The sequence below is a fragment of the Osmerus eperlanus genome, chromosome 14, assembly GCF_963692335.1.
Source record: "Osmerus eperlanus chromosome 14, fOsmEpe2.1, whole genome shotgun sequence".
Lineage (NCBI taxonomy): Eukaryota > Metazoa > Chordata > Actinopteri > Osmeriformes > Osmeridae > Osmerus > Osmerus eperlanus.
Genome location: NC_085031.1, coordinates 14,482,324 through 14,548,837, shown reverse-complemented (window position 1 = coordinate 14,548,837; position 66,514 = coordinate 14,482,324). Strand labels below are relative to the sequence as shown.

The window sequence follows — 66,514 nt, the reverse complement described above, 5'->3', positions numbered from 1 at the left end:
AGCAAGTTCTGGTAGTGAGTCATGGTGGATTTTGGAGCATGATGAAAATATCTGAGAGGGAGGGAGAGAGGAGGAAGAAAAGTGCAAGCTATGTTCGAGGTGAAAGACAAAGAGGAGAAGAGCTTGTTGTTGGACGGAGTCTGAGAGGATGAAAGGAAGTGGTCTTAGGTTGACATTTACATTACATTTAGTCATTTAGCAGAGGCTCTTATCCAGAGCGACTTACAGTAAGTACAGGGACATTCTCCCCGAGGCAAGTAGGGTGAAGTGCCTTGCCTAAGGACACAACGTCATTTGGCACAGCCAAGAATCGAACCAGCAACCTTTGGATTACTAGCCCAATTCCCTAACTGCTCAGCCACCTGACTCCCTTGGTTGAAGGTTGAAGAATAAATGAAAGAAAGGAGAGAGAGAAGGAGGAGGGAATTGACGAATCGTAAGAATAAGTTCTAAGTTTACTAATCAGATTTGTAACTATAGTTGATGATAGGGTGTCTGACACCATATGATTTGTATGTACAATTGATGTGAGCTTTCATATGCAACAATGTCTCTATATCTCTCTTTGTCTCTCTTATCACTGCGCCCCTTACTCTCTCTCTTTCTATATCTCTATCTCTCTTTCTATCTATCTCTCTCCAGATGTCTCTTTTAGAGGGCAGGTCCTTGCCGCAAGACCTCAGCACTGAGGACACAGACCAAGACACACACACAAACGTACACACCAACACAGACACGCACACAGACACGCACTCCAACACACCCTCCGACACAGACACGCACACCGACTCAAACATAAACATGCAACTCTCCTGCATGCAAACAGACACACACCTGAACCCACATCCAAACACTTGCACAAACAACACACAACCAGAGACGCAACCACGCACTTGTCAGAGCTCACACACCCAACGATGTCTCACAGACACTGCTGCCGCTGGCGGACATGCGAGTGTGTCGCTTCACAGCCAAGAAACGGAGGCTGTTATATTCAAAGCAGTTTGCATTCAAACAAACGATGATGATGATGATGAGGAAGGTCATCGACTCAAGGATGCAGCAGGAGATTCAGGAAGTCCCGATCCAGCACAGAAGCCTGTTGTCTCTGAGGACTCTAGTTCTTCTCCTGCTGTGATTCCCAGATGGGACAGGAAACCAATTCCTCCTGCTCCTCCTGGCCTGGAACGTCCATGCATCCCTCCCCCCGTCCCTCCCAAAAGAAAGCCCAAGCCTCCGACCCTTCTCCCCAAGCAACATGCTCCTGTGCTGGGAGGAGACTCAGAAGAAAGCCCAGGCTTAGTCCTGGGGCCTCCAGGGCCTGGAGTTCAGGCTTCGTTAGCAGTGGATACATCTGCCATGTATGCAACCGTCATCCATAAGTCTCAACAGACGCCCCCCTGCCCCCAGCCCTGCCCCCCGCTAGGATGTGCCCCTCAGGAGAAGCATGGGGGTTATTTTCAGGGAACTGGGGGCATCCCAATACAGGAACCTCCCCAACTGATGGAGCAGGAGATGGAGGGAGTCTACAGAGCTCAAGAGATGGCTGGGGTGGATGTCTCAGTGGAGGCTACAATGACACCGGCCCCCATCCCCAAACCTCCTCGTAGGAACAGACCCAACCCCATGCTCCAGGAACCAGTGGTGGGGACCAAGGAAGGTCCAGACATGGAGGCCTTTGCTGGGTCTGTCGTAGAAGCCAGGTGCTCCCTCCAAGCCCTCCATCTGGCTCCTCCAGGGGCGGAGTCAGTAAAACAACCCAGAGATATGCTGTCCGCTTCAGGGGACCAGGGTTCTGGAACCCACACAGCTCTCAGGCAGATGGAAGAGGAGGAGGACCAGTCACCAGTGGGTGAGCTGGAGGATGAAAGGGGCCAAGGACAAGCTGTGTGCCACCGGGGGTGAGAGACATTTTACATTGTGTTCCGTTCTAAAGACTGTGTTCTGATATGCTAAAAATACCTTGAATTAAAGAGAGCAAAGGTTGAGAGAAGGAGTAAGAGGGAGCGAGAGAGGGACAGGTAGAAATGTTCCTTCTTCCTCCTCTTCCTTGAGTCCTTACCACACCCCCATGCCACCATCCAAGCAGGATGTCATTATGTTATTGTTATCGTTATTGAGTACTTTTACAAATAATATAATTTCATGGAAGTAATGTTGCATTCTGTTTAGTGTTTAGGTGTCAGATGCGTGTCTGACCATCCAATGTCAGATTTCTGTATTGAAGAAAAAAAAAAAGAACAATCCCAATGGCCAAAATTGAAATCTAGGTCACCAAATAGGCCAAATTCCTGTCCACACGAGGGCGCAGATTTACATCTTTGTCTCTTACTTAGCTAAGAGTAGGAGGCTTGTTGTCTGGTCACCATTCAACAGTCAAATGTCTGTAATGATAATAGCAACAACTGTAGATGTGAAGGAGGCTCCTGTTCAGTACTAAAACTCTGCCCTAGGAGGATTGACCCCTGTGTTAAAACCCACCCTCTGTCTCTTAGTTCTCTCAGCTCCTTAAGCTCATTCAGGCTGTTCTACAACCCCACCAGCCTGGTTGAAGAGATCTTCACTGGAGATGAGTGGTCATCCTACCTGTTGGTCAACAGCAACCCCTCCTCTTCCCAATTTACCGGCCAATCAGAGGTGGAGACACAACCTCTATGTGGCGGTGACCAACAAGAGTCTGGACCAGTGCCACCCCTGATCATATCTGACCACTCAGATGAGGGTAACCATAGCAGCACTATGGACCTGCCAGATTACGAGATCATGTGCCAATATGAAGAGGGCGCGCTGGTGGACAAGCAACGGGATGCTGCACAAGAGGAATTAAACAATGAGTGGAGAGGCAGGGACATTGGAATCATACCAAAGGCTGTGCTGGCCAATGGCGCTAAACAGCAAAAGGTGCCTGTATCCAAGCTCAAGACCGAGGACATCTATGACAACATAGACCTGTCCTGTGTGAAGGTTTGTTAACTTTAGATGCGTGAGTTTTAAATATTTCCGACGGTCCCCACGGCGTAAGTTATTTTTCCGAAACGGTAGCTAGCTAGCTTTAGCTTCCGGAATAAGTTACCTAGAATAATACTCGTAGCAATGCTACTACCATGCTAGTGTTACTTGTTAGCCTTGTCATTAGTACATTTTGAAGCCATACTAAAGCGTTTGTCGCATAGTTTTTGTCCATCGGAAAATATTCAATTGGAATGTTCGAATCACATATATGCGACGTAACGCTGTGGGACCCGAATTCGAACGATCACATATGTGTGTACTGGAGAAATGTCACATGGTGTCCGGGTATTTACACTTAACATAAGCTTTTTTGTTTCTCCCGTTCTCTCTCTTTCTCCCTCTCCCCCCTTCTCAGTCTCTTGGGGTTCTGGACAGCTCCCCCCAGAAACACAGAATCTACCTGAGCAGGAAGAGGAAGAGCCGACGCCCACGAAAGAAGCCCAGAGGAGGTGAAACCATGGAAACAGACACTGTTGTTTCCATTTGACGCCAGAAAAAACGAATCTCTCGATCTGTTTTCTCTCTAATCATCTCTTTGTCTATCTCTCACTCTTTCGCTCTTCCAGACATCTTCAAGATACCACGATTTGGCATATTCAAATCCGCTGCTCATTCCTCCATCATCCCATCATCACCTCTAGTTTCCTCCTCCCCCGCTCCCTCTTCCTTCTCCCTCTCTCCATCCCTCTCTGCCTACTCCCCTTCCTCTCCCTCTAATGGTTTCTTCTCCTCCTCAATTTTCTACCCTGCTCCTTCATCTCCTCTCTCTCCTCTTTCCAACGACGAGGTGGGGTCGCAGTTGAAGGTGAGTCTCACAGCTAAAGACCCCATTTGAATGTGGAATTTTACCAGTATGTTCATTTACTTCAATACATTTCTCTCTTTTTTTTATGTCTTCCTCTGTCTCTCTTTATTTCTCTCTTTCATTCCCACTCCCAGACAGGAGAGGACGGTACTAAATATGGGGTTTCCAGTCCCAGATCTTTGGCTAAGTTCATGAGCACTTTGAAAGAGAAAGCAAGGAGGAAGAACAAGCAGTGAAGAAAGACCTATGGAGCACACACACATGCATGCACACACCTACACAACACATGCATGCTAATGCCTACACACACACACAAAGCTATACAGGCACATCTACACACTAGCATACACTTACACAAACCCACAAACACGTATTATAACAGTGATAAATATGATAAACAAAAGAGGGAAGTTCATGTCTGTGTCCGAGAAGTCGTGAGCTGTCCTCCCTCGACAGTGATGAAATTGTACAAGAATACCTTCTGCTCATCTTGTACCATACATTTAAACACATTAAAGGACATGTTTCACATTAATGCTGAAATATGATACGTTTTATTTTGACTGCAGGTTAAGAAGTTGACGGTTCAAATCCCCCTTTGTATATCACATTGGATAAAAGTGTCGGATAAATGAATAGATCGTTATCATTATTAAAGAACCAGAATTTACTTTAACATGGTTTCTATGTACAGTAGATGTCAAGCCTAGACCACCGTTTAAAATACCGGTTTTCCTTTTACAGCCTGTATTACAAAGTAAATTAAAACCTTTTTTCTCACCTGTCTAAACACAATATTTCATTAATGAGAAGCTAAAACGTTGAAGACTTTAGTGCTGAAAATGTGTTGTGATTAGATTAAATGTCTCTCCGAAATATGGAGTACATCTACAATAAAGTAGTCATGTTTGTTACTTGACTGAAGATCTCATGTAGACAAGACATGTCTTTCTTGACAGTGCCATTTTTTTTATTGAAATTTTGCACACAGCTATAAAGCAGAAGTGCATTCTGAATCCCCATCATGAAGTCTGTGACGTAGCAGAATCACCCAACTCAAATATTTTATAAATCGTTTCTTCCAAGGCCGAAATCAACCAAATAAGAAGGGATACATATAATCAACTAATCAACAATTTCTCGGTACATGTCATTGTTTTGTTGTTCAAGACATTCTTGTAGCACTGCAGTCAAGTATTGAGATGTTACTATTGCACTGTAGTTTTATTTTGACTGTAATGCTGTAAGCAACTGCTAAATTAATAAAATGTAATTAATAAAACTCCAAGGAGGTTGAGCATGATTCTAGCGCTAATGATAAGCATGATGGTGATAATATGTGTAACGTTAAAGTTCACACCAGTATCTTGGAACGGTGCAGGGGTGAGAGAAAGAGGGAGGAGACTATGGAGGATTATAGGGGCCAAAACTAAATAAATGAATTATTGAATGGCTAAATACTTGAATAAATAATTATATAATAAAATTAGAAACTCAATATATAAATGTTACATGTACTTGTGTGTTTATATATATAGATTTATTTCATTTGTTCACATTTATTTATTTATACTTTCATTTATCCACGGTGTAATTTGCTGTAATTTGCAATGTCAATCACACTGAAGGGAGGGGTGGGAGAAGAAATGTCAGCCATTTTGAGAGGGATGGGTATTAGGTTCCTGGTTTATTTAGGCCTACAGCAGACTGCAATGCCATTTCAAATCCTCTCCAGTTCACAGAGTGATGGATGTGGCTGTTTGTGTTTGCTTTGTATTTTGTATTATTTTAAGATAAGAAGATAAAATGAGAGGATAACATGGGTATACCTTTCCACCTTGCCCAGGGGCAGAAAAATAAGATTTCTTTTTTTATCAAAAAATCCACAGCGCTGCCTAAATGACCTTCTCTCTACCATACTTTATTTTGGACCATCACTTAGGGATTGGTGTGTAGAGAGTCATGTATTTGACCTCGAAGAATGATGTACGCTAAGTGGCTTTTGCTGTAGGCTAGCTGCCAGACAACACTTTAAATGTGCAGCCTTTTCAAAACGCAGGAAGCACTCTATATATCACACACACATGCACTTGTGTATGTGTGTGTGATATATAGAGTGTGTGAGAGTGTGTACATTTTTCTTTTGTTTGGTCTGTCTCTGGATAACACTGACCACCTCTCATAAGCACTGCTAAACCCAGCTCCCCTTCCAACAATCTACCAATAAGATTTTTTTGACATGTTAGAGCAATAGCCATGAATAGCAAGGCAAGAAGGAATACAACAAGCCTGTCGTGAAATACACCCCCCTCTATTGTCTGTTCTGTATATCCCAGCATCAAATGATTCTTACTGTACACTGAGGGCACTGGTATGAGTAACCATAGTTAGTTTCAGGCATGTGACACTTTCCTAGTCAGAGCTAGCAGGGGGTGCATTTCATGGCAAGAAGGAGTACAACAAGCCTGTCGTGAAATGCACCCCCCTCTATTGTCTGTTCTGTATATCCCAGCACCAAATGATTCTTACTGTACACTGAGGGCACTAGTATGAGTAAGCACAGTAAGTTTCAGGCATGTAACACTTTCCTAGTCAGGGTTAGCAGGGGGTGCATTAAGCCTGTTGTGAAATGCACCCCTAACTAACCAGTGAACTATGGCCTGGCTGCAAGGAAACTCCCAAAAATCTACCGTTTGACCAAAGAGAGACTTCTCTGTGAGATCTAGGGGACGAAATATGGACTTTCGAGGAAGACACACACAGTTACACACATACCTGAAACACACACATAAACGTCTTCCTGGCATAGGCACAAATGGTCATAGGCCTGGCTCCACCAACACCACTTCCTCAGGAGACTGGGAAATGCCTCTCTGCTTTTAGCAAACATGCAAATGAATAGAAAATCAATAAAGTGTTTTGCAAATGAAATATGGATGTCAAATGTTTGTTTATTTATTTGTTATTCATTTGTTTGTTTTTTTATTATATTGACAGACAGATAATCTGATTGTACTGTAGATGTTGAAAGACTGATGTGGTTGCATGCAAAAAAATATATATAATTAAATTTATTTTAATTCATAATTACATTTTGGCAGGCAAAAATGCAACATTATAAATATTATATATAAATGTGTTAGTCGTTTTCTCCATTACTGAATGCCCGCCTCTCCCACTGAGGCTCTCCGTCCCATTGGCTATGTGGTCCCACCCATCACACTGAAGGTCTCCATCCCATTGGCTGTGTGGTCCCACCCATCACACTGAAACTCTCCGTCCCATTGGCGTGTGACTCCATCAGCTGTATTGTGCAATAGAGAAGGCTCCTGAGTCGCTGGACTGCCTCTCCTCATGCCTGATTGACAGCTGGCTGCGGTACAACCCATTGCTATGGGAAACGGAGGACTCCATTGGCGTGTCTGAAACCTAGATGGAGAGAGAGAGAGAGAGAGAGAGAGAGAGAGAGAGAGAGAGAGAGAGAGAGAGAGAGAGAGAGAGAGAGAGAGAGAGAGAGAGAGAGAGAGAGAGAGAGAGAGAGAGAGAGAGAGAGAGAGAGAGAGAGAAAGAGTGTCTCCAGGTGAACTGTACTTACCACAGCCTGTGTCGGCCATATTAAGAATGAAAGAGATGTTACCTCCTCAAATTTCTTGGCCTTGTACTGCTCCGCCCCTTTCAAGAAATTGAGGAGTATGATGTCACAGAGCACCGTGCCCTGGAACCAATCAGAGACAACAGTGAAAACATGACATACTGTATATGGTCGAGTTAAGATGAGAAGACAGAAAGGGACAGAAAATGAAAGATAAAGATAAGAGAGATAGAGAGATTGGAATGAAGGAGAGATCTCACCACTCCTACAGAGGTGAATGCTGCAACCATGTTAATCAGAGTAGGGATCATGTTAAACTTTCCTGCCTGGAGACAAGCACAGTGTTATTAAAAATCACACACATAAACATGGACACACACGCAGAAAAATGCACTCACATGCACACACGCATATGCACACATACTGTATATGCAAACAAAGGCACAAACACACGCAGGAACACAAATAAACTCACATTTCCATTGACCAGTACATCAAACCTGATGGCGTAGGCCTTCACCAGGGTTCTGTAGTCAGTCCCATTGTCCATCTTAAAGTACTTGGCAAACCTTCAGGGACACAATACGAATAAGCTAGTAGTACTAATTGTACTGTAGTTTGTGTGTGTGTGTTGGTGGAGGGCCTATGTGTGTGTTTGTCTTTGTGTGTGTGATTACTGGCAGTGGTTAAGGAATGGGAGGTCAGAGGTCATTGGCTACCTGAAGTTGTAACCGGGGGACACGCTGTTCTTTTCTGACATGGCGTCCAATCGGGTGAAGGAGTAGGAGGGGCTACACTCATCCTCGGACCTGTCGAGATCGCATATCCAGCCGATCTTTATGCCAATCACTCCTCCCTGAGAGACGACAAGAATAACCAAGATAGATATATATATATAGAGAGAACGAGAACGAGAATGAAAACAATGAAAATCTATAAAACTCTAGCAAGTTTGGGACTGAGGGAGGAAACTTTGTGTAGCTTATGGGCTAGCTTCTGGGTCGGACTGGAGCTGAAAAACGTCTTTGAAGGTCTTTGAAACGCAGACCACCCACAAGCCGTGCATTCTTTTTTTTTTGCTTGACCCCTGCAGTTTTTTTTAATAGCGCGGCCGTTACTTTGACCGGCCAGTCGGGACATCTCCCGATTCTCCCGATGGCTAGTCTGACCATGGCTAGCATTGTAACAAAAGTAAGAAGGTGGAGGGATACTTTGAGATTTGAGAGTGATATGGTGATGGATGAAAGCAAAGAGAGTAGAGGGATAAGGTAATGGAGGGGTGGCTGAAGTGAGGGAAGGAGGTGTGTTACCTTGTGGGCCAGAGTGGTGAAGTTCTGGTGTGCATACCGCACCACGTCCCCTACCCTGAAGATAGGGCAGTAGGTGTTGTTGACCATGTCAAAGTTACACGTCTTTATATACGCGTTTGTGATGCTGGGGAGGAAGTTCCCTCTGAGATAGAGATGGAGGGAGGGAGTAGAGGAGACAAAGGGAGAGAGAGAGAGGGGGGAGGGAAAGGGAGGGCGGGATGGAGAGAGGGAGAGAAAGATAGTTGGGTGGTAGGAGAGAGGAGGAGAAACAGAAACAGTTTAAACAAGTGAATTTTTTTTATATCCTCCTCATCATCAGTGATACTGACTTAGTGAAGTTGAAAAGGGGGAAACGGATGCTGTTCTTGATGAAGATGGTGAAGTTCTCCACCTCCATCATAGGGTGCCTGCACACACACACACAGAACAGAGTGATGGAACGTGGTGAGAAAGGAAGATCTGAAATGTATCCTGGCCAGACTGAAAAGATAACACGGAGAAGGTAAAAAAAAAACAAGGGTACAAGAAGAAGGGAAGGAGGAGAAAGGAACAAGCAGCAGGTAACCTACGTCTTGATGTAGTCTATCTCAGCGGGGCACCAGCCTCTGATCTCACAGGTGTTCAGGGTGTCGTTGAAACGAACACACCTGCCCGTGGGTAGACCTGTGGTCGGGGGGAACGAGGGAGATTTACGACAATAAACACCACCAACCACAATCATTTGAAGTGACTAGGTTGTCTTTCCGATCCCTGTGTGTGGGTGTGTGTTTGGGGGACGGTCTTACCGTTCCCTGCAGGTCTGTTCAGGAACTTGGTACAGTTGTTGTCGTGAGTACACTTATACTTCATCTCACTCTAGTTAACACATAAACACACACAAAATACGGAAGTAATACAAATCAGAAAGCAGCAGACTACTACCAGAATGGAATTTCTATAGTTGTCTAGGTGTGTGAATGATGTGATGAGTGTGTATATGTGTGTGTGTGTGATGAGTGTGTAATGAGTGTGCGTTTGATGAGTGTGTGATAACCCTCACCTCGGGACAGTAACCCTGAACTTGATTCTCGGTTGTGATCAGCTTAGTGATGACGCAGAACACTGAGGCACCCTGATACACACACGCACATACACACGCACACACAAAAACATATGAGAATATACTGCCAGCACACAATAGCTATATGTAAGACACACAAATATACACACGCACGCACACAGCAGGGTACCTGGGTAGGGGTGACGTAGTCAGCAACATCCATAACCTTGTTGTTGTAAACACCAAAGCCTTTGACCTTTGTCATTACTGATGACTCTATAGCAGTATCCCTGACCTGGTATGCCTTCTCATGGACAAACACCCATCTGTACACAAACACACACACACACAGAAACACATACACACACACACACACGGATGAACAGAAATACGTCAGAAAAACATGGACACACGGACACACACACACAGCCACAAACACAAATGGATAGAAATACAAGTCAGAAAGACGCACACACCCAACACATACATATCAATTCACGCCCGCCACACACACCCAAAGACAACACAACACATGTGAACACACATAACCCCACCTCAAACATACACACACATAACAAGCACACAGGTACTGACCCGATGAAGTAGGTGATAATAAGAAGTTGGACCACCCTGTTGATGATGCCGATGGTCCAGCTCTTCACCACCACTGACTTGGTGGTCTCATAGGTGAAGAAATCTGTTATACACGTCCACATTCTGTGTGTGTGTGTGTGAGTATGTGTGTTGTTTTTGCCCCAGTAACCAACCAGGTAATACTACCAGCGATCCCAACGATCTAGAGATTCGAAATTAGATTCTTCTGTCAAATCTCGTATTTGGCTTCAAAGGGGTTTACGATTCTCCTTCCAAAAATATGGACCTGTTGGTCCAAAATCTTCTCTAGTATTGGTTATAATCGTTTTGATTTATTTATCGATCTACAGCACAGCTTGACAATACCTTCTTGACATCCAACTCTTCTTCGCACTCTCCTTCTCACTCTCTCCTCCACTTTCTATCTCCTATTCAATTGTTCAGATGATATTCTAGAAAACTCCTCCTCTCTTACCCATCCTCTCTATCCCTAATGTACCTCCCCCCCACACACACACTAAACCACATGCTCGCAGACTTGTGCACACACACACACACACACCACAAAACCACATATAGGTTAATGTTGCTGTGTTCTGGCTTAAACTGAACTTGAAATTGCTATACATGCAGATCTTGTGGCACTGTAGGCCTATAGAATAAATCTATCTCTCTTCCTCTCTCTCTCTCTTTCTCTCTCTCTCTCTCTCTCTCTCTCTCTCTCTCTCTCTCTCTCTCTCTCTCTCTCTCTCTTTCTCTATTTCTCTCTCTCTCTCTCCGTCTCTCTCTCACACACACACACACATACACTTTCTTACCCACACACACAAACACACACATCAATCATCCCACCCTATCACAGGCCAGATTAAATTTCCAGTAATGTCAGTTCTCACCCCCTTTAGTAACCTAGTCATGTGTCCATCCTAATGGCCCTGATTGGACAACAATGAGGAAGTGGAGTGGACGATGTCACACAACTCTCCAGTGTCGGCAACAAGGACACTTAGACTCAATCATCCTGTTTATGAATGTTCTAACTCAATCTGGGATACAACCTTAGTGGGGTATGGAGGGAGGGAAAGAGATAGGGAGGGAGGGAGGGAGGGACAGAGAGGAAGAGTGGGAAGAGGACATACACAAAAGTGGTAAACACACACAATGTCTCCCCCAGATCTCTCCCACACACAGATAACACTGTCTCACAAACACACACACACTTTTTCTCTCTCTTTCTCTCTCTGAACTCTCTCTCTCTCTCTCTCTCTCTTTCTCTCTCTCTCTCTAACACACTTTCTAACCCTAACCCACTAAAAGATGAGACAGACGGACAAGTAAAACATTGATGGTTTCCTGAGTGTTGCTGGTCAGCATCCTGAGGAAACCGTTCAACACCCCCACAAAGACACATCCATCACAAACTGGTCTGTATGCAGCACTACCCTTAAGGGACCTCACATGTCATTAGTGTTGAATTTCTCAAGGCTGAGCATCCAGGAGCCAGGGACAGGGGTGTGTTCCTGTCGTTCAGGCCATATATGAGAGGCAGGAAGAAGAGAGAGGGGGTGGGGGTATAGAGGTAGTAAATGGACAGTTCAATAGATAGTTAATAAACCTCCAACACCATCAATCCAATTGTCTTTTAAGTGGTCTGGGAGCACAAGAGGATCCAGAGGATGGAGGAATGGGGGGAACGAGAGATGGAGGGTAAAAGGATAAATAGTAGAAGAATATCTATCCAGAACTGTGCATTTTTACACAAATATTATCTAAATGTCACTAATATTATCTAAATGTATATATTTTAGTCTTTTCATTTCATAATGTCGTAAAGCACTTGTGCTTGACTTTTCTTTTCTTTTTTTTGGCTAATACTTTTACGCAGTAATATTTATATTTATATATATTTGTTATATATAAATATATATATTTATATTTATATATATTAATTAATACTTAATGCATAAATATGATATTATATATATATATATATATACATCATACATTTGTGCATACGTGTTTAATGTTCAACTCACTGTTTGCTAAACACACTTCCTCCTCTGCTTATTACTATTATTAATATAGTAATATCCTTACAATTTCTGTGTTGCTTTGGCAACATATACAAATGAACTGAACTAGAGAGAGAGCGAGAGAGAGAGAGAGAGAGAGAGAGAGAGAGAGAGAGAGAGAGAGAGAGAGAGAGAGAGAGAGAGAGAGAGAGAGAGAGAGAGAGAGAGAGAGAGGGAGTGGGGGGGGAGAGAGAGAGAACAAGCTAATGTGTTTTAACTTCTGTCTCATCAGTATCAGGTTACCCACTCACAGCCTTTCTCTCTCTCCTCCTCCCACTCTTGTGGCATGGTCAGACCATAAGATAATTGTAGAAACCTCAAACCCAGAACTCCATCATCCTGGGGAAATATGAGGAACTACTTATAAGAGGTACTTTGTTTATTTCCTTTCAATTCACCCTTACTGGGGGATAAAGGGAGGGAGGTACATGGAAGCAACCACACACACACATACACAGACACACAAGACAAGCACACACGTCAGAAGACAAAAGCACACACACCTACCACCCCCCCCCCCCCCCCCCCCTCCTACGGGCAACAACACACAGATCTTTTTGACAGAAAAAAACACTTCAGATCAGAACCTTCCTCACCGTGACGCTTTGTGTCCGTTATTGATGAGAATCGCGCCCTCTGTGGGCTGTTATGGGACAATACATGATGATGGAAGCGTCGGCGATGATGGTATCACGTTCACGTTACGTACGGCATTTGTGTTTAGCTTCGATTGTTTTGGACGCTTCTGATCCGAACAGCAGTACAAAACCGGCCTTTAAAACGTTATTGGACTTATTCGTGATCAGGTATGACAGCCAATTATCAGCTTATTTGGTCGAACGTTGCTAGTTTTGAGTCCACGCTATGGTAGTGTGTTTTTACAGAACCCTACTGTTATTCTGCAAATGTTGTCATTTGGAAAGCAGAATGTACAGAATCAGTGGTGTGGACCATGCCATTATCAAGCACGTTTTATCAATACCAAACGTAATAATTTTCATTAATCTTCTAAGACAGTATCAATATACAAATAAGAGTACAGGATATGGGTGTGGTTGGTTGCTGGTGCATGTCCTCCCTCGATTAAAGTGCGATAAAGTCGAATGCAAACTCGGAATGCCTGTATACAGCTGTTACTTTTATTAAACCTAATTGCTTTCACGAAGTGATTATGAAATGTGCTACAGTCTGTTGACCGACTCACACATGTACAACGGTAACAGTCAGTTTCTCTGGTCAGCCATGACGACCAAACGGCGGTTGATCACAGACTCCTTCAAGGTGGTGAAGAAGGCACGAAGAGGAGAGAAGAAGGAGAAGAAACCACCCCCCTCACCTCCACAGAAGGGTGAGAGGGATGCGTTGAGTGTGTGTGTGTGTTTTCTAATTAATGTAACTAAGATTGGATTGCTTTACTTATGTGTCTACCTGAAACCTTTTCCTGTTCATGGACCAATCAGAGACTGAGCCAGGTCCGCTCTCTGTCAGAGAGATGGAACTGCAGGAGCTGAGACAGTTTGACCTGGATTTACGTTTCGGTCCCTGCATAGGTAACACACACACACACACACACACAAGCGCACACACACACGTGGGACTAGTTTGATGAATTCTGCACACCTAACCTTCCCCATAACTCTCTACTTAACTCTTTCTCTTTGTTCCTTTCTCTCTCTCTCATTCTGTCGTTCATTCTGTTCTATATTGATCTTTCTCTGCACCCTGCTTCTTCTCTCTCGCATGTCTCTCTTTCTTTCACCATTTCTCTCTCTTCCCCATCCCTCTCTTCAGGTATCAGTCGCATGCAGAGGTGGGAGAGAGCGTCTCTTCATGGGTTAAACCCTCCAGAGGAGATCAAAGAGCTTATGCTCACCAGAGACACAGACCCTGACTACACACACTGGTATGGAAACACACACACACAAAACCTCATAGAGACTCACACACATTCTAACCTCAAACAGTGTTATGGAAACACACTTACACTCACAGACATTCTGACCTCAAACATTGGTATGGAAGGAAACACACATTCTGACCTCACAGAGTGGTATGTGACTAATGTTTCGTTTTGTGACTTCCAGTCTGTGGAGTGGTTACCCCCTGTGACAAGCACCAGAGAGAGAAGAGGATGGCTGATAAAGCTCAAGTTTTCCTCACTCACTTTTGACTCTTTGACACTACGTTCTTTTTAATTAAAATACCTCTTTTGTACCAAAAAAGGGTGTTGTTTGCTTTGTCATAAAAAAATATCACACACTTGCACAAAGTAAGTGTTTGGTCTGGCCTTTGACTAGCTGGCATATTTCCTCTGATCTTTTAATATCTAACCTAATTGAGACCACACAGCTGATCTGCTCAAATGTATATAATTGCTGAGTGGTGAGAGAGAGGAGTGAGAGATATATGATGATGGTGATGACCACTGTGCTTAGCTATTGTTTGATGAGAATTTACTAAACAGAGACTGTCGTCTTCGAACGCCCACTTTCCTTCACTGACATCTATTTGTCTAATCAGGTGAGTTCATACGCAAATATGTGTGTGGGGTCTTTAAAAGTGGTCTCTGTGTTGAGCAGGAGAGATAATGAAAGAAAGTTACCTCGTATGGCCTCAACCTGGCACACATATTAAGCGTATGTATAAACGAGCGAGCCAAACAGCGAATTGAGATATTACGCGTCACTTCGTTGTTCGCCTCCTCTCCTGTAACAGATGGGCGTTGGGGGAGGGCATGCTCCGCATTCCCTTTAAATCTATGTGCGACCTCTTTTTCCGATCGAGGTCGATTGTTTGCCCCTAGACCTGTCAATTGGTCAAATGTGTTACTCATTGGCTCTAAGTTAAGTCAATCTATCGAATGCAAACTGTCGCACCACGTTCTCATTGGTCTAGCTCTGGGCCAAAAAGCCGTTTATGGTACCGCCCCCTGCAGCAATGCGCCGGCAGGCGGGATCATGAAAAACCATGCAATGGGATTGGCTATTTTGCCGCATCATCCTAATTCTGAAGCGTTGTATTGGTCGAACTTCAATCCCTTCGAATTTTCTGCGACTGAGGCACTACGCTAATCATGTCATTCTGTGGCCTAGCATTAAATAAAGCGACGGTTATTTAGTTTGGGCATAGCATTGGATTAAAACGCACGACATCTCCGTGCTAGTCAGAAATAGAATAAGTGGAATACGCCTTCTTCATCAAGCCTTATAATCGCAGAGGAATTCTTTAAGAGAAGAAATGACGTTTATTCCGTGACAATGCCTATATAATTTTCACGGATCATGTAGTCTAGGATACATTGTCAGACATAGCCATTTATACAGATCGATTTTTTCTTGCTTTTCCGTAACTGAAATTCTCGTACATATATATATTTTTATATATATTATTCCACATCACATGGTGTTTCGATATCGCATCTACTAACGTTGGTACAGTCGTGGTAGCTTGTTAACTGGACCCCGAGACACTAACTGCACTGGTGAGTAGCTATAGCTGGTCTAGCTATCCTTACCCAATTAGCCAGCTAACAGTGCCGTGTATCTACGGGGATTAAAATCCGTTCTCCAGGACTGCAGCCTGCTCTTTATTAGCCGTTAGCATACGGAGAAGTAGGCGTCAGCATAATTATTGCGGTCGGTCTGCAGTCTACTGAACTGGAATAATTTTCACCTAATGTTGATAAAACTTACGTTATTTACAGGTATATGTTCTCTATAAATGTTATTTTGTATTATTGATAGCTGATGTAGGCTAAGTTTTTCAGATCATTGCTAAGACGTAGGCTAGTCCAAATCTGCGTAGAGGTGACAGCTCGCGCAGCCCTATGATGAGCTGTAAAGATTGGTCCATTCTGAAATTCTAAAATGGCAATGCTCCCTTTGGGCTGTAACTTTGCTACATTTTTAGACGTAATGTGGCCCTGCGTCAATCCAAAACTCTAAATGTGTAAATGTTATTGTAGACACCATTTGCAGGCCTCTGTGACGGTTAGATTAGGTAGTTCCCTAGATATATGGATCTCCTGAGACCAGGTAATCGAGTGCAATTTACACGTAACAGGTGCAACGACGCTTGTCAGTCGTTGCACCTGTTCTTTCAGTTTCTTCATATTTCAGTATTTTTTTTTATAGCAAATGTACAGTTTCTATAGTTAAATTTGTCTGGAAGATGGACATTGTTCTTAATCTTTCTGAGATTTGTCGAGTGTTTCGGGAAAATGTCTTAGTCAGTAATGTCAAACTTAAATGTGCGTGTGTTCTTAAGACTTTGGTACCTGTGTCAACTTTATTTTTCCTCTCACTCACTCCCCCCCTACCTTATTCAACCCTCCTCTCTCCAACACCCCCTCTTCTCTATTTGTTTGTCTTCCGGTCCCCCCTCTCTCTCAGGGATGGATAATGCCCATACGAAGACGGTAGAGGAGGTGTTGGGGTACTTCAGTGTAAACGAATCCACAGGCCTCAGTTGTGAGCAGCTGAGGAAGAGCAGGGAGAGATGGGGACCAAACGGTGAGACCTTGGATACCTTATTGCCTCTAACCTCTGACCTTTCATTTAATTCCTTATAACCCTTGATCTATTATTCAACCCCCTCCCCCTTAAAACACACTGACCTTGGTGACATTTGTATTCACTATTATCTTGTCATGACGCCAACTAATGTGTGTCTTTATTTCATTCTCTCTCTGTTGACTCTTGGATTTTTTAGAATTACCAGCTGAAGAAGGTAAGAGGCTTCATGTTCTCTCCCTTCTACTTACCTCCTCCTTTGTCAATCCCCCTCTCTTTGTTCTCTGTGGTGATTTTTCTCCTCTGTGTTTCCAGGAAAGTCACTATGGGAACTGGTTCTGGAGCAGTTTGAGGATCTGCTTGTCAGGATCCTTCTGCTTGCTGCATGCATCTCCTTTGTAAGGACACACACACACACACACACACACACACAAATATTAGAAGCATTCACATTTAAGATGTGCATTCTCAATCCATGTCTCCTTTGTAAGGACACACACACACAGTCACTCACCCACGCATTTATAAACACTCACACATACGCACACTCAGGGAAGCATAAACAATCAAGATTTACATTCTTCCCCTGCCTCCTCATCTTAGACTCTAGCTTGGTTCGAGGAGGGGGAGGGGACCATCACAGCCTTCGTGGAGCCCTTCGTCATTCTTCTCATCCTCATCGCTAATGCTATTGTTGGGGTCTGGCAGGTAAACAACAACACTTTGTTTATGATGAATTTGTCGATATAATATCGTTAATATTGTATTAGGCCTGTATTGGGTATTTAATAACACCATGTTTATGTATTTGTGTGTGTGTGTGTGTGCGTGCTCCAGGAGCGTAATGCTGAGAATGCCATCGAAGCTCTGAAGGAGTACGAGCCGGAGATGGGGAAGGTTTACCGCCAGGACAGGAAGAGCGTCCAGAGAGTCCGAGCCAGAGACATTGTACCTGGAGACATTGTGGAGGTGGCAGGTAAAAACTACAAATCCAACTTTCCTTTTCTGAGACGGCACTTCTGAGACGGCATACCCAGTGACTTGGAGGAGGTGGAATTTAAAAGCGACAATTTTTTTTGACATTTTCACTCTTGATTCTACCCAGTGGCTACAGGGTAGGAGGTTAGGGAATAGGAGGTTAGGGAATAGGAGCTAGGGGGAAAGGAGGCTCATTTGCAATGAAACCCTCTCCTGGAGGAATCAACTAGGGACTAGGTTGCAAGGTTGTAGGACACAAGAGAATAGGACACAAGGGACATTTTGGCACTCCAACACCAGTGTTCAATTCCAGCGAGGACTGGTTGAGTATACCATTTAGAAATAACAGTGCAACAAGATTGTTTAGTCAGCCCTTGAAACATTTTAATCTTTCTCGAAAGGATCTTTGCCCTTCTTTTGCATGCTTGATGGAAATAAACTCTCCGGTGTTTTTTGGGAAATTTGTCAGTTTTGGAAGTTTGTCAGTGGTCATGCATACACTGGCAAGACACATTACAAGAACTACAACTCCCAGGCTGGGAATCAGCCAAGGCCAAAGATCCAAACTCGTCTTCCCACCATGTTTTCTTCAGAGTATTTCTGCCCCAGATATTATCAGGGTGGTTGTAAATTCTGTGTCACTTTGAGCAGTAGCTTGGCCTGAAGGGTTTGGACTGCTGAATCCTCTAGACAATCGTCTATTTTAAACCCCTCTCAGAGTTACAGTGGAAACAGGCCTGAGTGTTATTCATGTGTGTTTATGTGTGCTTGGGCACGTGTGTGTGTGTGTGTGTGTGTGGGACTCGGTTTCTCAGTAGGGATGTTAGCAGACGTAAAGAGCATGGGAACCTCGTGACACTAGCCTTCGTTGACAGGAAACACAAGAGGACGTAATGAGCTGATGGAACACATTGTTGATGTTTTATACAACTTTCATGCTTATCTCAGTCAGTCATCTCTCATTTAAAAAATGTGACAGTTGACAGTTGGCCTCTTTGGCCGCAGGAACTTTGACCCAACTTTCACTATTCACCGATTTTCTTGTTCAATCTGTCACCTAAAAGAACATCGGAGAGATGCTATCATAAAAACGCACCTCTTTTTAAGTTACCAACAATATCTTCCTATATTCTGTTCATTTCATAATTTTGTACCGTCAATATAATTTTTGACTTTCGATAACTGATGGCCTCCACCTTCTTCTCTGTCTCCCCCTCAGTTGGTGACAAGGTTCCAGCCGACATCCGTCTGACTTCCATCCGCTCCACCACGCTGAGAGTGGACCAGTCCATTCTGACGGGGGAGTCTGTATCTGTGCTCAAACACACTGACCCTGTGCCCGACCCCCGTGCTGTCAACCAGGACAAGAAGAACATGTTGTTTTCTGTGAGTGTGTGTGTGTGTACCTCAAGTCTATGGGTATATGTGTGTTTGTATGTGCGCCTTTTTAGTTTTTCCTGGATTCTTTCATGTTTGTTTGTTTGTGTGCGTGCGTGTGCGTATGTGCTTGCGTGTGTGTGTGCGTGTGTGTGTCAGAGGGATGATTCTGCCAGTGGTCTGGCTGTTTGTTGAATAAAACATCAGTGGAATTGTAGGATAGGAGGCTCCACTCAGCTGTTCTCAGTGAGTCACCAGTGAAATGCTTTGAAGTTGGAAGGAGATAATGGAAACACACACACACACACACACACACACACACACTGCTCAACCTCAGCTGAACTTAGACAAGAGAAGATGAATTATCATTTCATACATACAAATAAACAAGAACAGGTTTAGAGCGGAAGACCAGTTTGTAACTGTAATTGTGTAAATATTCATTTTAATAAAACATTATTTTAATCGTTCATGTCGTCATGCCAGGGCACCAACATCGCGGCGGGGAGAGCCATGGGTGTTGTCGTGGCGACTGGGGTGCAAACTGAGATTGGCAAGATCAGAGATGAGATGGCCGCCACCGACCCTGAGAGAACGCCACTACAACAGAAACTGGACCAGTTTGGAGAGCAGCTGTCCAAGGTAGGGCTTATCTGGACTGGACACACTTTCTGTCTTTGTTTCTTTTTGATTTATTTCTATCCCCTTTTTTTTATTTATTTAAGCCACTTGTAGGAACCAGCCTGCTGTGTTTATGCTGTGTCTCATTAATCATCTTTCTTTCCGTCCTGTTCTCCCTCTCTCCTTATACAAACATTATGAACACACACACACACAGGTCATCAGTGTGATATGTGTGGCGGTGTGGGGGATCAATGTGGGCCACTTCAACGACCCCGTCCATGGAGGGAGCTGGCTGAGAGGAGCGGTCTACTACTTCAAGATCGCCGTGGCTCTGGCCGTGGCTGCCATCCCTGAGGGTACCTGTTCTATTCACCATCTTTCTTTCTGTCTTTCTTTTATTCTCATGTTTCTTTCTTTCACACTTTCTCTCTCTATTCATCTTTTTTTCAATGTCTCCTATTTACTCTATTCTATTATTTTTCTTGACAGCACAATTTCTGCAGATTACGTCATCATAAAACATATCTAGCCTGTCTTTCTTGGTCTCTGCACCCCATCCACCCCTTGTTCCTTTGACCCTCCAGGCCTGCCTGCTGTCATCACCACCTGCCTTGCACTGGGCACCCGGCGGATGGCCCGGAAGAACGCCATCGTCAGGTCCCTGCCTTCAGTGGAGACCCTGGGCTGCACCTCCGTCATCTGCTCCGACAAGACGGGCACCCTCACCACCAACCAGATGTCCGTCTGCCGGGTGAGACAAGGGGAGGAGGAAGGCGTGAGGGAGACTGGGGAAGGGAAGTCAGGTGGCTGAGCGGTTAGGGAATCGGGCTATTAATCAGAAGGTTGCTGCAAAATGACGTTGTGTCCTTAGGCCAGGCACTTCACCCTACTTGCCTTGGGGGGAATGTCCCTGTACTTACTGTAAGTCGCTCTGGATAAGAGCGTCTGCAAAAAAATGTAAAAAAGGTGGGAGGGAGACTGGGAACCTGAGAGGGAGGGGAGAGGAATGGTAGCTGCATGGAGAGGTAGCATGTAGACAAAATAACTGGTCCTAAAAAGGTTCCTTGAGGTACACCACAGGTCATTTTAGCCTTTGCTAATAAACCCTCTATCTAGTTTTGTGAGATCTAACCTTCTGATCTGATCCGTGCACCACAGGTCATTTTAGTCTTTGCTGATAAACCCTCTATCTAGTTTTGTGAGATCTAACCTTCTGATCTGATCCTTGACAATGAACTTCTAACCCTGTCTTAACCGTGTGTCTATGCATGTGTGTGGTGTGTGTAGTTGTTTGTGGTGGACAGCGTGTCAGGGGACCGATGTGCCCTGAGTGAGTTCTCGGTGACCGGATCTACTTACGCCCCGGAAGGGGAAGTGTGAGTGTGTTTAACCTTTGAACTTTAACCTCTCGCTGATCATGTCTTGACTACATGATGCTGACCAGTCCATTAGCTCCTCCAAATTAAAATATCACATACACAGATAACCTTAACACTGACTGTGCTTGATCATCGGCATGACTAACCTCTTTTTTTTAGAAGTTATTGACTGACTAAACTAAAAGCCGAGAACCTTTCATGATATCTTTTTATATCTCTTTTTCCCCTCTCATCTTTCTCTCCTTCTGGCCTCTTCTTTTCCTCTTTCTGGTCTCCTGTCTCATCCTGCCATCTTTGTTGCATTCTCTCGCTTGCCCTCTCCCAGGTACAAGGGTGGTGCAGCAGTGAAGTGTAGTCAGTATGAGGGGCTGGTAGAGATGGCTTCTATCTGCGCTCTCTGCAATGATTCCTCTCTTGACTACAGTGAGGTGAGCTACACCAAGTAAACTACCAAGTAGAGTACCACGTACACTACAAACTACGCTACTGCTGAGTACACCACATCTGTAGTGGACGCCTGCTGAACTGACCTTTGGTTTGTGTCCAGTCGAAAGGCGTGTTTGAGAAGGTTGGCGAGGCAACGGAGACGGCTCTGTGCTGCCTGGTGGAGAAGATGAACGTGTTCGACACGGACATGAGAGGACTGGCACCAGCAGAGAGGGCTACCGCCTGCTGCTCTGTAAGGACTGTGGGGGTGTGTGGGATGTGTGTGTGTGTGTGTGTGTGGGAGGGATGTATAAGTGTGTGTTTGTGTGTGTGTGTGTGTGGGGGGGATGTATAAGTTTGTGTGTGTGTGGGATGTATAAGTGTGTGTGTCTTTGTTGTGGTGATTGGTGTGCATGCATATCTGTGTGTGTGTTCCGTGTTACCTACAGTGCCCTTCCACTCTCCAGGTGATCAAGCAGCTGATGAAGAAGGAGCTGACGTTGGAGTTCTCCAGAGACAGGAAGTCCATGTCTGTCTTCTGCTCCCCCAACAAGCTGACCCGCTCCTCCACAGGGGCCAAGATGTTCATCAAGGTTAGGTCTCTCTCTCTCTCTCTCTCTCTCTCTCTCTCTCTCTCTCTGACCTTCGACCTCCTCCTGGCTTCTAGGGCGCCCCCGAGAGCGTGCTGGAGCGTTGCCGTTGGATACGTGTGGGTGGTGGCGCCCGCGTGGCGATGTCGACGGCCACGAGGGAGCAGCTCCAGACCACGGTCCGAGAGTGGGCGGCCGGGCGAGACACCCTCCGCTGCCTCGCCATGGCGACCAGGGACTCCCCCCCCGAACCCCGCTCCCTCAACCTGGAGAACTCAGCCGGCTTCATTGACTACGAGGTGAGAGGGTCATGTCAACCTGAAATAGGGTTACCGTACCTGTGTACTGGACTTAGTTTAAACCCTCCTTCCCACCCCCCCTCCAGTCGGACCTGACCTTCGTGGGCTGTGTGGGCATGCTGGATCCCCCCAGGAAGGAGGTACTTGGTGCAGTCCGGCAGTGTCGACAGGCGGGCATACGGGTCATCATGATCACCGGTGGGTCTGAACACGAACAAACACACAAAAACACACACACACACACTCAAAAACACACACAAACACTCTCACACTCTCCTTACACCTCTTATCCACCCCTTCCCAGGAGACAACAAGGGCACGGCCCTGTCTATCTGTCGCCGTGTTGGCATCATCACGGAGGAGGAGGAGGAGGAGGGCCAGGGGGGCCAGTTTGGGGGGGGCCTGACCGGGCGGGAGTTTGACGAGCTGCCCCCCCACCTCCAGAGACAGGCGTGTCGCACGTGTCGCTGCTTCGCCCGGGTGGAGCCCACACACAAGAGCCGCATCGTGGAGTACCTGCAGAGCCTCAACGACATCACTGCCATGGTGAGCTGGACGAGTGTGTGTGTGTTTAGAGAGAGCCTGCTTGTGTGTGTGTGAGTGTACAGAGAGACTGAATGTGTGTGTCTGTGTGTTTAGAGAGAGACTGCATGTGAGCGTGTGAGTTTTGTGTCTTACTTTGTTTCCCTTTTCTCCTCTTTCCTTCCTCCCCCCTCCCTCTCTCCAGACGGGGGATGGAGTGAACGATGCCCCGGCTCTTAAAAAGGCTGAGATCGGCATCGCCATGGGCAGCGGCACCGCCGTCGCCAAGTCGGCCTCGGAGATGATCCTGGCGGACGACAACTTCTCCACCATCGTGGCGGCCGTGGAGGAAGGCAGGGCCATCTACAACAACATGAAGCAGTTCATCAGATACCTCATCTCCTCCAACATCGGAGAGGTGGTCTGGTAAGGAGGGATGGCGCGATAGAGGAGGGATGAGGACGGATGGATAGATGAATAGATGGAGGAAGGAGGGAGCAAGGGATGGGTGAATAGATGGACGAGTGGAGGGAGGTTATTGAAATATACACACCAGATCTCTGCCCCCACTATACCTCATCTCCCCTCTCCTCGGTTCCTCTCTCCCCTCCTCTCTCCTCTCCTCCGTCCCCTCCCTCTCTCTCCTCTCCTCCTTCAGTATCTTCCTGACGGCAGCCCTCGGCATGCCCGAAGCCCTCATCCCTGTCCAGCTACTCTGGGTCAACCTGGTCACAGACGGTTTCCCAGCAACCGCCCTGGGCTTCAACCCCCCCGACCTGGACATCATGTCCCGCCCCCCCCGCTCCCCCAAGGAGGCCCTCATCTCTGGTTGGCTGTTCTGCCGCTACCTCATCATTGGCTGTGAGTATACAGGACCTCCTTGTCTCTGATGAGCTCTTCTGGACATCAATCAAGCCTTTAGAGTGCCTGATTAGTTTACAGATGGATGATTGGCTGTTTGATTGGTTGGCTGCTTTTTCTTGCCCAGGTTATGTGGGCGCGGCCACAGTAGGAGCAGCAGCCTGGTGGTTCATGGCCGCTCACGATGGGCCCAAACTCTCCTTCTACCAGCTGGTAACACCCCTTGATCTACCTCTCTTCACCCCTCTCTCCACCTCTTGTATATCCTTCCATCCCTCTCTTGTGTCTTTCTCATTCCCCTTCTCTCTCTCTCTCCTCTAATTCACCTACCAACAGGTGCACTGTATGTATACATAGGCGATAAAACCTTATTTTGACCTGCCCCCACCCCCCCCCCTCTCTTAGTCCCACTACCTCCAGTGCAGCGAGGGACACGGTGAGTTCGCCGGTGTCCAGTGCTCCGTCTTCGAGTCGCCCTACCCCATGACCATGGCCCTGTCTGTGCTCGTTACCATAGAGATGTGCAACGCCCTGAACAGGTAGGCTCAAAAACTACATCTCCCATAAGGCTTTGTTCTCCACAATCGGATCTGACAGGGTTGTTCTACTGTTCTTCGTTATGCAATGTACATTAATTATACAGTATGATTATCTGGTAATCAACCATGTTTCCCTTTGTGTGTGTGTGTGGGTGTGTGTGTGTGCGCCAGCCTGTCTGAGAACCAGTCCCTGCTGAAGATGCCTCCCTGGTCAAACCCCTGGCTGGTGGGAGCCATCTGTCTGTCCATGGCTCTGCACTTCCTCATCCTCTACGTCGACCCCCTGCCTGTAAGTTTGGCTCTGTGTGTGTGTGTGTGTGTGTGTGTATGTGTTTGAGACAGAGAAAAACTGTTTGTGTGTGCTTCTGATTGATAGAGAGTGTGTATGTGACCTCACAGACAGTATGTGATTACCTCTGACTACTCTCTCCCTCCTTCCATTCATCCGTCCATCCGTCCCTCAGGTGGTCTTCCAGATCAGGCCCCTGTCATGGCCCCAGTGGGTGGTGGTGCTGAAGATGTCACTTCCTGTCATCCTGATGGACGAGGCCCTCAAGTTCCTGGCGCGTAACTACATCGAGCCGGGCAACGACCTGGACCGCCAGGACGAGGAGAGGGAACGGCGCCGGAGGGCGGCGGCCGGACAGCCCAACGCCAACGGGGGGTTGGTGGGCGTGTTGACGGCCCCCCTGGGCCGAGCCCTTAGTGGCGTGTCGTGGTCATTCGTGCTGGTATCTGCGCCGCTATTGGTCTGGATCTACAGCCTGGACTCTGACATCACTAACATCTTCTGGGAGTGAAGAAAGGGAAGGAGGAGAAAGGGATGGAGGTGCAGGGAGGGGATAGAGAGGGGAGAGGGATGAAACGGGAGGGAAAAGTGGGAGGAGGATGATGGAGGGCAGAAAGGGAGAAGAGAGGAAGATGGGGGTGGGGGAGAAAGGGAGGGATGAAAAGAAAGAAAGATAGAAACTGAAAGTGTAGAGAGATGTGTCGTAAGATCAACAGCAGTCTGAGACAATCAGAGAAAAGGACAGAAATGAGAGAGGAGAGAGGAGAGAGAGGAGAGAGAGGAGTGAGAGGAGAGAGGAGAGAGAGGAGTGAGAGGAGAGAGGAGAGAGACAGATAGGAGAAGGAGGAAGAGGGTGGAGATCGGACTCTGTCTAACAGTAACCCTGTGTGGGTTCTCATCTTAATACTCACATTGTCTTTCAGAACCTTATTGGGTTCTGTCTGGGTTCTGAAACTTCAGCTAAGGGATCTTACAAAACTCAAGGCTTTGTTTGACCAAACCTGTCCAAAGAAACCTGTTTCTGGGATTGTTTCAATTCCTATTATACCACTAGAGTGAATATTCAGAAATATAAGTCAGTTAGACACACACAGGCATACACACAGGCACACACACATTCAACAGAATCGAATTACAAAAGGAGAAATTCACTTTTTCTTGTACCCTTTCCTGTGGTTCGTTCCCTGGAAAACTTGTGCAGGTTTGATTGAACATCGCTCTCACTTGTGTCTTGAATGCTCTCCTGTATATTTTTTTTGCTGTTGTTGTTGTTGTTGTTTTTGGGAAAGGGAGGAGTACTGTAGAATTTATTTGACATTACCATTCCACCTTCTGTTCCTTAAAGGTGCCAGACATATTCTCAGAAACGTTCTTGAAGATAAAGGAGTGACTAGTGGATGGGGAGAAGGGGAAGAACAGGGAAACAGACGTGGAGAGAGAGGGAAAGAGAGAGGGAAAGAGAGAGGGAAAGAGAGAGGGAAAGAGAGGGGGAAAGAGACAGAGAAAGAGAGGGGGGAAGAGAGAGGGGAAGAGAGAGGGGAAGAGAGAGGGGAAGAGAGAGGGGAAGAGAGAGGGGAAGAGAGAGGGGAAGAAAGGTAAAGAGCGTCCCAGTGTCGGTCACTGTCCAACAGGTCCTTCAAGTCAGCCTGAACATCAATGATCAATAATTGTCAATCAGTTTAACAGTCTCAGTTTAGCAAAGGCTTAGCAGATGCATCTTAGATGGAGGCTTTTACGCTCAAAGATAGATTAAAACTTACATTAATAATTCCTATTTCACTGCACTATACAGTTTAAAATAGCACACAAACGTCTTTCTGTTTTGAAAATGATAAATCTATGTTTTATTTTTTAAGAATGCTTTATTCTACACCTTACACAATGATGCAGTGGAGATCCCTAAGTTAAGCCCAGCCAGACTTTAGCTCTGCAGGATAACACCATTTTTATGTGCGACGATTACCGTGGTTAAATAGTGGACATAACTTCCTGTCTGAAGAGGAGAACAGATTTTCTGTAGCCTCGGGGTTAGCTGGTTTGTGCTCAATGTTCTTATCGAGTTATTTAATTTAAACGTTTTCCGTTACTGGAGTGATTGTTCATCCATAAGGTTATTTAATAAGGGCAGAGCGTCATCAAACTTGTTTCACCTCATTCTTCTCAAATGAATTTGTTTACTCTCCTTTTTTTTTTTTTTACTTGCACACAGTTGTTTTCTTCCTTTGTATTATTCTTCTTATTATTAATATTATTATTGGTATGATTGTTATTACGGTAAATTGATTAATTGATATTTTGTTTGTGGCAATTGTAGTACCCCAGGTGTGCCTGCATGGAAGATGGGGGCGCTGTTGTACAATTGAGAGAAAGTAGTGAGGGTTGTGTGTTGGGGGTTGGGGGGGTGGGGTGTGTGGGGTAGTATAGTAGAAGTATTCAGGGGTAAGAAAGAATGGAGTAGATCTGTGACGGAGAGAGGGAGGGATGGACCTAGAGGGAGGAGAGAAGCCAGTGATTAGCAGTTTCTACTCTCGTCTTCCCTCCTTTCTCAACTGAGTAGACTGTCTTCATTTGCTACCAATACGCAAAAAATAAATAAACACAAAAAAAATGAACCCTGACTGAATTTATCATGGCTGAATTATGGGAACTATTACTGTTATTTGATTACCATCTCCTGTCGTCTTTCAGACTAAATAAGGGAGTACTTTTTTGTAGAGTTTTTACCGTGGGACAACGGACTGTGTCACACTCAGTTTGTTTTAATTTGTGGGTGAAACGCTTTAACGAAAGGCAAACAACAATAAAACAGTTCATTTAAGAGGTCTTGTTTTCAGTCTCTTATTCAGCGAGCAAGGGGGTCAATAAAGTCATACTGTTCTGTACTTATGTGGGGAACAGGTAACCTTAGCAACCATTCGTATGGGAAGAGTCACACTAAATTTACTGTTGACTGACAACTTTTTATCGTAAGAAGTAATGCATTTAGAAAATATTCAATACATACTCATGCGTACTGTGCATGCTAAGATAGGGTTATGTAAGGCTTTATGAGACATGCACGAACACAGAGGGTTGGAAGTCTTGACAATGCAGAAGTTCTCAACCAAGTTATTATGAATATCTGCAAGATTATTTTATTTGACGCTACCCATCCTCATATGTCTCCAATAAGGAGCTCAGTGTAAGTTGGGTAACATTGTGACATCAGGACTGAGCCTCTTGTAACCCCCTCAGACAGCATGACTGCATTAGGTTTAAAGCCTCTGGTGCTCAATTCTGCATCATGCAATCCCTTTACCTTATCAAGGAGAATTTTGTGACAGAATGTTGATGGCATTCCATTTTAGAATCTAGTTCTATGGAAGCATAGCCTTCATTAGTCTTTATGACATCAGGTGGCAGGAGGATGTAGGGGGTTAGTCATGGTGTCGGAGGATGGGGTAAACCAAGATAGTGTAGGATAGGTATGTGTAGGGGTCACCTCCTCTTGGTCATGTTGAGAAGAAAGGGTGAGAGTTTGTGCAAAAAAAGTCTTGAAAGGTTGAAAAAATATATATGAAAAAAGTTTTGAAAGGTTGAAACAATATTTTCGAAAAAGGTTTCGAAAAAAGGTTTTGCCTCATTGATGATTACTTGATGAGATCTCTACTATACTCTACTGTACTATTGTACCCTGCTATGCTTAACTCTGTTATAGGCTTCTATGTTCTCATCTCCCCACTCCTCTCTTTTCACTGTGTATGTGAAAAAATGTGTTTCGAAAATTTGGACAGTACAGTAGAGTATAGCAGCTGAGAGTCCTCATCAAGTACTCATCAAGGAGGATAATATTCCTCTTATCAATTTCTGACGAGAATAGCAATGGAACACTTCCTGTAGTTAGAAAGCCATCCACAAGGCGGCGCTGGTAAGCAAACATTCAGTGTTTGAGGGACTGTCAATTTGGTATGCCTAATGGGGTAAAGGAATCTTTTAAAAAGTTGTGCCACGTGTAGTGTATGTGTGTGGGGGAGAGGGGGGCAAGTGGGTAATGGAACTAGGATTTGGTTTCCATTTATAGACAGATGGGAAGAGGGGGAAGGGAGGGAGGCGTTCAAACCTTGCCATACAGATATCATGAAGTTCAACTTCTGCGTAGAACACCGTCACATTGAAGTTCCGACAGACTTTGTTGTAGGTATTGAAAGACGACAAGTAAAAAATAATAAAAGCATTAGACCATTAACCTACCTCAGAAGACATATTTAAAGAAGAGAAGAAAAAAACATAATCAGAGGTAGAACTTTCAGAGACAAAAGTAAGTTTAAATTCTTTTTTATCAAATCATATATTTCTTTGAGGAAGTAGGCCTTGTCTAACACTGCATGCACATGACACGAATTTTGTTGCTCATTCATTATTTTAATGTAGGCTACGTCATTGATTAGCCAATATATATTTGTCGAGTAATCAACACATACTACTGCTTCCGTTAAATAGTTAATACGGGAAGTAGCCATTGTAAAGATAAGTGGCCTATTTTAATTTTCCGTTGTCTGAAAAGACGTAGCTACGTTTAGTCGGGACATGTTGTGTTATGTGCCTTGTCCTGCTTGAGAGACATTATTGTGTTAATAAGGATGGTGCTTGTTTTGGCAAGCACAGGTATTCTCACAGCTCCCCATGCGTAATACGCGCGCGGCCAATGGTCAAAGTGGCACCAGGACACAGCTGTCAGTTCCCATGGAGGACTAGGAAAGTTCGCGCGCGACCTAAAGCGGGAGGAAACAGCTGAGAGAGAGAGAGAGAGGGAGAGAGAGAGAGAGAGAGAGAGAGAGAGAGAGAGAGAGAGAGAGAGAGAAGGACAAAGTAAAAGAAAAATCGAGAGAGGTTGGAATGGTGTTACATTTTTCTCTAAAACAGCAACATTGATAGACGGAAGCACCTTTGACCCTCAATGTAAGCAGGCGCTACCAATTAGACATGATAAATATATAGTCATGCCAACAACTTCCCCTGCCATGTCTGAACTGATGCAATCCTTCCCAGTAACTGTCATCAACCCCGCTTTCTGACTTTTTTCATCTCTATAACTCACTCCTTTTCTACCCCCTAGTCTTTATGTTCACCTCCCTCTCAAACTCCTACCGCTGTTTTTACTGCACTTGTCTGTTACTGGGTTCTGCCCAGTGGTATTAGAGTGTTATATTATGGTTGAGCAGGTGTGTTTGTGTGGAGGGATTAGGCTCACATATACACAGCCAAACACAGTACAGACACAATAAATCACAGCACAGGTTCTGAAGACAAAAACTCTGAACAATCTTGGTATTTATTATATTATTATAAACAATTGATTACTATTTTGTTAGCTTGGCGAGTTGCTTAATGAAATCAATTTGCTAGGTTCTCTTTTCTTTAGCTTTATTAATCCCCATTAGTCTCTATGTGTGTGCGGTGGCTATTTCAGTCATTAGCAGACCCACTAAAATACACACAAACGCATGGCCACAAGGATTTCTTGTCCATGTGCCGTCAGGCAAACATCTGAATGTTTGCATAAGCACATTCAAGTGAAGTGAATTTCCTGTAGGTTTCTGCTGTAGGCCTCTCCTTTCCTCATCTCATCACTCTTCTCCTGCTCGGCTTTCCTCCTCTCCTTTCCTGCCCTGGGCATAAAGGACATGTCCTGGGAGCGTGTCCAAATAGTTTAGGGTTTTGATCCTTGTGTTTCAGAACAGTTTACTGTCATTGCTATACACGTCCCTATTTCTCTCTGTCTCGCTCCCTAATCTTACTCTCCTTCATTCTGTCTGTTTCTGAGAAGATTCGAAATCAGTTTGTTGTTACTTAGTCCTTAATGTGTCTCTCTGTCCCTATCCCCACACCACACCCTCCCTCTCCTCCCTCTCCTCCCCTCCCTTGCTCCCTTCCCCTCCTCCCTGTTGTCTCCCGACCACTCCTTCGCCCCCCCAGCCATGGCGCCCTCCCTGTCTCAGGCCTTCCGGAGGCGGTGGTGGATGGCCGTGACGGCGGTGGTGGAGAACCTGCTGTTCTCCGCTGTGCTGCTGGGCTGGGGCTCCCTTCTCATCATGCTGAAGAAAGAGGGTTTCTACTCTCACTTATGCACAGGTGGGTGGGCAAGCTTGTTACCTCAGCGAGGGCTAATCTGCCTGGTCGATGCTAAAGGATAAACATACGTGCATTGATAGTTTAGTGGCAGGGAACTATGTTGCCTAAGTGCGATTAACTCACCTTTCTTTCTCTTTTTTCATTCTTTACTACTTTTTTTTCTCTGATTCTCATTCTTTTCCCTCACTCAACTCCCTTTCTCTCACCCCTCCTCTCCACCCCTCACCGCCTCCCAGACAACGAGACGGTCGTCAGCAACGTGAGCTCCTGGGAGAGTGGTGATTGGCCGAGCTGCGTGGATCAGGAAGAGATGCTGAATCTGGGCTTTACAATTGGCTCCTTCCTGTTGAGCGCGGCCACTCTTCCTCTGGGGATCCTGATGGACAAGTTTGGGCCCCGCCCACTTCGCCTTCTCGGCAGGTATGGGACCGCATTCTTTAATCTTCCTCATCGTCATCATCACCGTAAACGTTTTAAAATGTTAACAAAGATAATGAAAATGATTATTAGGAAAATGTTACAGAGATCGAGCTAACGTCTAAACAATCCCCCCCATCATCATCCCCATCTTGTTCTATCTGTTTCGCAGTGCGTGTTTTGCGTTCTCATGTGCCCTGATTGCCGCAGCAGCCTACAACCCTGAAGGTAGGCTGCTGTCTCACCAACATTCTTTATGAGTACGATACTGAGGGTTGGCATTATTCTCTGATGCCTGAGAGGGTATCTGGTAATAACCTGTTGATCGAGTCTTTGCTTGTCAATCATATCGCGAGAGCTCGTTTGAGTGAAATGATTGATCCATCATCCCCTTCAACCCCCTTCTTCTTCCTCCTCCTCTCCCAGACTTGTCGGTCCTCATCTTCATTGCTGTCTCATTTAACGGCTTTGGTGGTATCTGCCTCACCTTCACCTCTCTGACGGTAAAACACGCACAGACGCACACACACACACACACGGTTAGACTAACACGTAACACACTGAACAAGTAAGTTCACAGAAGCAGTAAACATGACATACATATATGTTGCTGTCACTCACATACACACGCATATATTTAAATTTGTGTTACATGATGCAATAGGTTCCTAATAACGTGCCTAGAAGTGTGTGTGTGTGCTTGGAGGCATGTTTGTGTGGGCGCATTTATTTTGGCCGCAACTAGACACATGCTGTTCTGCCTTGGGGCTAAAATGCTGGCATGTGTTCCTCAACCAATCACATCTCTGATCTGTCTTCACGCCCTCCCCTTGCCCCCACCCCCTCTCCAAACCTGCCCAAAACACATAATGACACACTACACTCTTTCTCTCTCTCTTTCTAACTCTTCCTTTCCATATTGTTCCCTCTTTCCGACAGTTTCTTTCACTCCCCTGTCCTGTTCCTCTCATCTCCTCTTCAGGACTTCTAGAATGTAGTCAACGTTCTGACTCTAACTTTAGAATTCTCTGGTCTTTCTTTAGCCTCCTTCCTCCTTTCCTCTCTCCCAGTCTATCTGTCTCTGTTTTCCTCCCTTGCTCTATCTGTTTTGAGCTATCCTTATTTGAATCTATTGGGAAATTGCTAAGTAGGTTAGTGTGTGTACACATTTTTAGGTGTGTTTTGATTTGTGGATGTGTGTGTGTGTATGAGAGTATTTATATGTGTGTCTATCATTAGATGTTACCTGAACCGAGGGATCTTTCCTGTCTATTAAATTACATGTCACCCATACTGTCTATCTGTCTGCCCACTTGTCTGCCTGTCTGTCCACCTACCTACCTGCATGCTTTCCTGTGTTTGTGTGTGTTTGTGTGTGTTTGTGTGTGTTTGTGTGTGTGTGTGTTATATCTCCCTGTCCTGGTACAACTGTCTATACTTGCTGTCAAAACCTGGAGCAAGCACACCCTTGGAAGGAGAGAGAGACATAAAGAGTTGTAAAGAGGAGTCAGAGGGAAAGGTGGAAAACCAGAGGGAGAGTGCTAAGGATGGAAAGAGAGAGCGTAGTAAGAGAAGGAAGCATGGAAAAACATTTGATAGAAATAGGTGAGGAGAGGAAGAGAAAGGGGGATGACGAGAAGGACAAGAGAACGAGAGAATGATGGCCTTAGTTGAACTTAGAAACCACAGCCAAATAGTACACACATACACTTTGATCCTGCTGTTCATATCAACACCACTGACGATATGTCTGTGTTCATGGGGTTTATGTCTATGTTTTAAATAGCAAGACCTGCAGTGTTTTTTAAGCGGGAAAGGCACCCAGACAAACAGAGATGTCCTGTCATGCATATTGCTTCTGGGACAGAGAGGGGATATGTATTATTAACTGAATGGTCTGTATGAGTGTGTGTCTAAACTGGCACTTTATCATTGACTCAATGGGAAAGGGTATGACACAGCTCTTAGCATGGACTATTTGAACTATTTGCTACTTATTTTTCTGCACAGAAAACACATTAGTTGTCGTTTTTTCTCATCTCGCTCTGTGCTGTTGGACACACCCCATTCCTACAACATGTCAGATCGTGGCTGTGCATTCCTAGTCACAGAGCTTACACAGACACTAAAGTAGTGTGCGTGTGTGTTTGTGTTAAACTGTGTGTTTCTCTGCATCTCCCACATCAGAGCAGATCACATGGCCACCTGCTGGTCAACTTGTAGAACGGCAGCCTGCACAAACATTTTCCACTTACTGTGATGGATGAATGCTTACAGTCCCTGTTTTACTTTCCACATTCTTATCCCCTCTTTTTCTCCATCTCTCTCTCTCTCCAACCCCCTCTCTTCACCCACACTCTTCTCTCTCTCCCCCTCTCTCCTTCCCACTCTCTCTCCTCTAGCTACCTAACATGTTTGGGAATGTGCGGTCCACCATCTTGTCCATCATGATTGGTTCCTATGCCTCCTCAGCCGTCACCTTCCCAGGGGTCAAAGTAAGAGAGTCAACTGAGTGTGCTTGATTTGACTCACACTCAGCACTTACAGGGTTGAAATGTTGATCTTATTACAGTGGGTAAGACTAAATAAGTGCAGTCAAGTTTTTAGCTGTGTTTGAAAATAGAAGTTGACCCTACAAAAGTGTCCCACATGGAGTTGAGTCTGATTTTTGTGTTTTTGCTCTTGTCCCCTTCTCTCTCTTTCCCTCCCTCTCTCTCCCCTTCTCTCTCCTCTTTCCCTTCCTCTCTCTCCCCTTTTCTCTCCTCTTTCCCTCCCTCTCTCTCCCCTTCTCTCTCCTCTCTCCAGTTGATCTATGACATGGGTGTGTCCTTCAGGGTAATCATGTGGGTGTGGGCGGGGATGGCCTGCCTTGTCTTCCTCAACTGCTTTGTCAATTGGCCATCAGAATCTTTCCCCGCCCCTGAGGACATCAGATACACGTCAGTATCCATGACACCCCAATCATCATCATCATCATCCTCATCCTATTTAAATATTGTCACAGTATACACCAACTAGTTTGTATCTGAACAAATTCAGTAACCTTTCTACCACTCTTCTTGATCCCTCTTTTGAAATTATCACTCTTTTTTGCTTCTATTTCTGTCTTATTCTCAGTAAAAAGGTGAAGCTGACGAGTATTGTCATGGACGACAAGCTGACAGGTGACCGCTTCTGCAATCACAAAACCAGTCTTGAGGAAGGCATGGGCCTCAAGAACGGAGAACCGGGCCCTGGCTCAGAACAGAACGGTATGTCTTCTATGCAGGGTGAGGAACCAACCTTAGAATCACACAAAACAAGATAGAAGGAGCAAGACAGACTGGATGTTCTATCACCCAATCGAGACACAGATTTGAGTCTTTTAACCCTCGTGCTGCCTTCGGGTCACATGACCCAAAGGTTCATAACGAACCATCGTTGTGTTTACCCAATTTTACCCAATACAAAAACAAATTAAAATAATTTTCTTTTAACCTTTGCAATGTGGGGGGTCTGAGACAGCCTAGCTGTTAAAAGAAAATGCTTCACTTTGTCTTTGTATGCGGTAAATCTGTCGCAATACGACGGTGGGTCACAATGACTGATGGGTCAGAATGACCCGAAGATAACACAAGGGTTAAAATCTAATCAAGTGTGATAGAATGGAGTAAAACATTTAGCAGACGCTCTTATCCAGAGCGACTTACAGTAAGTACAGGGACATTCCCCCAAGGCAAGCAGGGTGAAGTGCCTTTCCCAAGGACACAACGTCAGTTTGCATGACCGGGAATCGAACTGGCAACCTTCGGATTACTAGCCCGATTCCCTAACCGCTCAGCCACCTGACTCCCATAGAAACCATAGAACTGCAAAATAAACAATAGATGTAGAACCCGAGAACCCAGTATAACTTACATTGAACAACCTAACAGAACGTGACAGAACAGTCACTTATCAGGTCAACTATTTCGGCAGCCAGACTCATAGCCCTGCCCTTTCTTGTGTGACATCAGAGGGGTCTCCACCATTCAGACGCTCTGTCTGCTCGCCCATCTTTCTCTGGAGTATCATCACTATGGCGATGACGCAGCTGCGCATCATCTTCTTCATGGGCGCCATGAACAAGATGCTGGAGTTCCTGGTCATCCACGGCGACCCGCACCGTAAGACCCATGTACACCCACAATACAGGTCTATAGGTGGACCACTTATATTTCAGTGTTCTGAAAGAGTTTACAACCTTTATTGACTTACATTTACATTACATTTTACATTTAGTCATTTAGCAGACGCTTTTATCCAGAGCGACTTACAGTAAGTACAGGGACATCCCCCCGAGGCAAGTAGGGTGAAGTGCCTTGCCCAAGGACACAACGTCATTTGACTCGGCCGGGAATCGAACTGGCATCCTTCAGATTACTAGCCCGACTCCCTCACCGCTCAGCCACCTGACTTGTCTGCCTGTCTGTCTGCCTGCTTGTCTGTCTCACCTGCAGCTTCTGACGAGTTGGTGGAGGAGGCGGAGAAGCAAGGTGAGTGACAGTCTGGAAGAGAGAGGGGGAAGTTCCAGCAATAGAAATCCATCTAAATTAGTTAGAGGATGGTCTCTGATTATGTTTGTTTGTGAATCCTAGATTGACATGTGTATCAGTGCTTAGGTTTATTGTTTACAAATAATTCACAAACTAAATGTATGTATGCTTGCATGCTTGTGGGTGTGGCTGTATGTGTGTGTGTATGTGTGCATGCATTTGTGTGTGTGTGCGTGAGTGTGTGTATGTATCTGCATGTGTGTGTGCATGCTTTTGTGTGTGTGTGTGCTTGTCCTTAGTGGGTTTGTATGCGTCAATCTTTGGAACCCTGCAGCTGCTGTGTTTGCTCACCTGTCCTCTGATTGGCTACATCATGGACTGGAGGATGAAGGAGTGTGAGGTTGAGGGCGCCACACAGTCTGAGACTGTGAAGAGGTAGGTGTGTGTGTGTGTGTGTATGTGTGTGTGTGTGTGTGACTGTGTCAGGAGGATTGTCCTAGAGTAAAGATAAGATAAACATTTTTCACTTGTTTGACTCTCCAGCCAACCAGAGCCTCCAAAGAGAGACAGGAAGATCCAGAAATTGACCAATGCCATCCGAGCTTTCATTTTCACCAACCTCCTGTTGGTCACCTTTGGAATTCTCTCCCTCGTAGATAATCTACCGCTTCAGGTGTGAACACACACACATATATATGTATATATAAATATGGAAACGTCACCTACATGGATGATTGCCGTTTTTTACTTTCTTCCTCCTACTCTCTCCCTCTCCCTCTCTCTCTCTCTCCCTCCATTCCTCTCTCTCTCCCTCCCCCTGTCCCTACCTCTCTCACTCAGGTGGTCTCTTTCATCCTCCACACGGTGGTCCGAGGTTTCGCCCACTCCTGCTGTGGAGGTCTCTACGCTGCTGTGTAAGTACTGACTCAGGACCAGCTCTAATCACAGTTTACATACTGCTGATGAAGGCGAGGACCAGCGATAATCACAGTTTACATACAGCTGATGAAGGCCAGGACCAGCAATAATAGCTTAAATACAACTGGCCCAGGACCAGCTCTAATCAGTTTACATACATCAAAACTTGTAGAACCTGCTTAAAAAATGTAATACCCACCGTACTTTCTATATGCACGATGTACTTAAGTTTCTACATGCACTATTTAAGGTCGTTTTGGACAAAAGTGTGACGTAAAATGTAATATCTTATCTGATCAACGTCATCCCCTCCCACACCACCACAATTGAGAACCACAGTTCTAATTGGCCACTGTGTCCCCGCCCCTCTCCAGATACCCGGCCAATCACTTTGGGACGTTGACAGGGCTGCAGTCTATGATCAGCGCTTTGTTTGCTCTGCTGCAACAACCTCTCTTCATGGTCATGGTGGGACAGCTCAATGGAGACCCATACTGGGTGAGACACACACCGCATACACACGCATACACACACACACACACACACAGACACACACATTGCATACACACACAGATACACACACACCGCATACACACGTGTACACACACACATATTCTGAAAAATACACTTAGTCACACACTTGCAGGCATATTCCCTCACATTCAAATATGAATACTAGCATGAGTGAATGCAGGGGCCAACTGGTACATACACACAAACATCCATATACCAATACATCTACTTACATTATGGAAAACAGACCTCACTGAACCATCTTCCTTCACAACGGTGTTTCTCTCTTCTCCAATCAACAGATCAACTTATCCCTGCTCCTCTTCTCATTGGCCGGCTTCCTGTTGCCAGGATACCTGTTCTATCACCGTAGGAACCTCATGCGGGAGAAGGCGGAGCGTGAGAAGGAGGCCGCAAACCAATCGGCGAGCGTGGCTCAAAGCCAATCAGAAAACGGACATCTAAAAAATCCAACCAATGGGAACATTGGTTCTGAGATATAGAAAGTCCAACTTTGGAAGTATGCTATCCCACAACAGCCATTTGGATAGCCATTCTTTGTTGTTGGACGCATTTCAAGTGGGGATCAACACAAGAAACTCTCTACACACCTAGCAACCAAACATTAAATGCCTTTAGAAAATGGACTTTTAGCTATTAACTATTTTAGCTAATGTTACATTTACACCTATGATGAACACGGTGATATTCATCTTAATCTCAGTTTACTGCAACACACACAGTAAGAATGATGACCTCAAGGTCACCCTTCCAACAATCAAACACATGTATTTCAGTTTATCCTGTTTAAACAGGAAGTAAGTCTCTATAGCCACCAGGCTTGCAGGTGTTACATTAACTACCTCCCCCACTTAACCTTCACCACAAACAGTTCATTTATTTTGGCCCAGCCTCCAACTTGGTGGAACTCCTGTTTATTTATTTTTCTGTCTTTTGTTCGTCGTTGTCTCTTTCCTTCTCTACCATTGCTGATTCATCTGTCCAAATGCATTTATTTCTCTGTGTGCCAATGTTGACAGGCTTGGTTTAGGTCCTACTCAGAAACAACCCTTAGGCTCTGGTCCTTAGACACAGCTGGAAGAATCTGCGTATCAGAAAGCAAGATGATGGACAGCGTATTTGCTGTTTATTACAATCCATTCCACTCATATCCATAAGTAGACACAGGAAGATCTAGAGGTCTACAGGAGTAAAGCCTAGAGGTTGTTTTTGGATAAAAAATTATTGTAAGGATGATTTATGGTATTGGAGAAGCCTAATGTTTCTTTAGGAAAAAATCATTCAGTAGTATTACTAAATGATTGTGAAATAAATAAATGCCTGTGGAATGTTGGGGTTTGTTTCGAGGTTGAAACCGGCCCCATTGCTGCTACTTGATCCCAGTCTGTGAATGGTGATCCATAAGCAAGCTGTGCACTAGCCAAATACAGTATATTTACCTTAGAGTGTTCCCAATGCAAATGCTTAGTATGAATGTGTAACAGACGTGGTCTTGCAAGCTCCGTCAGAGGTATCGGGCAAATCGTCCCGCACTGGGTTGGAACTTACCACCTCTGGCTTCCCAAGCGCCACCACTACCAACTACGCCAACGAAAAGCTAGCTATTCGTTGATGCGGGTGGCCTGTTACATACCTGAGGAGTGAGTTTCACCGATACACATCGGCTACAAATGCACACAGAATAGATATAAAAAGCACTAGTATTTTACTAAATAAATGAAAAATGTAAGCCTATGATAGAATGTTGCTAAGGCTAAGCCAGCCACTGTAGCACTCTCTGTTTCACAATCAGGCCTTTAAGTTAGTACTGTGTATTGTATTTAAGTATTGTTTACTTAATAGTGTAGATTGTTTTGATTCATGCTAACGCTATTAAATTTGAGATGTAATATGTGTCTGCTCTCGATTATGTTGTACTGTACTTGTCCTCCAAGGGCCTGTGTTTTTAGACTTGTTACCAAAAGTGCAATCTGTTTTCATTAAACTCAGCGTCGAATCGTAGAAAATGGAGAGGTCCCATCTTCCTGTATCCGCCCTCTTCTAGATCTCAGAGCCAATCGCAAAGCAATAGGTATCTTAACTAGCCAATCATTTATATTTGTCCGCGATGACCTCCGCACTTGCTTCCGCCCCTTTAATTCAGGTTGTATGTATTGGCCGACTGAAAATACAGTTAGCGGTCGCACTGTTAGTTCAACATTGCACCACATTGCGAGGACGGCCTCGCATCCCCTTTCTTCTTCTGCGCTATTTGTGTATCTTAGGAAATGGCTTTATTGACCCCTCTCCTCGCGTTCCTCTACCACTTGCCGTTAGTGTACAAGTGGCTGCTAAAACCGTATTATGTCTCGTCGCTTTTCATGTCGATAGCTTTCCTAGCAGTCCGCAAGACTCCAGGAATCTGCGACCATCTTTCGACACAACGAGAGGATGGCAATCCTTGTGACTTTGACTGGGTCAGTACCGAAGGGTGTGGAAATGGTTATTAAAACAAACGTAGCAAATGCGGGGTGGTTAGAGAGATATGGCAAATGGGCCCTGGAATTAGCATTACAAGCTAAAAGCTGACGCAGCCTAGTTAACCAGTATAGTACTAGCTGTAACTCCGTACAATTGGTGACTGATGGCTACGCTAGCTAGCCAGCTAATGTGTGGTTGCCATATGCCATCAACATCCTACTCGTGAGTTTAACTCAAGTCTGATGGATGGGAGGACAGTTTCGCCCTGCTCCTCTCAAGATTATCCTTCGGTTTCGGATGTATTTGTGAACGGGTGTTTAGATGGACAGGACAGAACATGACGGGTGATAGGAGCAGGTGCACACCCATCTGAACGGATGCTAGCCGGGCCAGTGCTATGTCACTGCGGAGCTTTTATGGATGCTAAAGCGGCCTTGTAGTGGTGAATATATAGCAAGGTAGCCAAATGACGCTGGGTAGGTAAGTAGCAACAGAGAAGGGAGGTTTTATTTTACAGGACTGCGTGTTTAATATAACAGTACTCCATAGTACGTTTTTACTAGTCTGTGCCTTCAGTTTCATGAAATGTGTGTGTTTGTCAGTGATGGTTACTGTTTATCTCGTCCTCAGAGAGAGGTGGAGGTCCTCATGTTTCTCAGCGCCATTGTCATGATGAAGAACAGGAGAGCCAGTAAGTAGGGGTTTCGTTCTTGGATGCGACACACTCCTCACAGCTCGTCATACCACCTAAGCTAGTGTTCATGGAGATTTGATAGGTTAAACTCTAGTGTGGTTGTTGGGACACGTCGGAAAGAGTTGTTTTGTAAACAAGGAGTTTAGAGATGGTCCGGGAAAGGGTCTGAGACTGTTTTGTGTTTGTCGTTGACACTTTCTTATCTGTGCTTTTATGTTTGGCCATTGTTCCTTTGTTATTGTTCACATCTTCTCCTGATACCTATTCTTAATTTCACTCAGTTGTTTTCTTCTGTAATACTTTATCTTCACCCTCCTCCCCCCACAGTCACGGTGGAACAGCATGTAGGGAACATCATCCTCTTCAGCAAGGTGGCCAACGTCATCCTCTTCTTCCGACTAGACATCCGTATGGGCCTACTATACCTCACCCTCTGCATCGGTCAGTGCACACACACACACACACACCTTAAGGTATCAACCGCAAACACTCACACACACTCACTGCATCAGTACACACACACAATAATACATCACCTGCATTGGCCTGTAACCCCCTCCACACACACACGCACACGCACACACACACACACACACACACACACACACACACACGCGCATACCGACTCAGTGCTCTGGTGTGATTGTGTGTTTCAGTGCTCCTGATGACTTGCAAGCCTCCTCTCTACATGGGCCCTGAGTACATCAAATACTTCAGCGACAAAACCATAGAGGTGAGCTCCATACATTCGTCCTCTCCGTAGAGCCTGCCCTAGTGGAACACGCAGCGTAACAATGTGGTGTGTGTGTTTGCAGGATGAGTTGGAAAGAGATAACCGTGTGACCTGGATTGTAGAGTTCTTTGCCAACTGGTCTCCTGAGTGCCAGTCCTTCGCTTCTGTCTACGCAGATCTGTCGCTCAAGTAAGACCATGCACACACACACACACACATCATCACAGCTTCCTATTACGAAATGACAGCTAGTTACACATACCATGAAAAACACACAGTCCTATCTCCCACTTCTAAATGAAGCAGTGTGTCCGAGTTTGACCAGGAATTGCAGAGTAAACTCTGTAACTTTTCACAGGTACAACTGTACCGGGCTGAAGTTTGGCAAGGTGGACATCGGCAGATATGGAGACGTTTCTAAGACGTAGGTGTCTGTCGCTCTGTCTGTTGCTCTGTGTCTGTCTGTCAACCAACTCACCAGTCACCTAAGACCATATTTTCTCCTTCTTTACTTCCTCACTTTTATCTCTCTGTCTCTCCCACTCCATTTCCCTCCCCTTTATGCCCATACTCCTCCCCCCTCTCCCAGGTACAAGGTCAGCACCTCCCCCCTGTCCAAGCAGCTGCCCTCTCTGGTGCTCTTCCAGGGGGGGAAGGAAGTAATGAGGCGCCCCCAGGTGGACAAGAAGGGAAGGGCTGTGTCCTGGACCTTCACTGAGGTGAGAGACAAGCACACACTCACGCCCATGTTTATTTATAGTGTGTGGCCAGGTAGATGGAGTCATATATATATATATATATATATATATATATATATATATATATATATATATATATATATATATGACTCCATCTACCTGCACACGTGATACTAGCCCACTCCATCCATAGATATATATAAAGGTCTTTTATATATATAAAAGACCTTTATATATATCTATGGATGGAGTGGGCTAGTATCACGTGTGCACACACACAGACGCCTGTAACCCAGCCTGTGTCATCAGGAGAACATCATCCGTGAGTTCAACCTGAACGAGCTGTACCAGAAGTCCAAGAAGCTCTCAAAGAACAAGGGTGACCATGGCGACAAGCTGAGCGAATCACAGTTCCCGCCTGTCCCCGAGGAGGAGGAGCCAGAGGCAGAGGTCGATGCCCAGGAGGAGACAGAGACCAAGAAAGACAAATAGAATCTCTTGGGGCCCTGGGAGAATGTGGTGACATCACAATGGGACTGGGTGGTGTTATGCAAATGCAGAGCGAGGCAGTAGAAGGCGTGTCGTTGCAAGGGAACATCGTTGATTGTGATTTTGTTGTTTTCCTTAATTCTTTTCAATTTTGCAATGGATTTTGAGTTGCAAAACCAGTTTTGATGATTGTTTATGCATTAATATGTTTGATATGTTAATATAAACTAACTTAAATTTTGCTTACTTCCATTAGTTTAAATTACATTGTTTCACTACCAAGTCCCTGGAGCCTCAAAGCTCAGGTTTGCACTTCTACACCGAAACCATTCCTTTATTTAAAACAAAAATATTCAGCTTACTTGCCCTGTCAGGTAAACAATTTCAAGTGCACCCATCGACATATTAGATGTGTAGATGTAATGGACCAATGGCAGACTTTGGCACAGAGGCATGTCATGCCAGTCAATCTGAGTCACTTTCAAGTGCAACATGCTTATCTATTGGTATACAAATGTGTCATGTTACCTACCTCCATTGATGATGATGATGAAGACGATTAAGATGGTTTTCTGCTGTGTGTTTTTTGTGTTAACGAGTCCTAAAGACACATTTTACCCAAGAACGGTTTCTTCTAAATGTTCTAGTGTAGTCTCTACTCTGGGCGCTACTGTGTTCTACTGTATGTCTGTTCCACTGGCTGCATGTCTGTTCCAACATGCGTCCTATCATCTTTATCATCTAGTCACATGATCGTGGCTTGTTTAGGTCCTTACAACACTGGAAGGAAGATGAGGGATGGAAGGAGAGTGGTGGAGGGAGGGAGAGAGGCTAGGTGATACATTCCCCATCAACTAAACGTCCATTTTGTTGCTCCTATGCTTCAATCAAGTGCTTCTCTCTGAATATGGTCTCTTCCTTCCTCTGCTCCATCTCTCTGTCTCTCCTCCTGGTTCAGTGACTTTCCTCTGCTTTGTGAGCTCAACAATGTGACTTATCCAGAGTTTCTTATTTTATAAAACCTGTTATGTTTTTTGTAAACCAGTAACTTTTAACACATTATTTCTTTCCATGCTGTTTTACAGTGTGTCATTTGGTGTTGTGGAACATATTTCTTTTTCATTCACGTTTGAATTTTCAATAAAACCAACTGTCCTTTTTCTCTTCCTCTTGAATAATCTGACTAGACTGAATGGGGGGTCAGAGGTTTTGTGGAGCACATGTCCTATCAGATATTCAAGGGGCAGACAAGGGAAATATTTTTCATAGAATTCCATGAGAATGTTGGAATCCTGCAGCTCATCTGGAAGTTCTATCCTGAATGTGAGTCCCTGTCTGTGTATGATATGATCCTGCTGGGAATGTGAGTCCCTGTCTGTGTATGATATGATCCTGCTCGGAGTGAACCTAGTTGAGTATTTGGTTACTTGGGGATCCAAGTTTTTTCATGCAATAAATAAATGTGCACGTACATTGAGAACAGTTTGTGTGTGTAACGAGCTACAATAGTCCATATCATTTACCCTCAGTATTACACATGCCATGTTCCTCAGTATCACATCTACTGTAGCAAAGCAAAAATCGATCAACAAATGAGTGAAAGGAATACGTGATAAAAAAATGGAAAAATATTAGGGGCATAGTGCTATATTTACCTATGTGAGTATACAGTCAGGATGCACATACTATTGGGGGCTAGGGTTCGAATCCCATTTCAGCCACTGAACAAAAAGGCATAAAAAGCTAAATGGTACATGCACACAAAGGAGTAATTGTTTTGAGTGTAACTGTTTTACAATAATAGTTTTTACAGCACTGTTGATCTCACACTGGGTACGTTAGTCTCGAGTAAATTATACTTAAAATCTGATCTTTCAATGATACAGGGGACCAGGTAAAGAGTACATTCAGTTATCTTTATTCAGTTTTGAGGAGCACATTTTCAGTTCATATTTAACACAAAATCAGTACAACGGGTTTCATTAAAGCTAGTAGTCTCCCCCGCGATGAAGACAAACATTACAGCAAATGATAAGTGCAGTTGCGTGTAAGGAGAGGAAGTAAAAACATAGTTGTTTATTTAGATGGTTTCAAACTAGTGTTGAGAGACGGTTGGAATAGTGGATGGCACAGCATCAGCCCACAGCAGCAATGTGGGGAGACTACTATTGAAAAGCCAAAATGAAGTATGAAGTATCGTTCGTTTATTGCCAATAGGACAGCTCTCAATGGAAAATGTACCAGTGCCGTCTGATTCAAATCAGTATTACAGCAGTGTTTTAAAAAATAATTTACATAACAAACATCTCTTTACAGCTTTCCTTGAGAGCAAGTACAATTTACTGCCAATACGACAGTTTCTTTATATGAGTGAACAGTGCTTTCATGTTTAATTTAATATCTATTTGTCCGAAAATAAGCACTAGTGTCCAAACAAGCAACGTCGACAAACAGTACATGAGCAAAGTCCTAAACTCCGGTAACTAAACTAGGATGTTTTATGGACAAGTGCTCCATAGCTTTTTTTAATCATGGATGTCTATGTTTTACCACACACTGCTCTTTTGAGATACATTACATTATGGGACACCCCGGCCACTTCACTGTCATCATGACATCATCAAAACAGGACAGTACATCAGTTCTTTGGATGGATGCATTTGATGGAAGGATCGTTATAGAACATGCCGCACTAACTTTATCAATAATAAATAGTGACTTTGCCAGCACAGTGGTGTGCGTTTGGCTGAGTCTCAATCCTGCAGTATGTGCATACTACTAAAAACATGGGATGTTAAAGGAGGCAAGCCAGGTTATAAAATAGGATTTAGACACAGCCTGTAAGCCACAGTGTGGTGGTCTGCCTGCCCTGGTAACTTTTCTCTTCTAGAGGAGACAAACACACCAAGCGTTTGGGGTGAACATCGGATCTTCTGCACCAGAAGCAGCAGCCCACAAATAGACTTCAGGTTTTACAACGCATCTTTCATGCAACGTGAGTTTGTGTTTATATGATTAACTTTTCAGAAAGTTACAGAGAATGTTCAAGCAGTTACAAAACCCCCCAAAAGGCTCCATCTTAAAACTTGAAAAGGTCCTTGGCTGCTGCATCTGATCCTTGGGTCCACAAGCAACAAGCAGCCTTTCAAAAGCATAGGTGCAGCGGATCTTAGCAGTATAAAATACAAAGGAAAAATATTAGATTTTGTACACCTCACAATCAACTTAATCAACTTATTGCACAATCTGTCTTCAGTCACACATAAGTACAGGTAAATGACCAGCAAACCATTATTAACATATCAAAACAGGGCATGAGACAAAATGTCCTTTATTAAACGCACACGCACACAGGGTGGAATGATCTGTACAGTAAATAAATAAGCTGGGATAATGCAACGCTTCACATGTTGTTCTTAAGTCACAGACTAAATCAAACACACCCTATAGCATGGTGCCTGAGAGAGGTGGATCTGAGGCAAGATGAACAGGAGAAGCACCTGTTAACTGTCAGTACAAAGTTAGAGCACCCGAGATACTGTAGAAAACTAAAAACGTGAACAAAGTAAAGAAAGTGACTTAGCTACTTGAGCACTGCAAACATGAAGAGCCAGGACCTCTGGATTGTAGAAACGTGACAAGAAGCTGCTTCTCATTTCCCATCCTGCCCCCCCCAGCACTCCCAGCACTTAACCAGTGTCTATACAGTCTCATACACCTCTGACACACACACTCACTCGATAGCCTGTAGCACAGCACACAGGATGGTGGAAAGTTATACCACTCTTTGACACACACACACACACACACACACACACACACACACACACACACACACACACACACACACACACACACACACACACACACACACGGCTAATCGCTGACTTCAGGTAGTAGTATTCATCCCCTTCTCCCTGCAGCCAATCAGAAGCCTCAGCCCGGTGTCTGTTGTCCATGGGTGCCATAGGTCAGCCAGCCCTCCTGGGGGCGCCCTCTCTAAGTCTGAGCCTCGGGCAGAGGCAGGCCAGGCTCGCAGGGCGCAGTGGAAGGCGCCAGGCCCTTGACCCCGCGACACAACAGCCCCTTGGTTGCCGAGGCAGCAGAGACCTCACCGCCGTTAAGGTTCCGGAACAATCTACGGGATGGAACGCGACGAGGGGTAGGCCCCGCCCCTCCTGGGCACAAGGAGGGGAAACTCATACCAATCAGACAGCATCCAGGGCAGGAAATCACATCATCCTGCTCGGGGGCGGAACCAACAGGGGGGTCGGGTAGGGGGGAACAGTAGCCGTTAGCCCCTCTCCCCCAGCCACCTGGCCGTCCAATCACCACTGGCGAGCCGTTGTTGTTGTCCAACAGGGTTGTTGTTGTCCGTGGCAAAGGGGGTAGGCAAGTAGGTCCGTTGGAAACGGCACGGCCCCAGCCGTTGGGTTGTAAGAAAGGAGAGTAGGACGGCGCAAGGAGAGGCCCGCTTGGACCAGGAGGAGCGCCCTCCTGTATGTCAGGGGACCTACTACAGTCCATAGGCTCTGCTAGACACACGCCCTCCTCCTCCTCCTCTTCGAGGCATTCCAGAGACACCATCTCCAGTTCCAGAGGCAGCCCAGAGTCGTCTGCAACATTCGTTCCTCCCCTCCTCTCCTCCTCCGCGTCCTCCTTGCCTCCTTCCTCCACTGCCACGTCCTTCTGCAGCTGGGGGTCTCGCAGCAGGGTGAGGGTGCGGCCCAGCTCGGGGGTGCAGGGCAGGGACTGGCACCTACGGGGGGGTCCCCTCAGTCCCCGGGAGCCTCGGAGGGTGGGGGAGGAGCAGGGGTCCGGGACGGGAGGGGGCAAGGTGAAAGTCAGCGAGATGACGGACTTGCTGGGGGTGTCATACAGCTTGATGCGCCCCCCGTTGAGATCTTGCCGCAAGGAGAAGGGGTTCACGCGAGCCGGCGTCCCCAGCGGAGGCGTTGCCGGGGGCAACATGTCCGACTGGCTCCGCGATAACCGCTGGTCGCCCGTGCGAAAGGGGGAGCTCCGGCGGCGGTAGGGGCTGACGGCGACGGCGACTGGTTCTGAGGGGAGAACATGAGAATTAGAACAACTTTTTGGGGGAACAGGGAAAACATTTTGTTTAGTAACGTTAGAGAACGTGTCCCATCATGATAATCGTCCCTCTTGTGGCTCTTTATCACTCCCCCCCCCCACCCCTCTCTCTGTATCACTCCCCCCCCCACTCCCCCCACCCCTCTCTCTGCATCACTCCCCCCCTCCACTCCCCCCCCACCCCTCTCTCTGCATCACTCCCCCCCTCCACTCCCCTCCCCTCTCTCTGTATCACTCCCCCCCCACCCCTCTCTCTGCATCACTCCCCCCCTCCACCCCCCCCCCCCACTCCTCCCCACCCCTCTCTCTGCATCACTCCCCCCCTCCACTCCCCCCCCCCCCACTCCTCCCCCCCCCTCTCTCTGTATCACTCCCCCCCCCCACCCATCTCTCTGCATCACTTCCTGTTTGGTCTCTGGCCACTTACCCGATGCCGTGGGTTTGTCTCTCTCCTCCTCCTCCCCTCTGTCCATCCCCTCCAGAGTGACAACGATGTCCGAGAACGAGGGACGCCTCTCCGCACTCATCTGACGGGAGGGGAAGAGAGAGAGGGATGAAATGGGATGTGTAAAGGGAAGAAGGTATTATCCAAACGTGTGTGTTTGTGTGTGTGTGTGCCCATCTGTGTGTCGTGTCTCCTACATTGCAGCAGGTGACGGCCAGGCTGAGGAAGGGCAGAGGACAGTCACCGATCATGTTCTCGAAGGCGTCCACGTCCAGACCGAAGTCCTGAGGACAAACAACAGCACTGCTTTAGGCATCTCCGCCATCATCATCATCATCATCACCACCATCATCATCGCCATTATTATCCCCATCTGCTTGACATTGCTGTTGAGCTGGACCGTGCGGCTTTGAAGGAGATCTGTAGCTCTCTTAGCGTTTCCGGTGTTTTATGTATTCCTTTCCACTAAGCAATATATATGGTATTTGCTGCATCCACTATGATTCCACTAGGAGCACTCGTCTCACGACTCTCTCCTGTGCTCGCAGGAAGCGAGCTTGGAGCTGCACTGCAGTGATTAAATATTCAGCTGTTTTCCTTGCAGTCTCTGTGTGATTTTTATGTAATGACGGGAGAAAAGAACTCCAGAAATCTGGGTCAGTGAGCAGAATGAGCTAACTGGAAAATGATTAGTAGAAACTGTGTTAGTCAAAGTTCCATTTGTGGTTAGGATTTGGTTTGAGGTTGGTAAAATGGGGTTACGGGATTAAGGGTCAGAAGACTAGGGACTATCTGGAGCTAGGGTATTTACTGGAATATAAAGACGGGGTTGGGTTAGGGGTCAAGGGTCGGAGTTTCTGTTATTTACCTCTGTGCGAGGCAGGATGTCCGGGTCGGCTTCTATCCGAGCGATGATCTCACACAGGATGATTCCATACGCAAACACGTCCACCTGGGGTTAGAGGTCACAATCAGCCAATCAAACAACAGCAATAGCCGCCTGCCTTTTCCATAGTCAGCGTCCAGACGAAAGTTTACCCAGAATTTCGTGGATTACTGTAAAAGTGCACTCTTCCTCCATCCCTCCCTACATTCCTCCCTTCTTTCCTGCCTCCCTCTCTTCTTTCTTTCCTCCCTCTTTTGCTCCATCCTTTTTATCCCTCCCTCCTTCCTTCCCTCAATCTGTCCATCCATACTGGTGTCCTTTCTTGTCCATCTTATCCCTTCATCCTTTCCGTTGTCACCTACCTTCTGGTTGTAGATCTCTCCTCTCAACACCTCGGGAGCCATCCAGTACGGAGAGCCCACCACTGCCAGCGGCTGCTTCTCCACACCGTCGCTGTGACAACAACACACAGGTCAGTTGCTATGGCAACAAGACACAGGTCAGTCACAGTGACAACCACAAATGGGTCAGTCTCTGAGGCAACAAGACACAGGTCAGCCTTTGGTCACTAGTCTTAACTACCATGGAGTATGAAGGTCGGGCCACTATGACTGACCACTGTGTGACCACCAGACAGTAGTATACATGCTGACAGTCGTTGATCCCATTGACCTGTACTGACCTGTAGTCTGGGATCTTCTCGGCCAGACCAAAGTCCCCCACCACGGCTGTGAACACCCCGTTGTCACAGCGCACCAAGCAGTTCTGGAAGAGGGGTGGAGGGAGGAATGGAGGGAGGGGTGGAGGGAGGAATGGAGAGAGGGGGTGAAGGGAGGAGTGGAGAGAGGGGTGGAGGGAGGAGTGGAGAGAGGGGTGGAGGGAGGAGTGGAGAGAGGGGTGGAGAGAGGGGTGGAGAGAGGGGTGGAGGGAGGAGTGGAGAGAGGGGTGGAGGGAGGGGTTGAAAAGGCAGAGAAGGTCGAAAATAATGGAGGAGAGAGAACAAATAGGATAGAGAAAAAGGAGAAGATAAATGGTTCAATAAAATGGTGACAGGGAAATATGCGGGCTGTGTTCATGAGTGTGTGTGCAACCCTACCTTGGAGGTGAGGTCCCTGTGGAAGATGCCCTTGCTGTGGAGGTACTGCAGACCCCTGGCAATGTTCAGAGACAGCGCCATCCTCACACCCCACGACAGGTACATGTCACTGTCAAGGAGCTGCTCCAGGTTACCCCCGTTAATGTACTGAAAACACAAACACACGATTAGACACACAATTCGACATGCACAAAAACTAGATTTTCAATACAGATTGAAAATCTAGTCTTTCATCCTGTTTTTAATACCTTTTTAAAAAATTCAATTTTTTAAGATTTCGCTGTCTGATTCTACTTGTTTACGGTGGACAGCAAATTAACTGTACCTCTGTTAGAGCATGCAGCTGGCCTTCGTGTACACACACTCCCAGAAACCTTGGAGAACGGAGAGAGAGACAAGGAAGAGAGAAAGAAGATAACAAGAGGTAGAGGAAGAAAAAAAAGAGACACACAGATTGGTGAGCATCTCGTGACTGTGTGCGTGTGTGTAAGCATGAGAGCATGCAGGTGTGTGAGAGTACCTGAGGATGTTGGGGTGGCAGAGTCGGTTCATGAGCTGCACCTCCCTCAGCATGTTGGCCTTATTGCTGGCCAGCGTGTTCATCTTCAGGGCCATCACCTGCCCTGTCATCCTGTGCTGCACCTGCAGGGGGAGACAGAGAGCACACAGACACAGCATTAGGCCATCTGCACACTTGTTCAGTATATATATATGTGTGTGTGTGTGTGTGTGTGTGTGTATTATTTGTGGGACAGTGGATGGGGGTCACAGATAAACACTTCCTGTACATAGACAGTAGAGCATATTTAATACTTCCTGTACATGCAATGAAAATACACTAGAAAATATTTAATACTTCCTGTACATGCAGTGTACAGTAGAGCAGTTTTAATCCATAGCAGGGATTAAAGACCTGATTCCTTCATCATGACAGATGAGCCCAGATGGACTTCCTCTCTAAAACCACGGTTTTATCCAGGGTCTACAGCACCTTTTACATAATGCTCATAATCGTCATTAACATATCCGGGATACAAATATGGGAACAAGAATATTGGGGAATAAGAATATGAATCCCCATTAATATTCAATATTATATATTCATTAGATCACATTCCCATGAGATTGTTAGAGGGCCGCTTGCAGGAGGGTCACCCCCAGCTGTGCTCACCTACCTAGCGGTCTATTGAGGGAGCAGATTTAACCCAACATGAATGCGGATTCACATTAACTCCAGGGATTGAGATGACTTAGGGAGCACAGATGTAGCAGGGCAAGTGGCAGTACTGTAAATGACTGAGTGTGCATGCAAATAAGAGAGGTGAGAAAATCAACACTGCGTCTCAAATCGCATATTTCTTCATTTCACTTTTAGTACGTACTGCAACTGCCCTTACAAAGTATGTACTTTTGCATGCAGTACGTACTGTTGCATGCAGTACGTACTGTTGCATGCAGTACGTACTGTTGCATGCAGGATCCACGCTGTTGTGGATGTCAGGCGTGTATCCTGCTGGCATGAAATGCTGGGCCCATTGACGGGTGGTTGTGTGTTGTTGAAGGAGTCTGGACCTGTGAGAGTGTGTGTGTGTATTAATAGCCTTTCAGCACTAATAGGCTTTCCCATCACTCCTCTTGATCTGCACAAATCCAGTATATCGGCAGTGACATCACAGACCCGAAACACAGTCCCGCTCACACGCACACACTGGGCTACTACAGTCTTGGAGTAAGTAGACCACCAACCCCCCCCCCCCCCCCCTTCCCCCTCAAACACACACACACTATCTCACACAGACACTGACACACACTCACAAAGACACGCACGCACAAGAACAGACCATTCCAAACACATCAGTCACCCTCAAACGTTGTAAACTGCCATCAGACAGGAACAACTCCCACGACTCCTATCACTATGCCAAACAAGCTTCCTGACTGATGAGCTGTCCTCTAAATCAGAGGACATGCAACAACATACAGTGGCGACCGGTCTGTGAGATTGCCCACCGTAACCCCTGGCAGCATCAACTTCCAGTAGAGGCATGGATCAAGGAAGCAGTTGAATTGAGAACATCGACAACAGTGATTCACTGGTGACGTTTTTAAACCCATAAAAAACGACATTAGAAGGCCAGGAGGGGCACAACTCCATATCTTGTTCTTCTTCTTTGACCTCTGAATGAACAATGACTTGACTGAACCAAACAAACGTATCGGAAATGCCCAGTGATAAGCTTCTTTTCAGCGCTCTGGTTTCAGACTTGTAGCCTGGACAGCGGTCTCCGTCAGGACATCACTCATTGTGACTCAGGAGGTGATAATAGCACAATCTTTGGTAGGTCGGGATACCAATATCAGCCTATCAGAGCCAGGATTTGGTTGCGGATGTGTGTGTGTTCTAAGCTGTGCGTGTGTACTAGGTAGTGTGTGTCCTATGAAGACATATCTCCAGACATATCTCCTAGGTTGTGGGTGTCTAGGTTGTGGGTGTGTCTACTAGATTGTTTGATGTGTCTCCTAGGTTACGGATGTGTCTCCTATGTTGTGCATATACTGAGTAAAGTGTTGGCTAAGTTATGTGTTCCAAATTGTATGTGTTGGGTGTGTTTCCTACAGCATGTTGTGTGTGTGTGTGTGTGTGTGTAGGGTGGGTCTGTGTCCTAGGCGTACTAGTTATTGTGTGTAGTAGGTCATGTGCGTGTGTTGTAGGCTGTGCATGTGTAATTGGTAGTGCGTGTGTTCTAGGTAGTGTGTTATCTGGCTTGTGCTAGCCCTGCCTCCTATCTCCTGTGAACATCTGGAGAGCAAACACACAGGGTTAGGCTGTTAGGCTGTCTACAGGACAGTGTTTGAACAGAGCAGAAACAGGCAGGGTCTGTTTAACTAAGTTAGGTGGAGAAGGGAGTTGTAAGCTCAAGGTGTGAGTGTTTCAAGATGATAACAAGGCTGGAATGCTGCTTATTAGACTGCAGACAAAGAATGTAGTCTCTCTCCCTCTCTCTCCCTCTTTCCCTCTTGAGTGGGCAGCTCTGCCTGTTTTATGGTCATGCGTAGGATGGGTAAGATGAGTGGCTTAATGAGAGAGAGAGAGAGAGAGAGAGAGAGAGAGAGAGAGAGAGAGAGAGAGAGAGAGAGAGAGAGAGAGAGAGAGAGATGGGAAAAGGGGCTTGGAGATAGACAAGAAGAGAGGGAGAAAGACAGAGGGTGTGTGTGTGTGTGTGTGTGTGTGCATGTTTGGGTCAGTAACAAGCAATCATGTGGTGACAGGAAAATATAACACCATGGGTAGTTTGCATTTATACTGCAGTCATTGACCTTGTGGCTTGTGGTTTCAAAACACACACACCCACGCACACACACACAGGTGACTTAAATCTACTTAGCCTAGTCAGTGAATGCAACCTGTCCTCCGGTATAATCACACGGTCACCTATGACACACCCGCACATACACACAGTCACAGGACACACACACACACAATTTGAAAAATGCCAACATTGTTGTCAACTGCTCTAAACTTCCTGGGTTGAAACACACAAGCTTTGCCCCTCATACGCAGACAGTCCAATGCCTAATCTATCTTTGTGTGTTTATAATAGTACAGACCACTAACTCCTGTGGTGTTCGGACTCAAGCACATTTACTTAATGGGATAGAGCCTCACACCAAGGATCCTAGGTCTGGGACTGGTAAAGGGGTGTGTGGAGGGGTGTGTGTGTGTGTGTGTGTGTGTGTGTGTGTGTGTGTGTGGAGGGGGGGGTTGTTTATATGGCGGTGTGTATGTGGGGGCATGTGTATGTATGTGTATTTGTGTGTGTGTTGAGGGGGGGGTTGGTATGGCTGTGTGGATGTGAGTGTATTTGTGCGTGTAAGCCTTGCGATGGGTCAACTAAAGATTGGGTTAACGAAGGATGTCCCAGGCTTTATGTGTGGCTGTGAGGGCAGGTTATGAACCTCAGGTCTGCAGGACCTGATGGGTCTAAGGTGTTCTGTGAGAGTGTTGTCATGTTGAATTCCAGATCAATGCTACCATGTTTCATGCCATGTCACACCATCATGCGCTGTTTAAAAACTATGCCTTTAAACTTTTCATAAACACCCGGGTGATCTTATACCCTTAATGTGCAGCATTGAAGGCACATTTAATCACTGCCCTAAAGACCAAGTTGTTGATAACTAGTCAACTGCAGGTCATTGAGAATCACAAAAATCTATACTGTTACCTTGAACACCTCTGAGAAGAAGCCTGAGCCTATCTTCTCGCAGAAGAAGTCGTCGATGCGCGCGAGGCTGGACACAGCACTTCGCAGGGCCCGGTATGATGATGGCCGGATCCGGTTCGGCGCGTGAACGCCATGCAGAGGGATGTCCGCCGCCTCCGCGTCGCCGTTTTCGTGGTCCATGATTACGACACTTTCGGTCGGTGACACGGGCACGTTTAGATGGCAGTCCGGGAGCGCACGGCTCCCATTGCTGAGGTTTTATTAAGGCCCTTCTCTCCCTTTCGCGAGGATATTAATTGGTGAGCGTACACCTGGAGTAGGCTGTCAAGACGCAGTTCCTCTACAAATCAAATAGTAGAATGTATTAAATCCTCCGTCTCTGCCGTCATGCGGAATCCTGCGTCTGGGACGTGAAGAGGCTTGGCTCACTCCGTCATCCCGCTGCTCAACGAGTGATGCTGCGCCGAACGGTACCGCCGTCGTTACGGTGACGGAATAGGGAGGCGGAGGGGGGCGTGCAGCCAGCCGGTGCCTGTTAGTCCTATGGAGGCCTCCGCACTGGAGGAAGGCAAGGCAGAGCTGTCAGACTGGGAAGAAGGAAGTCCAGTTAGAAGCACAGCGCGATACAGTGGCCCATCCTTCACGTGCTCTTTCTAAAGCGTTTGTGTGGGATGTGGGAAAAGATTCCAGATTAAGACACAAAAAACATTCAAATAAAACAGCCGTATTGCAATCCGATAGGGCATAGGCTACATTAAACGTTCCATGTAGGCTATAGTTAAATATTCGCTACACTGTAGAACTTCTACTTAACCACAACCTACATCAGATTCGGTCACTAAAGAGGCACCTTGCTGTGCTAAGCCGTGCCCTCGCCTCGTATCAGCCACACTGTCGAAGAGGCTCCGTAAACGCCGTAAACGTAAATTCTGGCACAGTCATGGGTCTAAATTACAGCTATACTGATGGGTGGGTTATTGCACTGATAGGTTCAATAGCCTAGAGCATTACATTTGACATGCTTCTCTTGCACGTCGGTCGGCTGGTTTCACTGTGCCGTTATTTACCGAGGGGGTAGAATATAGGCATAAATCGCGGGGGGTGACAGCTATCATGGCTGTGTAGACGAAGGCTATTCGACGCTTACCTTTTTTTAAGAGGCAGAGTGAATGTCCTACATAGACATGAGCGATATCCTTCTCCTCCTTTCAAAAACAACAACAGAATTATAAACCGTTACAATCTTGTCGATCTGAGGTAAATCCGCCGTGGAGATCTCGTTCGTTTAAATCTCTACCGGTCGGATCCCCGGTTCTCTAGCCTGGAGTAACTGCTGGCGATATATAGGCTACATCTGATTGGTCGAGGTATTGGCCGAGCCTACGAGACGAACGTGGGTCGCAGTTTCCCAAGGCTGTCTAGGATCAGATGTTCCCCCTGCTAATCTGAACTCAAAGCATTGCTAGGTGAAACACAAGACCGCTCCCAGATCAGTGTTTACAGACGACGTACCCCTACTTCAACGTCAGGCGGAAATGGGTGTGCAATTTTTTCATGATGCTTCAATTTTATGACACGCTTTTACTGACGCTGGCAAGAATGATTAGCAAACAGTTAGGCCCCTATGATAAATATGTCATGTTTTGGCCCTAAGCACATCTGTGTATTCATTTGACAAACTAAAAGTAATTTGCCAACTGCTTTGAATTGGCTGAACAGAATTGCTGTCACTGTTACACTGTCAGGCTACTGATAATATTTTTTTTACTGATTATATACAGCAAGGTGTGACTATTTATCTAATCATCTGTCCTAATTATTGTTTAGCTGCCAGTTCCGCTTCGCCCACTGATCGTCCCACAGACAAGGGACATCATTATTTCACTTCAAGCCGCAACATCAAACATTAAACTAGAATGACTCACAGCAGGGCCAAACTCGTGTAGACTGCCGTGAAAATGTCATCCTTGAACTGCCGCAATGTTTCGCTGTCTTTGTGAAAATACAATGACCTCACTGTTCCTAATTGAGAATGATGAAGTTTATTCCAGATGTGTGTAATATTCGTGATGTAGGCTACTTTTAAATTCTGTCGCCCTCTTGTGGTATCTCTTAGTTTTAGAGAGTCAAGGTGATGGATGACTCAATTGACAACCAAAACTGGATTTGTTTTAGTTTTTAACAGTGTCTTTAACTGGAGGAAATTTCAAAACACTATTAAAGAACATTGTATATATTGTGCAATTTATTTAACATTATATTGTACTGTATATTATAATACTTATATATTGTTACATTATATTGTTCATTAGTTAAACTATGTAACATTCTAAAATATATCACAATAACAGAGGCGTCTAAAATGCGTCATTCGCGTATGTTACAGTAGATAAATGAAAGTGCAGTCACACAACAGCAGCATATCACCCATTGTCAAAAAAGCCTGACCTTCAAAATGCACTTCGAAAAAAGTAAGACATTCGTTAAACTTCTCCTTCCAGGATGTTTCTAGCTCCTCTTCAGTTTAGAGCAGACAGAACTACTAAAACCACAATAGAAATCACACTACAGACTGGACATCAGTTATCCTTTAGACAGGAGGAGCAGAGAAAAGACAGCAGAGCCTCTTTGGACACGTATAGGACACTTAGTGGTGGACTTGTAGACAAGGGGAGTAGACGAGGAAAATGAGGGAGGGCGGGGGGGGGCGGGAGGAGAATATTGTGTGCAAATAGGCTTGTGTATGTTTCAAACTTTTTATCACGTTTAAGTCTGTCTGTTTGTATTCATAGTTTCCTCCTGATATCAGTGTCTGCTATGTGTATATTCGACATATGCCCCAGGATATGGGTGTGTGTGTGTGTGACACAGCTCTATGTGCTCAGGATGTGTGCGTGGGTGTAGATGTTTGTGTGTCTCAGGCGGACGGTGAGGCCTGCGCCGGGTCCCTCCAGCCCCCGAAGGCCTGCTCCAGGTAGACAGCCATGGCCAGGCCTAGATGATCCTGCATCTTCCCCATCACCAGCTGCACCCCCAGTGGGAGGCCCTCTGTGCTCAGCCCCAAGGGGCACTGGGTAACCGGCAGACCCAGGATGTTAAAGATACCTGGGGAGAGGAAGATAGACACAGAGTTGGAGGGAGAAAGAGGGGAAGATAGACAGAGAGGGAGAGAAGATAGAGGAAGAGACAGAGAGAGAAAGAGATTGAGAGGGATGGATGTATAGAGAGACAGCGATGGAGGTAGGGAGAAAGAGGAACGAGAAAGAGAAGGAGAAATGTCACACACACACATCTATGTTAAAGTCACTGTAATCATGCCTTTCCTGACCTGACCTGATTTGCAGTTGAATATAGCCTAGCAGGGCTATCGTAGCTAAGCAAGATGAATGAGAAGTTACAGCTGAACATAGCCCTAGCACAGCTACTGATTTGTCCAGTGTGACCATTCCCAGACCTGTGTAGGAGAAGTTGAAGGGAGTGAAGAGAGGGTGGTGGTGCCGGGGGGCCAGGTGGGGGTGAGAGGGGTAGAGCAGCACCCCATCAGTCCCCAGCAGCTCCTCCAAGTCCTTCTGGAGAGACTCTCTCTGCTGCAGGATGAACTGGCTTGGCTGGGTGGGCTGGAACATCTCCACGGTGGCCAGACCTGAGGGGGGGGGGGGGGTGGAGGTGAGGAGAGGTGGAGATGAGGGGAGGGGGCACAGGTGGATGTAAGGGGGTGGTGATGAGGGAGTGGTGGAGTTGAGGGGTGGTGAAGGGGTGGGATGATGGAGGTGAGGGGGGGTGGGAGGTAGAGGTGAGGAGGGCGGGCGGATAAGGTGAGAGGAGATTGAGGGTAGGAGGGAGATATAATGCATGGGGTGGATAAGAATAGAGGAGTTAAGATTATAGGATTAGAGTGAGACAGGGGCAAGGGTTAGTGTCTCTAGCAGGGTTAGGGTACGTGTGTGAGACAGAAACCCTTTTTAAACAGAGATCCTGCAATATTCCAATATTCAACCAAACGAAGGTGGCATAATGCCACCCAGTGTGTGATTGTAGAAACCCCTTCCAGTTCAACAATGACCCCCCCCATTCTCTGTGCTGACCTTTTATACAAAACAGGCTGTGTAAAATGGGCTATAGACTAGGGAAGCCATTCCCAACCCTTTCCACTTCGCGGCCCACTTGCATAGCTCAAATATTTCTTCGGACCCCCAACAGCACAATACCGTGAATTTAAGTTTTCTTTATTTTTTTGAAAGATCAGTATACATACAAACAGTATACAAAAATTAACGATAACATATGCTAGGGGGGCGTGAATTGAAGTAGGCGTTATGCAAGTTAACTCTGAAATGTCAGTTGGGCTACCGTCAACATGCCAAGCGTAACTATTGCCGTTTCGGTCATGATGAATTAAAGGCAAAATGTTTAATAATTATTTACCAACAGTATATATAAATTTATAATATTTATTCATTTTTCATATTTTAGTTTTAATTGGTTTGGCAGCCCACCTGCATTACCCTCACGGACCTCTAGTGGGCCGTAGCCCACAGGCTGGACTAGTGTTTAGTGTGTTCTCTATCTCTCATTCACACACACACATACCGATGGCTGCCATGGTGTGTTTGGAGAACCCCAGGATCCACTTAGCCATCTCCCAGACAGGCCACACCCTCTTCCCCTGATTGGCCATCAACTCTGCAAACATGATGGGCAGCTAGGAAGAGGAGCAGGGCTGAGGTCAGTACACACACACACACACACATACACACACTCACACCAACACAAGTGTCGATCAACATGCACACACAAACAACAAACACACACATATAACCACGGCCAGGCATTAGCTCAACGAGATAACACACACTTAAAACACCCCCACCCACCTTCCCGTCCTTCCCAGGAGCAGCCATCATGGCTCCCCAGATCTGGAAGGAGTATTTGAGCTGAGGAATCTTCAGATGCTCAACTTTGACCCCCAGGTCCGCCTCCAGACGTTCCACCACCTGGGGAACGCACCACAGAACGCTATCAACACACACTGTGCCTCTCACCACAGAACGCTATCAACACACACTGTGCCTCTCACCACAGAACGCTATCAACACACACACTGTGCCTCTCACCACAGAACGCTATCAACACACACTGTGCCTCTCACCACAGAACGCTATCAACACACACTGTGCCTCTCACCACAGAACGCTATCAACACACACTGTGCCTCTCACCACAGAACGCTATCAACACACACACTGTGCCTCTCACCACAGAACGCTATCAACACACACACTGTGCCTCTCACCACAGAACGCTATCAACACACACACTGTGCCTCTCACCACAGAACGCTATCAACACACACACTGTGCCTCTCACCACAGAACGCTATCAACACACACTGTGCCTCTCACCACAGAACGCTATCAACACACACTGTGCCTCTCACCACAGAACGCTATCAACACACACTGTGCCTCTCACCACAGAACGCTATCAACACACACACTGTGCCTCTCACCACAGAACGCTATCAACACACACTGTGCCTCTCACCACAGAACGCTATCAACACACACTGTGCCTCTCACCACAGAACGCTATCAACACACACACTGTGCCTCTCACCACAGAACGCTATCAACACACACACTGTGCCTCTCACCACAGAACGCTATCAACACACACACTGTGCCTCTCACCACAGAACGCTATCAACACACACACTGTGCCTCTCACCACAGAACGCTATCAACACACACTGTGCCTCTCACCACAGAACGCTATCAACACACACACTGTGCCTCTCACCACAGAACGCTATCAACACACACTGTGCCTCTCACCACAGAACGCTATCAACACACACACTGTGCCTCTCACCACAGAACGCTATCAACACACACACTGTGCCTCTCACCACAGAACGCTATCAACACACACTGTGCCTCTCACCACAGAACGCTATCAACACACACTGTGCCTCTCACCACAGAACGCTATCAACACACACTGTGCCTCTCACCACAGAACGCTATCAACACACACTGTGCCTCTCACCACAGAACGCTATCAACACACACTGTGCCTCTCACCACAGAACGCTATCAACACACACACTGTGCCTCTCACCACAGAACGCTATCAACACACACTGTGCCTCTCACCACAGAACGCTATCAACACACACTGTGCCTCTCACCACAGAACGCTATCAACACACACTGTGCCTCTCACCACAGAACGCTATCAACACACACACTGTGCCTCTCACCACAGAACGCTATCAACACACACACTGTGCCTCTCACCACAGAACGCTATCAACACACACTGTGCCTCTCACCACAGAACGCTATCAACACACACTGTGCCTCTCACCACAGAACGCTATCAACACACACTGTGCCTCTCACCACAGAACGCTATCAACACACACACTGTGCCTCTCACCACAGAACGCTATCAACACACACTGTGCCTCTCACCACAGAACGCTATCAACACACACTGTGCCTCTCACCACAGAACGCTATCAACACACACACTGTGCCTCTCACCACAGAACGCTATCAACACACACTGTGCCTCTCACCACAGAACGCTATCAACACACACACTGTGCCTCTCACCACAGAACGCTATCAACACACACTGTGCCTCTCACCACAGAACGCTATCAACACACACACTGTGCCTCTCACCACAGAACGCTATCAACACACACTGTGCCTCTCACCACAGAACGCTATCAACACACACTGTGCCTCTCACCACAGAACGCTATCAACACACACACTGTGCCTCTCACCACAGAACGCTATCAACACACACTGTGCCTCTCACCACAGAACGCTATCAACACACACTGTGCCTCTCAATACAGCATGCTATCAACACACACACACTCTTTCTTTAAGTGCCCCTAGGACTCTTTAGATGTCTTTATGTCTCTGTCTTGGTTCTCTTTCCTCCTCACCCGGTTCTGAGCCTGGATCAGCTGAGGGTCGACAGGAGACACCAGCGGAGATCCTCCATCGTGAGGAACCGAGAAGAACCGCAGCTTCTTCAGATCCACCTCTGAGGAGAGGTTCAACCTGGAGGTGGAGAGGGAGAGAGAGATGGCGTGGGTGGGGAGGAATGAAGGGTAAGAGCAATAGGAAAAGATGGACAGTGGACAGAGAGAGACAAAGTTGTCTGATAGTGGATCCTGTTGTATCGGTGCTGCTTTGTGGTTCGCCAGCTATTCTCAAGATATCGTTTTGTTGTTGTTTACCTGTCGGCATTAAGGCCCGCCATGACCCGGAGCATGGGCAGCAGGTCCTGGGCGTAACGACACATGGGGCCCGTACACAGGAACCCAGGCTGCAGGCCTGAAGCTGGCGGGAACTGGCCCTCATTGCTCACTACGCCTGCACACACACACAGGCACATACACGCAGGAATACACACACATGCAGGCAAACACATGTAAATACACACACACACACAGACCACATTACTTACTACACCTCCACACACGCGTGCCCCACCACGTCACAGCTCGTCGTGTGTCCACAGACTCACCTGGTGTGGGTTTGTGTCCGAAGATGCCGTTGAAGAAGGCGGGCATGCGGATGCTGCCCCCTACGTCCGACCCCACCCCGATCACTGACCCCCCTCCCCCCAGGATACTGCCCTCCCCTCCTGAGAAGGAGAGGTGGGAGAGGAATATGGTTACTATTCACTGAACTCCATGCAGACTGTACTGCATCAAATGTTATGGACTGGACTCGACTCTGGAGTTACTTACCAGAGCTTCCTCCAGGTATCCTCTCCAGGGCATAGGGGTTGTTGGTGACCCCGTACAGGCGGTTGTGGGACTCTAGCCACATGCACAGCTCGCTGCAGTTGGTCACGCCCAGAGGTATGGCCCCCGCACGCTTCAGCAACGCCACAGGAGGGGCGTCTGTCCCCGAGACCATGCCCCTCCTCGACACCAGCCCCGTGGAGTTGGGCATGCCTGAGGTGTGTGTGTGTGTGTGTGTGTGTGGTGGGGGGACCGACAGTTAGAGAGAGATGAGACAGAGACAAGAGAGACCAAAAAGGAGAGGAGAGAAAAATGAAGAACAGGTGTACAGAGGCAAGGAGAAGGATAAGGGGGGGGGGGGGAGAGAGGAGTATTGAGAAATGGATAGAGGAGGAGAATGGAGACAAGAGGAGAGATAGACATGCAGAGTAGTACCCTGCAGAGTGAAGGCTTCTTTGACTGTAAAGGGGACACCCAAGAGGGGCAGTTTATCCTCCAGCACCTCCTCCCCGGCACCTCCTCCTGTCTCCTCATCCACCAGCCTGTCCACCTGTGCAGCCTCCTGCAGGGCCTGGGAGAACCTGAGGAGGGGGGGGGGGGGGGGGAGGGGAGGGGACACACACACATATGTTCTATTTTCTCTCTCAAATGGTGAAACACAAAGTATCCTTTTCACTACTTCTCCAGCCCACCCCCTTCTCTCACTCACCCCGTCCCTCGCTCACCTGTCCTTGACCATGGCGTTGATGAGAGGGTTGATCTCCTGGATGCGGTCAATGTACGCCTGGACCACCTCCACACTGGTCACCTAGGACCAGGACACACACAGGCTATACATCACTACAGATCTTCAACTACACAAGGTAGACATTACTATCCAATACTATTCAACTACAGAAGGTACCATTTTTATTTGGTATTTTTGTGTTAGATGTGTAAGCGATACATAGTACATTCATTCACTCAGTGCACTGTGATTATTACACTGACGCAAATGGAATAAGCATGTGGTTGAAGAAACACTTGTTCTTGTTGTATGTGACCTTTATACAGCTTTGCTAAATGTGATCCAGATATGGCCCCAAGCCCACCATTGTTCCTGGTTTCTATCCTCTCACACACAGTATGGGTTGAGCTAAGCAGTCCATTCAAAAGCTCTTACACTGACCCTTTATAATAATATCCCTAATACCAGACCTACTGGTCTGTTTCAGAAAACGGACACTCACAGTATAACCATTAAGTGACATAGAGATGAGGAGGAGTATATAATGAGGTTATTAGAGTGGCCTGAACTAATTCATGCACTACAATTCCCATAATTCACTGGGCTACGATCGAATCACCTTCCAGACGGATCTCTTCCCTAAACAAAGCGATAATGTGATACCTTTCTGTGAACATAGATCATAAATGTAATTATCAATGTGTTTGTACTTTTAGAGTGATGGTTTGTGAGATCAAATGCTTTGGCCATATTATCCAGATAGGCGTTTAGACTTTATCGAAGTTCACTCGCCTCTCTCTGTCGTATCATCTGAGCGAGCCGCATCGCAGGGACCCTCAAAAGTGGGTTCGTGATTGGTGGGAGTCTCTTAGAGCCGTCCGGTCCCCCCCGCGGAGCGAAGAGCTGGAAAAAGGCGAACAGCATCCTTACAACCCCGCGCAGCACCCAGGACAGGAACCGTTCAAACCGGGTCAGCGCCATTGTACAGGACGGTCTATTTCAACATCAGCCTTTTCACTGTACAGCCGCGATTCGTGCACCTACCGGAGCAGTTTCTGCTCCCGGCATGCAACGGGGTGCATTGATGATCAGGTTCACCTCTGTCCCCGTTGTATTATGCAGCTATAGGGAGAGGCTATGTGGACTTTAGACTACAATGATGTCACAGATGTAAATAGCTGTTTTCAAAGCACAAATTATTTAAATATCGACATAATTATGTCTGTATATGTCTTCATGCACTTATGTATTGTATGTAGTGTCAAAAGTTAGGTTAATCAAAATCCCTCAAACCTCTATATTTCGCTATCTCAAATTACAAAACTAACGGTTACGCGTACGAAACACTATATCTGCAATACTATCTTTTCATCACAAGAGGACACTAACGGTCCGAAAATCTGTAACTACTTTCAATGTTGATCTAAAGACAATGACACGACAGACTCCCAATAGCCTACCTGCCACAGTTTTAAACCATTGAATAAGCATTCATTTCTTGCATAATAAACAACCGAATACTTCTGTAGCTTTACAAGTGAAGGTGAAATTCAGAATGAGAGGAAGATGTCGCAGGGCAAGCAGGCAAATGTAGTATGAATTTGTCACAGAACCTGTTCATCAACTTCTCCTTCAGCCAGATGTACATTTGCTTGTAACTCGGTAATGTTTCAATAGGTGTAGTACACACTCACCAGTCATGACCATGCTATCATGGCACTTTTGAGGCTCTACTCCCGCTTCCCAGACCATGCCACAACACAGGGGGTATGGTTGCCAGCTGAAATGAAGGATTGGGCTCTTCTTAACCCTGGGATAAGCTAGCCTTGATCCTGTCCTGAAAAACTGTCTCTGTCTGGGAGTGTTATCTTGATTGCTGTTGTGGTCTTTCCTGCCCCACACAGGGCCCTGAATAAGAATAACACTGTTTGCATTCAGCTGAAACTTTTGTCAGCGACAAAAGCTACATCAAAGGGGTGTAACCCTGCAACCTCTTTGATCTTGCTTACAAATGCTCTACCACTGACTTCACCGCAGACATTCAAAATCTTCAACTCTACTGCGAGTACCGAGTGTCTTTGTGACTGTGTTCTCCGATGACACATTAGAACTTGCGTTGATAGAAGCGGACCCCCCAGAATTGCCCTGGACGCAGTTCAATGCCTTGTTTTCCACTCCCACAGAGTACAACAACCACATGCAAACAACGATGTGACCACTCTCACCACACTCAACACTCTTTCTGCTGTCTCTCTCTCTCCCTTCCTTCCTCAATCGCTCCCTTTCTCTGTCTCCCTCTCTCCCTCTCATTGTCTCTTTCTCTCTCCCTGCCTTCGCTCTCTACGCCTAACCCTGTCAACCTCATCACTTGTTGCCTCACACACACATAAACATGGTGTATCCTAGCTGACACCTCCCTTTGTGTGTGTGATTTTATGATTGGGTTTCAGAAAGTCCCCGCCGTGTGGGTTGGCGAGGCAGATGTCTCGGTCAGCTTTGTGGGGACGTGAGTGTGTTTGTGTGGAGAGGGGAGGGGCAGAGACTGGGTGGACTTATCCCCACAACCCCTGCTGTCGCTTTAATCCCTAACTAGTGTGTGTGTGTGTGTGTGTGTGTGTGTATGAAAAAGAGAGATAAAGTGTGTGTGTGTATGTGGATGCATGCCAGCACAGTCTGAGCAAACACAAAGACATAGTGGACATTCAAGGAAACCCAGCCTGTACGCGCACGCACACACACACGCACACACACACATACACACACACACACACACATACAGTAGTGTTATTAAAAACGTGTCAGCTGTAACCTACATGTGATGCTATATAGCTTCATCTAAGATCAGTGTTGACTTCTTACACGATCCTGGTTATCATATTGAAAGAACATGTAACAACCACTGGCAGGTCTAATGACAGAAAGTATGTTCCCCATTGGCTCTGACTGCGTGATTGACACAAGAAGCCATCTAATCGCGCGACACAAGGGTTCTGCTAGCAAAGAGGCTCGTGGACATCTGAGTTCGGGCGGCTAGCGTTTGGTGCTGAAACTGAAGATATTATTGGCTTCGTACGATTCTAGCCACCAACCTGGCGACATTAGATAATTTATTTTTAATATATTGGATTATACTTCTTTACGCACTCTTACCGAATGTACCGAAGCTGTCGTACGATTCTAACGGACATACCTTTTTTACAGGAGCTAACGTTACAGTACTTGTTATCTATTTGCTAGGCGTATGCCGAGTAGCGAAGGAAAATGCTGCTAACGCTAACATGCTAGTAGCATGCTATCCTTTTGCCGTGAAAAGACCCCACACACCAAATGAGCTTCGTATGGAGATTAAAACGGGGTTCTAGACACTACAGCAGTTATAAAGGGACGTCATTTGGACTTTCAGCGTCTAATTAAACGTTTAACTCACACACGGATCCATTGTTAAACATTTTCCAGGTAACGTTACAGTATATTAGCTAGTAAATTCAAGACTGACAAAAAATGAAATGGTTCGTTGTACTGTATATGCCGATATCTAGGTGGGATGGTAATCTAGCTGTCAAGTCAGTTGACTATCTAGCAAGCTAGCTGTCATACAACAGCACCACCACATTCAACGTTTAATAGCTGGCAAGCTTGCTTTTCGGTGTCTTAGACAAGCACCCTGATGTAGCTTGTGACCACTTCGTCAGAATGGAATATTTCAGTACGTTTAACATTTAGTTTACCAGCTGCTTATACAGAAAGCCTCTCTCTCTGTGTGTCTCTATCTCCTTCTCTCTCCATCTCTCTGTCTATCTCTCTTTATATATACATAAATATAGAGAGTGATTTTTATTGACAAACTGCACAAACTAATATTCCCAGGGCCGTTTGACA

General features: G+C 46.1%; 8 protein-coding genes across 15 annotated transcripts in view; 5 read left to right on the top strand and 3 right to left on the bottom strand.

The window, feature by feature from the left end:
• si:dkey-9i23.6 (uncharacterized) overlaps nt 1-5,267 on the top strand; it is a 5,544-nt gene extending 277 nt beyond the window's left edge. The window contains exons 1-6 of the mRNA XM_062478617.1: nt 1-436; nt 643-1,901; nt 2,496-2,964; nt 3,368-3,461; nt 3,579-3,817; nt 3,952-5,267. The exon at nt 1-436 is cut by the window's left edge and continues 277 nt beyond it. Coding sequence (XP_062334601.1) covers nt 643-1,901; nt 2,496-2,964; nt 3,368-3,461; nt 3,579-3,817; nt 3,952-4,053 — 2,163 coding nt within the window. The 5' untranslated portion in view covers nt 1-436 and the 3' untranslated portion in view covers nt 4,054-5,267. The remainder of the gene's footprint in view (nt 437-642; nt 1,902-2,495; nt 2,965-3,367; nt 3,462-3,578; nt 3,818-3,951) is intronic.
• Nucleotides 5,268-6,532: 1,265 nt separating this feature from the next.
• Nucleotides 6,533-10,772, bottom strand: p2rx3b (purinergic receptor P2X, ligand-gated ion channel, 3b). 3 transcript variants are annotated; one of them, XR_009932149.1, is made up of 13 exons: nt 10,353-10,772; nt 9,949-10,084; nt 9,759-9,830; nt 9,505-9,574; nt 9,289-9,382; nt 9,049-9,126; nt 8,720-8,861; nt 8,129-8,265; nt 7,885-7,978; nt 7,670-7,735; nt 7,455-7,532; nt 7,032-7,246; nt 6,534-6,987 (listed from the first exon to the last, which is right to left on the bottom strand). XR_009932149.1 is itself a non-coding variant. In XM_062477939.1 (12 exons), the coding sequence occupies exons 1-12, from the start codon at nt 10,472-10,474 to the stop codon at nt 7,118-7,120; spliced, it is 1,218 nt and encodes a 405-aa protein (XP_062333923.1). In that variant the 5' UTR covers nt 10,475-10,772; the 3' UTR covers nt 6,535-7,117. The 3 variants fall into 3 exon arrangements, 2 of the variants coding, with proteins under 2 accessions (XP_062333922.1, XP_062333923.1); XM_062477939.1 differs by having other exon boundaries at nt 6,535-7,246; XM_062477938.1 differs by having other exon boundaries at nt 6,533-7,532.
• Nucleotides 10,773-13,158: 2,386 nt separating this feature from the next.
• pold4 (DNA polymerase delta 4, accessory subunit) lies at nt 13,159-14,646 on the top strand. The gene is made up of 5 exons (XM_062478025.1): nt 13,159-13,230; nt 13,665-13,772; nt 13,885-13,974; nt 14,216-14,327; nt 14,509-14,646. The coding sequence occupies exons 2-5, from the start codon at nt 13,667-13,669 to the stop codon at nt 14,531-14,533; spliced, it is 333 nt and encodes a 110-aa protein (XP_062334009.1). The 5' UTR covers nt 13,159-13,230; nt 13,665-13,666; the 3' UTR covers nt 14,534-14,646.
• Nucleotides 14,647-16,817: 2,171 nt separating this feature from the next.
• On the top strand, nt 16,818-27,204 carry si:dkey-28b4.8 (sarcoplasmic/endoplasmic reticulum calcium ATPase 2). Of its 3 annotated transcripts, XM_062478657.1 has the most exons (24): nt 16,818-16,935; nt 17,135-17,152; nt 17,251-17,333; nt 17,539-17,643; nt 17,773-17,911; nt 19,133-19,299; nt 19,777-19,932; nt 20,129-20,270; nt 20,499-20,540; nt 20,637-20,665; nt 21,202-21,290; nt 21,619-21,721; nt 21,841-21,972; nt 22,187-22,312; nt 22,387-22,608; nt 22,695-22,806; nt 22,913-23,154; nt 23,336-23,556; nt 23,789-23,991; nt 24,119-24,204; nt 24,397-24,530; nt 24,702-24,819; nt 24,995-26,248; nt 26,375-27,204. In XM_062478657.1, the coding sequence occupies exons 1-23, from the start codon at nt 16,818-16,820 to the stop codon at nt 25,328-25,330; spliced, it is 3,123 nt and encodes a 1,040-aa protein (XP_062334641.1). In that variant the 3' UTR covers nt 25,331-26,248; nt 26,375-27,204. The 3 variants fall into 3 exon arrangements, with proteins under 3 accessions (XP_062334641.1, XP_062334639.1, XP_062334640.1); XM_062478655.1 differs by having other exon boundaries at nt 20,499-20,665; XM_062478656.1 differs by having other exon boundaries at nt 20,499-20,665; nt 26,363-27,204.
• A 1,705-nt stretch (nt 27,205-28,909) lies between these two features.
• slc43a1b (solute carrier family 43 member 1b) lies at nt 28,910-39,208 on the top strand. Its single transcript, XM_062478658.1, has 16 exons — nt 28,910-29,116; nt 30,775-30,930; nt 31,167-31,350; nt 31,520-31,575; nt 31,774-31,850; nt 33,750-33,842; nt 34,153-34,286; nt 34,465-34,598; nt 35,343-35,492; nt 35,826-35,861; nt 36,161-36,296; nt 36,405-36,534; nt 36,702-36,775; nt 37,154-37,277; nt 37,595-38,790; nt 38,994-39,208. The coding sequence occupies exons 2-15, from the start codon at nt 30,777-30,779 to the stop codon at nt 37,793-37,795; spliced, it is 1,683 nt and encodes a 560-aa protein (XP_062334642.1). The 5' UTR covers nt 28,910-29,116; nt 30,775-30,776; the 3' UTR covers nt 37,796-38,790; nt 38,994-39,208.
• A 245-nt stretch (nt 39,209-39,453) lies between these two features.
• Nucleotides 39,454-43,858, top strand: tmx2b (thioredoxin-related transmembrane protein 2b). The gene is made up of 8 exons (XM_062478038.1): nt 39,454-39,769; nt 40,404-40,464; nt 40,795-40,908; nt 41,124-41,200; nt 41,283-41,389; nt 41,559-41,624; nt 41,790-41,919; nt 42,208-43,858. Exons 1-8 carry the CDS (start codon nt 39,581-39,583, stop codon nt 42,388-42,390), a joined length of 927 nt encoding a protein of 308 aa, XP_062334022.1. The 5' UTR covers nt 39,454-39,580; the 3' UTR covers nt 42,391-43,858.
• Nucleotides 43,859-46,221: 2,363 nt separating this feature from the next.
• Nucleotides 46,222-55,482, bottom strand: LOC134033986 (dual specificity testis-specific protein kinase 2-like). Of its 4 annotated transcripts, none has more exons than XM_062478278.1 (11): nt 55,279-55,481; nt 54,132-54,784; nt 50,426-50,547; nt 50,231-50,279; nt 49,906-50,052; nt 49,492-49,574; nt 49,172-49,262; nt 48,792-48,875; nt 48,121-48,207; nt 47,906-48,005; nt 46,222-47,447 (listed from the first exon to the last, which is right to left on the bottom strand). In XM_062478278.1, exons 2-11 carry the CDS (start codon nt 54,309-54,311, stop codon nt 46,387-46,389), a joined length of 2,004 nt encoding a protein of 667 aa, XP_062334262.1. In that variant the 5' UTR covers nt 54,312-54,784; nt 55,279-55,481; the 3' UTR covers nt 46,222-46,386. The 4 variants fall into 4 exon arrangements, with proteins under 4 accessions (XP_062334262.1, XP_062334261.1, XP_062334263.1 ...); XM_062478277.1 differs by having other exon boundaries at nt 54,132-54,718; XM_062478279.1 differs by having other exon boundaries at nt 54,132-54,689.
• Nucleotides 55,483-56,353: 871 nt separating this feature from the next.
• LOC134033990 (fatty-acid amide hydrolase 2-A-like) lies at nt 56,354-63,732 on the bottom strand. The gene is made up of 11 exons (XM_062478285.1): nt 63,428-63,732; nt 62,634-62,716; nt 62,344-62,489; nt 61,912-62,121; nt 61,686-61,805; nt 61,396-61,531; nt 61,099-61,216; nt 59,006-59,125; nt 58,722-58,833; nt 57,586-57,774; nt 56,354-57,236 (listed from the first exon to the last, which is right to left on the bottom strand). The coding sequence occupies exons 1-11, from the start codon at nt 63,614-63,616 to the stop codon at nt 57,049-57,051; spliced, it is 1,611 nt and encodes a 536-aa protein (XP_062334269.1). The 5' UTR covers nt 63,617-63,732; the 3' UTR covers nt 56,354-57,048.
• Nucleotides 63,733-66,514: the final 2,782 nt, after the last annotated feature.

What these genes read in the sequence shown, in the direction of transcription:
- p2rx3b (XM_062477938.1), bottom strand. Translation starts at nt 10,474, where the DNA reads ATGTGGACGTGTATAACAGATTTCTTCACCTATGAGACCACCAAGTCA. An exon ending in TTCAGGGTTACTGTCCCGAG is followed by an intron (nt 9,575 to 9,758) that starts GTGAGGGTTATC and finishes TGTGTTAACTAG; the next exon opens with AGTGAGATGAAGTATAAGTG. An exon ending in TCCCCCGGTTACAACTTCAG is followed by an intron (nt 7,979 to 8,128) that starts GTAGCCAATGAC and finishes GTGTCCCTGAAG; the next exon opens with GTTTGCCAAGTACTTTAAGA.
- slc43a1b (XM_062478658.1), top strand. Translation starts at nt 30,777, where the DNA reads ATGGCGCCCTCCCTGTCTCAGGCCTTCCGGAGGCGGTGGTGGATGGCC. An exon ending in GGAGGAGGCGGAGAAGCAAG is followed by an intron (nt 35,862 to 36,160) that starts GTGAGTGACAGT and finishes GCTTGTCCTTAG; the next exon opens with TGGGTTTGTATGCGTCAATC. An exon ending in CAGTCTGAGACTGTGAAGAG is followed by an intron (nt 36,297 to 36,404) that starts GTAGGTGTGTGT and finishes TTGACTCTCCAG; the next exon opens with CCAACCAGAGCCTCCAAAGA.
- si:dkey-28b4.8 (XM_062478655.1), top strand. Translation starts at nt 16,818, where the DNA reads ATGGATAATGCCCATACGAAGACGGTAGAGGAGGTGTTGGGGTACTTC. An exon ending in TTGGAGAGCAGCTGTCCAAG is followed by an intron (nt 19,933 to 20,128) that starts GTAGGGCTTATC and finishes ACACACACACAG; the next exon opens with GTCATCAGTGTGATATGTGT. An exon ending in CCGCTACCTCATCATTGGCT is followed by an intron (nt 23,992 to 24,118) that starts GTGAGTATACAG and finishes TTTCTTGCCCAG; the next exon opens with GTTATGTGGGCGCGGCCACA.
- LOC134033986 (XM_062478278.1), bottom strand. Translation starts at nt 54,311, where the DNA reads ATGGACCACGAAAACGGCGACGCGGAGGCGGCGGACATCCCTCTGCAT. An exon ending in TGCCACCCCAACATCCTCAG is followed by an intron (nt 50,280 to 50,425) that starts GTACTCTCACAC and finishes CCGTTCTCCAAG; the next exon opens with GTTTCTGGGAGTGTGTGTAC. An exon ending in AGCTGCATGCTCTAACAGAG is followed by an intron (nt 50,053 to 50,230) that starts GTACAGTTAATT and finishes TTGTGTTTTCAG; the next exon opens with TACATTAACGGGGGTAACCT.
- LOC134033990 (XM_062478285.1), bottom strand. Translation starts at nt 63,616, where the DNA reads ATGGCGCTGACCCGGTTTGAACGGTTCCTGTCCTGGGTGCTGCGCGGG. An exon ending in AGATGATACGACAGAGAGAG is followed by an intron (nt 62,717 to 63,427) that starts GCGAGTGAACTT and finishes TCCTGGTCCTAG; the next exon opens with GTGACCAGTGTGGAGGTGGT. An exon ending in AACGCCATGGTCAAGGACAG is followed by an intron (nt 62,490 to 62,633) that starts GTGAGCGAGGGA and finishes CCCCCTCCTCAG; the next exon opens with GTTCTCCCAGGCCCTGCAGG.
- pold4 (XM_062478025.1), top strand. Translation starts at nt 13,667, where the DNA reads ATGACGACCAAACGGCGGTTGATCACAGACTCCTTCAAGGTGGTGAAG. An exon ending in ACGTTTCGGTCCCTGCATAG is followed by an intron (nt 13,975 to 14,215) that starts GTAACACACACA and finishes CCCTCTCTTCAG; the next exon opens with GTATCAGTCGCATGCAGAGG. An exon ending in GACCCTGACTACACACACTG is followed by an intron (nt 14,328 to 14,508) that starts GTATGGAAACAC and finishes TGTGACTTCCAG; the next exon opens with TCTGTGGAGTGGTTACCCCC.
- tmx2b (XM_062478038.1), top strand. Translation starts at nt 39,581, where the DNA reads ATGGCTTTATTGACCCCTCTCCTCGCGTTCCTCTACCACTTGCCGTTA. An exon ending in ATCCTTGTGACTTTGACTGG is followed by an intron (nt 39,770 to 40,403) that starts GTCAGTACCGAA and finishes TCTCGTCCTCAG; the next exon opens with AGAGAGGTGGAGGTCCTCAT. An exon ending in TATGGAGACGTTTCTAAGAC is followed by an intron (nt 41,625 to 41,789) that starts GTAGGTGTCTGT and finishes CCCCTCTCCCAG; the next exon opens with GTACAAGGTCAGCACCTCCC.